This window comes from Miscanthus floridulus, chromosome 2, assembly GCF_019320115.1.
Source record: "Miscanthus floridulus cultivar M001 chromosome 2, ASM1932011v1, whole genome shotgun sequence".
Taxonomy (NCBI): Eukaryota; Viridiplantae; Streptophyta; class Magnoliopsida; order Poales; family Poaceae; genus Miscanthus; species Miscanthus floridulus.
The window spans coordinates 166,482,944-166,555,032 of NC_089581.1; the positions used below are offsets into that span (position 1 = coordinate 166,482,944).

At 44.2% G+C, this 72,089-nt stretch overlaps 2 protein-coding genes and 2 pseudogenes across 3 annotated transcripts; 1 reads left to right on the forward strand and 3 right to left on the reverse strand.

Moving 5' to 3' along the window:
* Positions 1–2,101: 2,101 nt before the first annotated feature.
* LOC136540514 (uncharacterized) lies at positions 2,102–5,284 on the reverse strand (annotated as a pseudogene).
* Positions 5,285–6,672: 1,388 nt separating this feature from the next.
* Positions 6,673–14,609, reverse strand: LOC136535589 (uncharacterized). 2 transcript variants are annotated; one of them, XM_066527899.1, is made up of 13 exons: positions 14,165–14,609; positions 12,622–12,848; positions 12,399–12,472; positions 12,132–12,188; positions 11,706–12,049; positions 11,159–11,227; positions 10,973–11,061; positions 8,664–10,772; positions 7,976–8,053; positions 7,769–7,880; positions 7,429–7,479; positions 7,245–7,315; positions 6,673–7,141 (listed from the first exon to the last, which is right to left on the reverse strand). In XM_066527899.1, the coding sequence occupies exons 1-12, from the start codon at positions 14,483–14,485 to the stop codon at positions 7,265–7,267; spliced, it is 3,582 nt and encodes a 1,193-aa protein (XP_066383996.1). In that variant the 5' UTR covers positions 14,486–14,609; the 3' UTR covers positions 6,673–7,141; positions 7,245–7,264. The 2 variants fall into 2 exon arrangements, with proteins under 2 accessions (XP_066383996.1, XP_066383994.1); XM_066527897.1 differs by having other exon boundaries at positions 8,664–10,775.
* Positions 14,610–19,674: 5,065 nt separating this feature from the next.
* LOC136535591 (protein EMBRYO DEFECTIVE 514-like) lies at positions 19,675–22,260 on the reverse strand. The gene is made up of 2 exons (XM_066527905.1): positions 21,718–22,260; positions 19,675–20,123 (listed from the first exon to the last, which is right to left on the reverse strand). Exons 1-2 carry the CDS (start codon positions 22,216–22,218, stop codon positions 19,782–19,784), a joined length of 843 nt encoding a protein of 280 aa, XP_066384002.1. The 5' UTR covers positions 22,219–22,260; the 3' UTR covers positions 19,675–19,781.
* A 52-nt stretch (positions 22,261–22,312) lies between these two features.
* LOC136535592 (protein CutA 1, chloroplastic-like) lies at positions 22,313–31,115 on the forward strand (annotated as a pseudogene).
* The last annotated feature ends 40,974 nt before the right edge of the window (positions 31,116–72,089 follow it).

Sequence of the window (72,089 nt, forward strand, 5' to 3'; positions counted from 1 at the left end):
TATACATTAAATCATTAGTAGAAATAGAGATATATCCTTCATTTGTAAAGTTAGGTGTCTATAAGTTGAACCCAACACTTTACTTGATGAATATGATAGTTAGCTTAATATCTTAGTCATTAGAGCTAGCTTAGTAGTTTACCATGTGTATTCTTATTTTCAGAGTTGTTGTTGCCAAAATGCTAAGTATTGCATCATCATCGCATACATGTAAAGAACGAGTTGGCAGAGATCATGACCATCGGAGATCACGAGTTTGAGGAGGTGATCGAGGAGTACGAGGAGGAGGTCCTAGAGCCGTCATTGACTGACTGAGCTGACACCGCGCCTGCCCAAGACAAGCCCCGGTGCATAACCCTTATTTTGAATAATCACTGGATATACATATGTGATGTGCATTTATGTTACAGGCTTATTGTTGAAACTATATGCATAGATATACCTACTTATGAGTCCTACTAGCTTAGGTCGAGTAGCTGCTATGCTTAGGTTTATCGGTAGCGTGAGTAACCTGTCGTTACTCATAATATGTGATTATTATTATCACTCTCATAATAAAATGGTGAAAGGAAAATGGAGACTGGGTAGGGATATGGTATGAGTATTGGTGGGTGTAATAGGTTGTGTTCCACGGCCAACGGGGCATAGCTTGGTTACACAGTTTTTTCTGTCCGTGTCGATTAAGGACCATCTGTTATATTGGATTATAGTCAGGTCATAGACTTATTATCCTGAACATATACTTGCTTATAGGAGCGGGAAGGCTCATTGCTCTCTTGTCATGGGTTCTGGGTCTTTTTCTTATCGACTGATTGGAGACGGGGGTGGTGGAGGTCTAAGCACCATACTAACTCTGGAACTCAGATGTGGGGGCTTAGAGTCCAAGTTTGGACGGGGACCTAGGCCCCTTGACAGGAGAGTGGTGGTTTGGTCTTGTTTGTGCCTAGGGTACAAGTGGGGCATGTGTTTCGGGGTACCCAGCTGGACTATATTGGTTCACGAATCGCCATGCAATATGGTATGACTTGTCTAAGATCTAGCACCATAGTAAGAACTGGAAGATAAAAGGGAATGAATGGATCGGATTGCTCAACTCTTGCTTAAAAGTAGAACAGGTGCTTACATAGAATGGTTAGCTAACGAACTAATCATAACTGCTAATAAAATACATATATAATGATTCACTACTAATGCTTTTTTGCAAAAAGGAGACTCAGCAAACCATAAAGCTTATCAGATCCTTTGGAGTCGGGAAGTTATTCCCAGTAGTCGGGTAAGTCTTGCGAGTACATTGTGTACTCAGGGTTTATTTACCCCTGTTGCAGGTGCAGCTTGAGGAGTAGCTATTATGTGGAAGATTCTTCTGGTGGGCACAGATGGATCCTTGTATCTTATCGTTAGATGTTTATTTTAATTCTGCTGTTTAAATTCCGTACTCTGAACTTGGTGTTGTAATAATATATTTCTGAGAACTCTTGTTGTATAAAATGGACTAAGTATTGTAACTCGTTCTTATTATTAGATCCTGTAGGAAAAACGTGGATTATTTGAGTTCTCCCTTAGGGTGTGCTCGATGGAACCGTCCGATGTAGCTTACTTTCGGGGTGCTTAGTGTTTGGTAGAAGACAAACACCTCCGGAAGCATGTTATTTCGGACGGTTCTGCCACATAGCTTGCTGACTTGAATAGCTGCTTGAATGAAGATATAATAACCGTGTGTTAGTGGGTTGTCATGATGTAGTCATGTGAATGTTAATATGAACGGCTTGCATGACGAGATAGAATGCTAGTAGGGATTAAAAATATTTAGGGGCTCTTGCGTTTGTACCCTTGTTTTGTATTGAAATTGTGATTTTGCCCCTATTTTTTTGACTTTGTGAATTTACCCCTACTGTGCTGTTCACGAAGCACCAGTTTGCCCCTGCTCCGTCATCCACCCCTAACGGTGTTAAATTTTGTACAAAAGGACATAAATGCCCATGCGATTTTGCCCCTGTTTGTTATGCCTAATTGTGATTTTACCCTGATTTGGAATTAGACTTTTTTATTGTATGCTGACAATTGATTAAATTTGGTCAAACATATTTGGCACAACTTGCAATTATTTGAACTCAGATTTAATATTGATAAATATTCAAAATTTTGGGACCAAAAGGTTCATGATGCTGGGATGGGAGATTACATAAGATGCTACAGAGATCGATTCATATGTAGACAGTGGACTGGACTCCGCCGCGTTTCAGTGTGTTCTAGTCTCAAATTAGTTCCTGTATAGCACAAACCAGATGTAAATGATCACGCTGCACACATATGCCTCTCCATGTACAAGCTAAGGCTAGGATCGTCAGCGACTCTAGCTTTCAGAGGCTTTGGTCTCTGCTCGATGCCGTCGCGTCCAGCGTCGGCGTAGCCCTGGACGCTGCCGCCTTCTCCCGGTGAAACCTCCTGAAGTCGGCGCCGAGGCCGACGTCCACGTCCCACTTCATCTTCTCCGCCAGCCTCGACAGAAACATATTTAGAATTAGTTGGTAGAGATAATTGAAGGCTAACCATAGTTTCAAAACCAAAGCTTGCAGCATCTGACTTTTGTAAGCATACAAAGCAACATGTAAACTGAAATAGCAGTGTCTGATAATATCCTTACTTAGAGGGCTTTCATCACGGTGTTCCTCAACCTTATCTGCACATATTGCAGTACCAGGCACAGCTCCACCAAACAGTGGCAACTTGCCGTTTTCAGCATTTGCAAGGTTCTCAGAATCTTTGAACTCGATCTTTCCATGTTTCGAAGGAACATCATCATCATTTTCAGAATGCAGCGACATGCCATTCTCAACTTCTATAGGGTTTTCAGAGTCCAAAGACCCCATCTCGAGATACTTTGACACCATAATCTCGTCTTCCTTCGCCACATTTAAGTCTGGAGATGAGGATAACATGATCATTTCCAGAATCATCCATTCCTGACGGGGACTTCTTGGGTGATGAGATGAGGATAACATCTGGAGAACAACCAGCATATGACAAGGACAGCTGCACAAATCCAGCTGGTGTGTGGAACAGGTCAGTAGATGTCAAGGAGAACTCCTGGACCAGCTTTCCATCATGCATTACGATGTCTGCCAGAGGAACAAGGGCAAAGCCAAGGAGCTGATCTTCCAGGTAGTTCCTCACTCTGCTTAACATCCATATCTCGCACTTGAGTGAAGCATCAACAGTCTGGATATCAAGCCGTAGGCTTTCCTCAAATACCGGGTTGCGCCCAGCACTGTTGATCACCTTGGTTGAGCATGAAACATCAGGGCTGCTCGTGAGGCACAGCTTTGCATACACATCCTGTTTGTGATAGATACAAACATTGTGGATGTCGCGTGCCTGGTGTACAAACACATCCAAGTAGCCAATGCATTTGTCTTTTCTGTTAGCGTCAGGAACAAAGTTGGTGGCCCTCTGAGTGATAATTTCAGTGTTCAGAAACTGTGGCTCGGCCACAGGGCCAGTTTGGTAAGTAGCCGCCATTGCTGGTGCGCTAAGTACTGCGGTACACACCGAAAAAAGAAATAGGTTCAGTGCTAAATCAGAAAGAAAGTTGTTTGAACAAATAACACAGCTGGTAGCCTTGTAAGAAAACAATACTAATGCAAAGCTCAGCCTAGGTCAAACTGATAGTCACAAATCTGTTTCAATACTTAGGTAAAAGGATTGGATCTACATCTTTGGGCTCACAGTTTCCAGAGCATAATCATGTAAAACTAAAAAGTAAGGCCGTTGCTAGTTCTAGATTTTTAAAATAAATAACTGAACCAGACAGAAGTAAACGTTGGGCCCTAGGTACTCTCTAATCAGGAAACTAACTTAGGTATTGGGCTCAGATCTGAAGGAATTTTAGCTCAAAGATCTCCTACAACTGCAGGAAAAAGAAAAGATTCTAGTGGTAGAAAGGTAACCTGTACAGTACTGATTTGCTCTGAAACAGAAAGAGCACGTGAGGACTGAGGACAAACGAACTTGGGACAGCAAACGGAAGCAGCATCCAGTGTGCAAACGCAGAAGGCTGGACGATCTGACAATTTGCATCTTTACCTATAGCCTAGATTTATGACTCCCAGAAATCAGAGAGTGAGTTGCAGCAAACGCACATTTGGTACATCCAATTCGAACCCACTGTCAGCCCAAATACTGGAATCAACGTCATAGTGTGGTCTGATGACTCACCGATCACAGCAAAATGCAAACGCAAAAGAAAGCATGAGCAGCGATGTGAGGTACTAATAGCTAGGCACGTAATATAATGTCAAACTCGATTCAGTGAACAAAGAACTGAGATTCTTAGCCTCTCGCACTAATCAGAAGCCCTATCCGTAACGAAAAGAAATCTTTCTGGCCGGAAAATTTCGAGGATTTGCCCCAACAAGCGGGAGGAAATCCAAGAGGAAAGCCCCCCAAATCAGAACGAGCAGGGGGTAACTAACGCAGGGATCGTCTGGCCTCGGAATACTAGTGGCGGACTGAGTGATTAGGGACTTGTAATGCAAAATTACGGGGAGAATGGTGGTAATTACCTTCTTCGCTGGGGATTAACGGGGAGAACGACGACGGGGCGCACGCTGAGGAGGAGGAACTGCAGCGGCAGCATCGAAGAAGACCTGCACGCGCACGCATGGCTCGTCCATGCGTTCCGCGCACGCCGAGACCTGCGGGCGGGCGCCGCGACCTCCCCGCGGCCGCCTGGAGGAAGCCGCGCGCCCCGCCGATGCAGCCGCCGCGGCCAGAAGGCAGCCGCGCCCCACGCCCTGGAGGCAGCCCCGCCCCGCTGGTTCTTCCGCCGCTGCCGCAGCTCCCCCGGCCAGATCTAGTGGTGGTGCGGGGGATCGAGCCCCCTCTCTCCTCCCTCCGGCGATGGTGCGGCGCGTGGACGATAGATCCGGTGGTACCTCGGCGCGGGGACGTTGGATCCGGCGGCGGCACGGGGAGCCCCCTATCTCCTCCCTCCAGCGACGGCGCGGCACGGGGACCGAGGAGCTCCTCTGTCTCCTTCTCCGGCGGCGTCGATCTGGGCGAGGAGGTCCTCCCTCTCCCTCAAGCCCGCCGGCCATGCTCGCACGGCCGCAGCGCCTAGAGGAAGGTCGTGCCCGCACCTAGAGCCGTGGGCCCGCGCCCACAACCAGGAGGCAGCCCCTTCCCGCGCCCGCGCTCTGGAGCCACGGCCTCCCCTTCGCTGCTTCTTTAGCCGCCGCCGCCGGGAACCCGCGCTCACGAACAGCCCGAGCCGACAGACGACGCCCGTGCTTCAGTCTGGGATGGATGAGGTGATAAGGATAAGGGGCATTATGGTCATTTAGTCCTTGCTTTTCAGATTTGAAATTTTTTTAATTCGTTTAATCCATGTTAATTTGACGGACGTGAGAAGCAGGGGCAAACGGACCATTCAGTTTAAAATAACAAGGGTAAAAACACAAAGTTAAAAAAGTAGGGGCAAAATCACAATTGGCTTACTGGACGAGGGTAAGAACACAATTATCCCAAATATATAAGACTAGAAGATACTCTAGCCGTTGCTGTGAGGAATGCAAAAAAATTGAAATGAAATTGAGTGAAAATGATACATGTGGATATTTGCAACTAAGAGGTTGAAATTTAGTTGGATGATATAACTATTAGTAGGAGATGATGTAGATACTTAGTGGAGAATTATGGGGATGGCTTACATATTAAGATAGACTTCTAATGAGGGTTAGTTTTATAAGTGATATAGATTGAGTACTAGGTTACCGCCGCATCATCAACGACAACGACTTCGTCACAAGTTCCGCATAGCATCAGGGAGAGACTGTCGTTCCTTATTCAATTCCAGCTATGCGTACTTTTTTCTTGTCGATCTAAAATAAAATACTTAGAGATCTTCAAAACTAAGTTTAAATTTTGGGTAGATGTTATAAGTTAGCTGTGATCCATTTTTCTTTGATCTAGCATTATATCGCTTGTGGTTTTGTAATTAAAATTTCTTCCCAAAAGGCTATATTTGACTGTTTGGCCCCCAAACGGGTTTCAAAAACATGAAAAAAATCATCTAAAATCAAGATTCAAAAAGAAATATTTTATCATGCGATTTCCCAGCATAAGTATTATGGTGAAAACAAAAGTTCCTTGACAAAGCATATACCAAAAATAAGGTTTTCAATTTGAAAATAAATTTGAAAGCATTCAAAACATGCTTAATTTTTTTCATAAATGCAAGGATGATGCACATGTATACGCTTCATAACTTGCTTAGAATTATTTGGGCTGTTACAATTATGCATTGGCCTATGTTTTTGCATGTACAAATATAAGAATTTGTAAAAAAAACGAAGGCCATGATTCCCCGTGAAAATTTAAAAAAATAGAGATCATTTTTATATAAAAAATAGAGAGCGTGAATTAGAGGATCTGCTGAGGACTGTACCTATTTTAAGGATCTAAATAGTTTTAGAGAGCCAGTTTAACGATCCAAATTTCCATACGGTATGGAATTGTTCTTCAGGCTTGGTCGAATGTACAGTAGAGCATATTTCAGAAACTAAACTGCAACATCGAGGAATTGATGTATGCGATAAAAAAAAATGGCCAAGATTTTCTCTCCCTCCTTCAAAACTTCTCTATCGGCTCTACAGATATGTACACAGTTAGCAATTTACTTCAGTTTGACATGGATCACACTAATACAAAGTGATGTACAATGCCAGGAGAGGAGAGATCTCGCCCTTCACAGGGGGTAAAAAAATACAGAACATCTACAAAGAGAACCGCCCGGTCACAGTGCCAAACTAGCTGCAAAACTGCTGAAGGCCTCCTCGCTTCCTTAGACATCACCTCTCCCCTGAGTGATGAATCATTTCTTCGGCCGTCTCCCCCATGCAGTGGTGTCCAGCATCGTCATTGATATTTGAACTGTCCTTGCCTCCACTTCACCGTGACTACTACCAAATTCAGCACGGTGATCCCGAGAATCAGGGTCTCTCAGATTTCCTGTGATATGCGCCTTTGACTGAATCTTTCCAGGCCACGCAAACTTCTACAAAGGCAAAGCATAATGCTGATGCCCAAGACATTATCAGCCTTGACAATGAGTGACAGTCTCCGAATCGCAATTGCAAATGACCTACATAGTTGCCACAGATCAATAACGCAGTTCATCATCAGACCTCAGTTGGCTGGTGTTCCGTAGTGCTTCAGGGAAACTATCAGTTAAAACTTTAACTCACATGTCATGAGTGTAAAGCAGCTACTCATTTGAATAGGCCTCTGTAAAATCTTTAATCCTTTGCTTAATAATCTGGGGTAACAAAAATAACGAAATTAGAAAGCAGATAACTAGAATGGTAGCCGAAGTAGAATTTGGTATAATCAGTTGCATAGTAAACTATTACTCATGATGATATCACACACCTGCAGTTCCTCATGAAGCAAAACGAAGACCTTCTTCATCAATTTATGCCTCTGCAGGAGATAACATTCACAATCACACTTTAGGGCTTCAGTAATTAATCAAGAGTTAAATAAATAGCGGAGTTGTTTAATAGTATCCCTTAATAACCCCAATAGCGGAGTTGTTTAATAGCTATTTGTTGGATAAGGATGCACGTAGATAGAAAACTTTTAAGACAAGAACACAGAATGAGGACCATTTGGTCCCCCCTTCAGGCCATGAAAAAGCAGGGATTCATGTTTTTTTTAGCCTAGCAGGGATTCATGTTAAGTATATTGGTAGGGAAGGCAGAAAACATACTGCTCCTGACTCACGATACATGTCTCTGAGTCTTTCCACGGTGTTATAATACTGTTCCTTGTCTCTTTCTTTCGCAACATTGAGATCATCCTGAACCTTTAAAAATTCCGACCTGCATTTCAAGAAAGAAAACAGCTCCAGGAGATTGTTGTGTTATGGACTAACGGAAAGAAAAATGAAGTGCAGAAAGATCTTCAAACCACGTACTTAGTTTTGTCTATCTGACTGTTCAAGTAAGAATAAACCCCATACTTCTCATTGTACTCCTGCACATAATCTTTGTATCTGGAAAAGAATATAATCAATGGGTTGTATGCATCAAAAACAAAAGTTATTTAGTTTTAAAAAAACAACAAAAGTTATTTGGAATTAGAAAACTGACAGCTAAGAGCTTCAACAAATTGCATTTAAAGAACAATTAAATTATACAGACACCTTACTGAAATGTAGGAATGATCGTACTACCTATAGTATTTTAGACAACACAGGCAAATTAAAAGAGCCTATAGAAAATACCTCAAGCATTGGGACACTGGTCAAAGTGTAAACAGTTTTAAGAGGCATTATAAATTTATATATTGCTGGTCCAGGCCTGCTGATATAATTCAATCATTCTCAGATTTGTACCAGTAGAAATGTAGAAGGTAAGCTGGACTGCGAGGGAACCCAAAAGAAAACAGAAGCATATTCTAGTCTGACAAATACCACACAACTTACTAATTGAAAGATCTGTAGGAATATCCAAGATCATATCAAATAGTTCGAGAGCAGGATAAGTCAGTCTATCAGCATACTTATAGCAATAGCAACAAAAGTAGAGGAAAAGTCAAAATGTACTAAACAAAATACTTCAAGGAGATATAAAACTGACATTGTGGAGGATATTGGAACTTACTGTGAGAAATCTTTTATTGGACCTTTAAGTTCAGGTGCATCTTTATCATACTTGGAGAAAAATAAATTATCATCATCTGAAGAACTGTCCCTCCTCTTCCTACCTGTCTCTGTCTCAATCAAAGAGTTGTTCCTACTTCTTTCCTCATTATCTGATGGGGATATTGATTTATGCATTCGAGACACTATGACATTATTAGTACCATTCTGTGGAAGCCTTGAGGTTGATATCTTCTTCTGCATATCAGCATACTCTAGCATTCCACCATGTGCCATCCTAGTTTCCCTTTTGCTTGTTTTTTCTCCTGACCTATCTGGATATATTACGTTCTCAGAATCTGAATTATCAATCCTTGGCAAATGCTGGCTGTCTGGAAAATTTTCTCTTTGCTGAGGCCTATTATCATCAAACTCATACCCCGCTGCCTTCCTGGGAAACCCTTCCTGGTTTATATGGCCTCCAATTCCATATTCTTGAGGTGAAGGTTTCCTCTTGTCATGAAAGACGGTTGCTGGAGCCTTCCTGTCATTCATACTGGGGTAGGAGTTATTTACACCAGTTAATTTAGCATCAAGCGACTTGGAGGAACTATTTGTCTCAAATTGCTTCCTTATCCTTACATCGTCATTTTCCAAAGAAGTCTCGCGAAGTTCACCCAACTCAAGATCAGAAAGCTCTCTTTGGAGCTTTTTTTTACCATAAGGTGATCTCTCAACATTATCTCTTTGTGAATTTGATGGATCACCATTACTTTCATTAGATTCAGGAAAGGCAGTTATCTCATCAGGCACAACAATTTCTCTATAACTTTTGGTTAAATTCATGGAATTTACATTGACATTAGCATCCTTCCAACGCTTAAGCATTTTATCATCAATAAGAGGATTCCCATGTCTACTCCTTTTTCTTGTGGAAGAATCATCAGAGCCATCAAAATTGGCATGGTGATCTACACCATGTGAATAACCTGGCCCAAAGTCGCCATCCATACCATGCCATGGTTTCTGCATCTTATCTGTTTTTTTCTTTGAACTTGATTTCATAGTATTTTCTTTTGTTCTCTCAGGTAAATTTGGGCTCTGATCTATCCTCTGTAAATTCCCAGGAGCCGAAGGTCTTCCTTTCATGGCAGGACTGTTATCTCGTGAAGCATTGTGGCTAACATTCCCTGTTTCCTTGTCCAACCTATCATTGGTATGTTTTTCAGGGGGTAAACTTCTTTTGTGCTCTGATAAAGAACCTATTGGAGATGCTATGTCAGCTTTGACCTTTTTGGCACTCTCAGGCTTTGCTGTGGAGTTCTCACTACCAGAAGACCTTTTTAATTTGGGTTTGGCAATACTCACTGGGCCGAGTTTTGATTCATCCTTTGATGTTGATTTTCTCTTGTTGCCATGCTGTGCTGTCAATTGACCAGCCTCCCCCTTGGGTGAGTTTTCACTGGCTGTTCTCACGGAGTCATCAAAAAGGTTGTCCAGAAAAGACATTTCATTATACTTGTTATCGCCTCTGATAGAATCCATTCTGGTGCTCGTCATGTTCTTGCTTCCCAGCATTTCAGATGGCTTGTTCAGGTTGCCAGCACTAAAGCCCTCTGCTGCTGCATCATCATTGCCGGTATTAAAATTATTTAGATCAATATGGGGTGATGTACTCCTGTAGTCCAGATTTGTTCCAATGTCAATTTGTTCATCATCAACATCAAGTCTTGTCAAATTTCTTGGTGATGAAGACAAATTAAGGTCATCTACTACTTTTGTATGTCCTGTATTTGCTTTGTCATCATCACTTGTAATATCAACAATTGCATCAGATCCTTCCTTGCTGCTTGATGAGGCATCACTGTCACTATCGCTGCTGCTCCCACTACCAGTTTCCGCAGCACTTCTGCTTTGGCTCCCACTATCACTTCCACTGTCACTGCTGTCACTATCACTATCACTATCACTTCCACTGTCACTGGAAGTTCCGGCCTTACCTTCACTGTCATTATTGAGTTTTCCATCTGTTGCAGCAAGTGGGGAGCCCACAATGTCAATCCTCTCACATATATCAGGATCATCAATCTTTAGGCTTGGAGCAGATTCCTCAATGTTCTCACTGATGGATCTGCTGGACACAGCAATAGATGTATGTTAAAGCGCTATGGTAAAATTACAGACATGTAGGGATATAATTGTCCAAAGCTGCAGAAGGAACATAATGAAAACCATGTTCTGCGAGATCAGAGAGAGAGAGGGAGAGGGAGGGAGAGGGAGAGAGAGAAGAAAAGGACCAGAGCTTAGACTTAAACGAGAAAACGATAATACCTTACTCCTTCAGATGCATGCCTTTTAGAGCTTTCTACCTCCAGCCCTGGTTTGAGAACATACCTCTCAGGTCCTTGGTAATTTGCAATCTGAAAGATTATCCAAATGTCAAGTGAGTTTACTCCTTATTCCTTAAAATTTTCCTAATTGGGAAAGGACATGGTAAAAAAATGTTTGATTACTCACATTCTTGACAATGCTCTCTATTTTCTTTGATGCATTTGGAAATGCATCTGCAGCAGCTTTCTCCAAGGCCTGCATATGATTCATAACATGTGAGCACAAAATCAGACAAATCTTTGTGGAATACTAAGTGAAATATGCAATTTAAAAATCAGGGGAAAGAATAATGGAATATGACATCCATAAGCATCTACAAGGTATGATAAAACAAAAAAAAAGTTGTTACTGTACATAACAAACAAAAAACATTTGTCATGCATGACTGAACAAACAAATGTTACTGTGCGCTATGTTCAAAAGGTCAAGAAAAATAATCAAACCACAAGATCGAGATACAATGCCACTTGATGAAAGCACCAAGATACAAATGGGTTTGACAGCCAAAGGAAAAGGCAACAAACTCTGCAGAACTGTGAGTTCCAACACCTTCAACATTAATAAAGTAGTCTTTACAAAGTGCAGGAAGTTTCTGAGTACTTCTCCCATTTGCACATGAACTTGATTAGTATCATGTGACCCATGCTCAGAGAGATAAAGAGAGATTCATTACCTTTAGGGCCATTCCTTTTGGATTTTTTGAGAGCACAGATATCAAGTAGCTTTGCACTTCATTTGTATTATCATCCACATTTGCAGCATGAGAACTTGCTCGGCGATTTATACCTTTGTTAGACATCTTACTAGCAGCTGATTTCTCATATTTACTGTTTTCCCCTTTGTTCAAATCAAAAGGTGTTATAACTTCATTATTTGCATCTGATCCAACAGGAAATGAAGGATTGCTTGCTCCAGGTTGTTCAGGAGAAGGTGCAGGTGAACTTGAGATATTCCCTTTGGGAATATTGTTAGATAACTTCACCTTGGAAACTGATTTGGTTGGGGTGATAACAGCAGCTGAAGCAGACGAATAAACGATACACAGAGTTAAACATAAACAAAGAAAACAAAGAAAAATATGACCCAGCAGGATTAGAACCTTTATTCTTCCTTAAAAATTCATTCTTCTGCTTCCAGTGCATCCTCCGTGGATTACCTGGAAGAATAACAGAAGTAAATTGTAATTACAGCAACTAACATTAGCCAATTGAGAATTGGTATTTACTACTGCACATAGAAAATTCTGACATAGAATAATCACGCAGCAGTGCGCATTTCTATTATGAATGCAGAATCCAGGGAGAGGTCATAAACTCATAATATAATGTTGAGAAAGGAAACATGAGGCATAGTTGAAAGGAAAGACCTTCTACAGCTGCAGCAGCCATCGACTTGGCCTGACTCTTGACAGATGGATTGGCAGGGTCCAGCACAATTGATCTACAGCCGGAAAAGTTAAGAGGATATATAAGCGGTTGAGAAGAAAACTACAATATCATAAAACATAAATTTTTTGAAATCCTACATATCAGGATTATCCTAAATCAATAGAAACCAAGAGGATTATAGAACAGGGAAAGCAGACAAACTTTCGAGATTTTGAGAGACGTTCAGCCTCCTCTGAGCGCATTTTCACAAGGTTCTTTGTTGATTCATCCAAAATGCGTTGCACATTCACCTTGCGCCAAGCAGAGCCACACTCCAGAAGCAACCCATTTCCATCCTCTCCACTCTGACGTTCTTCATAAATATCACACAATTCGCCACGTTCAGATGCCCAGGTGAATTTGAATTCTTTACCACTAACATCTATAACCTGGCGCAGGAAAAGAGATTTGAGTACTCCAATTGAAACACTAAATGTACAAGCGCAATCATCATGTTGAAAAAAGTTCTCATGTCAAACAAATCTAGTTTGGACCCAGTAGGGCAATTTAACTAAGCACTGTAACCTTGAAATTCTTTAAACCATCCTTCACTCAGCCTCCAAAATTTCAGTGTGGGCTGGACATTCAAGACAAAATGAATAGGCGTATTCTTTGTTGTTTCAGCAGTACTGGTCATACTTGTTGGTGATTCCATATATATATAGAAAATAGGCAACTCATAAAACACAAGAAAAAATCTGCTAGGAGAGAGGGGGGGCCATCCAATCTATGCAGGCCAGATGGGTCTGCTTATACTTCAGAGCTGAGATTTCAACTCCTGATCCACAGTACAAAGCTAATTGAAATATGACATTATTGTGCTAGATCAGGTCTGGATCACCATTAAGGGAAGATTTTCAGCAGTTCTTATACCAGATTAGAAGTCCAAAGTCATCCAAAAGTAACAACACCAAATCAAATACCATGTAAGAACTAATTGTACAACGATAAACAATGAAAATGTGGACACGGAACAAGAAAATGAACTGAACCGAAAGAATCATCAAATAAGCAATGTGTTAATATGGAACAAGAAATTTAGCTGAACTGAAAGAATCATCAAATGATAAATGTCCTTGTTCCAATCTGCCTAAAATAAATAAGAATAGCCAGAAGTCTAGGACCATAACACATGGGAAAACGCAAGATTCCTGAGGAAAATCGCTAAGCAAAGTCCCAACCAAACAATACAAACGTCCAATGAGAACGTAATAAACATTCAACTTTGCTCCGACAAATCAAAGTAAGTGCAAAGTAAGCAACGGTGTGCCTTGAAATGGGAGCATAAGACACAGCAATGATATAAAGGCTTGAATTGCAAATTACTAAACCAAATGCCGTTTGACCCATCTAAATCATATACACTGAGACAGGAGCAATGCAAGCTTGCTGTACGAATCAAAATTCCTCAAGACCATCACACGAGATGAAGATAATCATTACTAGAAGGACACCTAACAGATCATCGTGCCCTGACAATCCAAACTATATCTCGCCAGTACCATGCTTTATTTGATTGGCGTGAAGGCAAATTACAGAACTCGCTCAAACCCAGTAAAAGTGCCAAAAGAAGGAAAACAACTTACCAGGATATACTGTATATTGATAAAAACTAAAAAAATATCTAAATTTGTTAGGTTAAAACTTAAGAGGAACTCAAAAGGGACACACAGAGCTGAAAGCCAGAGGGTAAGGGAAAGCTCACGTTTTCCGACGAGTTGTACATGTTAGGGTTGAACTTGATGCGTGCGCCTCCACCGGCCTCCTCCGCCCGCCGGATCTCGTCGACGAGGTCGGGCGTCAGCCGTATTATAGCCGCGAAGGCGGGCGGGCCGCTGGACTCGAGGCGGAACGCCTCGTCGCGCCCCGCCGGCTGCGTCGCGGCGGCGGCGGCGCGACCGCGGGGAGGCCCGGACATCCCGCCGATAGAGGAGGCGCCGCCCCGGCCGCGGCCGTGGGGGGGCGGCGGGCGCTTTGCCGCGCCGCTGCCGCCGCGCCCACCGCCACGGCCGCCGAGCTTGTACATGGCCCGCGGCGAGCGGCGGCGCCGGCGGGAGGGTTGGTCGTACCGGGGCTCGCTGGGGTAGAGTAGCGAAAACGCTGAAGAAGAGGGCGCAGAAATCGTATGAAATTCCCTTTTTTTTTTCTTTTTTGGTTAGTTTCTCTTCTGTATTTCCTGCCAGACTATTTTTTTCCCCTCCTTCCTTCTCAACTTCTGCACCCTGTTTCTGACCGACCAGGATACAAATACTAAGCATACATGTACATATAAGAGTTTTATTTCAATCTGAAAAAAGACACGGTAGATAGGTCTAAATGGGACGTTATGGACTATGTTTTTTTAAACGCTAAACTGTAAACATATGATCATTTTCTGTTTATCTATTATTCAAACTAAAAGGGTTTAAACAGATTAATCGACCAATTGGACTAGATAAATATAGCTGATTAAATGAAAATAGTGTACCACTATGTAGTGTTTACACGGTATTTAAATACGCTAAACAGTGCATGTGTTTTGTTGTGAACATATCCAAGTCGTGTAACAAAAGTTCGCTTCACATGAGAAAAACATAAAATAAAATAAAAACAAAATATGTTGCAAACAACATGCGTTTGCTAATACAGGTGACTTCGATTGAGTTCATATGAAGCGGAAAACTACACACACGTGCTTAAGAAATCTAGTTCAAGGCGTGAATATTCTCTCTCAAAGGTTTTGTATGCTGTTATAAAAAAAGGTTTTGGTCCCGGCAGGGCTTCACTTCACTAGTGAAGCTATTTTTTTTTTTTTGCTTCAGCTTCACGAACAGTTCCACCGGTAGAGCTGAAGCGGTTTTGGTAAACCGTTTGGCAAAATGGCTTTCCTGTGAGAACATGTTTTTAGGGGCATGGAGGAGGAGCCTGGAGAAGCCATTTTTTTTTGCTCCATCCCACCCCAAATCACTGTGAAAACATGTTTTTAAGAGCTTCACAAGTGAAACTATTTTACTTTACCTCGTTTGGTAAAAAACGGCTCCAGACGGCTCCTGAAGCCGATGAAGAAGGTCTGCCAAACGGGGCCATTGTATGTAAAATTCAGGCTGGGCACATTAAACCCGAAAACCGAAAACCGAATCGAATTGAACCGAAACCGAACCGAAATGTTGGTTTTTCGGTTCTTCAGTTCGGTTTCGGTTTTTGTATTTGAGAACTTCGGTCATCGGTTACGGCTTCGGTTCCCACGTCGAACAGAACCGTAACACCGAGAAACCGAAATGTCAACCCCGTACAGCCGTCCTAGACGCAAGACGCGAATCGCACACACGCCACCCTCTCCCACGTTTCCCAGGTCCCAGCCCAGCCCACGGCCCAGTTGAGCGCATGCATCGCTGAGAACAATCCCGTCCTCCACAGGCGACTCCCTCACTCCGACTTGGTCTTCTCCAGTCGAAGTCCCAAACCGTAGCAGGCAGCCCTTCCCAGCCTTTTGGTGGCGGCGCGACACGGCCGCGACCGCGCGACTACGCGAGGAGGGCGGCAGGGTGCGCGCGGCGACGCAAGCAGGGCGGCAGAGGGCGCGCAGCGACAGCGAGCAGGGAGCGCGTGCGCGTGGCCGCGAGGAAGGAGTGGCAGCGGCGGCTACGAGCGACGCGGACAGGGAGCCGCGCGCAGGGGCGGCAGCGGCGAGCCCGAGCGGGCGTGCGGGTGGCAGCGGCTAACGGCTGCATGCAGCACCGAGCAGGTAGCGGCGAGGCATCGAGCGGCTCCGACAGCGTCTCTGCATGTGTGACTCCAACCAGTGAGGATTTGGTTAGTACGGTTTAAACCGAAAAACCGATGTACAAAACCGAAACCGAAATGGTCGGTTTTCAATTCTTACTGCAACCGATCGGTTTTGGATTCTTGAGAACCGAAATTTTGCGAAACCGAACAAACCGAACCGAAATATCGATTTAAACCGATTGTCCAGTCCGATGTAAAATCACGAGACATCTCTTTTCTATGCATATTTATGTAGACTTGTTTTATGCTACATCCCAACCCACACATCTTTCATTAGGAAAAAAAAAGTTTACGTACAACACTAGAGCAACCCGCGTCCTACACGGATTGGCAAGTGGGGGACCAGGTAGTGGTAGGAAGCCCTAGGCTGGTACAAGAACTAGGGGAAATCCTTGTGTGTTATTAAAAAATATCGCAATATTTTGTGAATCTCTGAAAAAGTTCAGTGGTCTTCAGCGCCACTACTCTAATTTTTTTTGTACCCTCCATGCCACTGCCGTCAGTTTAGACTCTAACTCCGTTAAACTGTAGGTGTGAAAAGTCAAAAATACCCTAAAGTTTAAATATGTTATTAATTTTTTTAGCATCTTAACGACTTCAAATGAAAAAACTCAAAACTAGAAAATTGTAGATCTCATCGAGATCTATAATTTTTATATAAAAATTATCTTCATTTAATTCCGTAAAAAATATGATTTGATATCATTAATATATCTTAAAAATCATATCTTTTTTTGCGAAATTAAATGAAGATAATTTTTATATGAAAATTATAGATCTCGACGAGATCTATAACTTTATAGTTTTGAGTTTTTTCATTTGAAGTCGGTAAGATGCTCAAAAAATTAATGACATATTTAGATTTAAGGGTATTTTTGACTTTTTACACATGTAGATTGACAGCATTAGAGCTCAAACTGACGGCAGTGGCATGGAGGACACAAAAAAGTTAGAGCAGTGGCGCTGAAGACCGCTAAACTTTTTCAAGAGCCCATATGGCATTGCAATCTTTTTTTAATGGCACACAAAAAATTCCCCCAAGAACTACGGCAACCGAAACAAGACGAGCTTATAAAAGATTACATTGCTGAAGTATTAGAGACGACGCGACACGAGTGACTCTAATTTTTAAGTTATTTTGTTTTTTAATCAATAGTTTTTTTTCTATACATCTATAATAAAAAAATATATATAACTAGAAAGATCAAAACGATTTATAATCTGAAATGAAGGGAATGTGGTGTTATATAAATGCTACACGTACATTTGTTTCTTTTTAAAATTTGGCACGTGCATTGCGTATTGTGTTGTATTGAACAACTGACCATCTGGCACTGGCTAGTGGATATCTTACTGTGAGTATGTTATCCAGTCCTCGTCAAGCTAGCAAACTTGTCAGTATATAAACACAAGGAACATATCACGTGGGGCCACAACACGCGAGTTGTTGTTATGACCCGTCATCAAATCAAATATGAAAAAAAGGAGAAAATAATCAGCACTTGCAAAAAGAGAAGGAAAGCAACTTCGTATCTCTGTGCAACTAGCCAACTACTAGTGTACCTTGGGAAAACCACAGCGATTTGCGAAGTGAGCAGCCTTGCTTGTAGTACATTGTCACGCGTCCGAGACCGCAGCTACGGACCGCGACTTGTCACCCAGCCACCCGGACCGGGCTCGGCGACGGCGATAGCAATCTCGACGGAGAAAGGCCAAACAAGTCGGTGAAACTTATCCGTTCCCCAGGCCACCATCCCGTCGCGTTGCGTTGCGTCCTTAGCCGTTCCGGCTTGCGACGTCACGACTGGCGCGGGCGCATGGCACCACATGGGTGGCATATCCTTTGGCTCCCTGAAAAAGCTCGGATCCTACTGGTGGACGTGGACCCCTTCCGAAAGCGGGAATGCTTGCTTGCGCTGACTTGCGAGGCGTGTGCTGATACCTCCTGAACTCCTGATAGTCCCGAACCGTCGAAAGGTCCCGCCGGCGGTGTGCAGTGTGCTGGTGCTACGGCTACGGCTACGGCCACGCACGTACGTTTCGATCGCGGCTCCAGTTTTTTTTCCAGTTCAGAAGAAGAAACGGGCACCGACCCAACGACGCTTATGTATATGTATCTGACCGCTAGTCTGGTACCTTGAAAAATCAACGATGCATTGAGGGTGCTTTTCAGGAGGCTGTCAATGGCAAATGCCAGTCCCAATCGCAAGCGTAAAAGCCTAGCGCGTGGTGGTTGATGACGAGCAAGCACGCAACAAGCAGGTGCCGCAGGCCGATAACGTAACCGGATAATGGATCGCCGCAAGTGGCAAAAGCATCTGCCTGCCTTTCGCTCCCACTTTCCAGAGAAGGTGGCCTTTTGGTCCCAAGTACGGATGCCAAGCGCTGAAGATGCCTGTGCAAGTGGGCGGCTTGTGAGCAAGTTCGGCTTGTTTTTTTTTTAGCCGGAGTAGTAGTTTTCTCTCATAAAATTTCAGCATAAACCGTGTTCCCCGTATGAACAGTGCTTTCGTCCCGGCCGAACACTCGAGGGATCACCGGATGGGAACATGAACAGCTGAGCTTGGTTTCCGGCCGATGGCGACCGGCCCCGTTGCCATTACAAACTAGTACAAGCGGCGAGACCTGTACCCAGCAGATCAGGATCGCGTTCATGTACGCGTACTTGCTTCCCGTACAGTACAGGACTACATGGGCATGTGCCAAGATCGCGAGAACAACCGATTTCGTGTCGGATGTTCCTTTTCTTCGTTCCTGGGACTAGCAAGTACAGCGGGCGACCAACGGCCTGTTCGCTGGGTGGTAAACGATCGTAAATTTTCAGCTAAAACAGTATTTTTCTCTCACACCAAACCAGCCAGCAGTAATAATTCACGACCGTATACGATCGTTTCAGCTCCAGCCGAACAGACTGCAATTTGTTCTAGACCGGGCTGTTCATGTGCTGCTCACCTCGCAGAGAACCTGAGGAGCATGTTGGTTCGGTGGTTCCTCAAGGCGGAGTTCGGCTGGAATCACCATCAGTCATCACATCCCACGCGTGTTCGAGTGCTGCTTGGCGTTAGGCCACACAGTGCTCTTTTATTAAAAAAAAAGAAAAAAGAAAAACAAAGAAAGAAGCGTTAGCCAAGCCAACACAGGCACACAGCCAGCCTGCAGTGTTTCGTTCACTGCTCGTTCGCACCAAGACAATCGACAACCGTGTTTTGTCCCAGCACAGTTAAAACACGCGCTGTTTTATACTCAGTATAATTCCTTCTTAACACGGTGGTCTCCACGATCGACTCCGCTGTCGGAGGCCACCACGTTCACCTTCAGATCCGGCGCCACGCCGGCCGGTGGGAAACAAGATCACACCAAATCGAGAAGAAAATAAGGGCGGGTGGAATGGCACAAATTAACAACAGCACGCGGCAAGCACTCGGCGTGGATCATATCCCAGTTGCAAGGTACACAAGTCGGCATCGGTCTTTAGGACAGTCACAAAATAAATGCCTTCATTTCCACGACCACCCCAGTATTATTAACCGGGCAAAATTGCAGGGCCTGTTAAGATCCTACCCTCCCCTCCTGCCCCGGCCGCGCCCACCGCGCCAGCCGCCACGGCCACCTCCCCCGCGTCCTCCTCCTCCCCGCCCCCCACCGCCGCCACACTTGCGGTGGCCACCAGACTTCTTGCCATTGCCGATCTTCATGTCCTCAGGGAGAGGCAGTATGTTGTCGACGCATTTGCGGAAGCTGAAGTCATCTGCGGATCCATCAATCCTGCGGACAAAGAAGCAGCGGCTTTGCCACACCGGGTGGTTGCGTATCTCAAATGCTTCGACTCCTGCCCCAATCTTCTTAGCAGGTTCAGCATGGCCTTTCTTCAGCAAATCTTCCAACACCATTTGTTCATACTGCAAAAGTTGAGATGAAAATAAGAAACCCATGTGTCATGAGCAGATATTAATGATGGCTATGGGTTTGTCTATGGAGGTACACCGGGGTTTGACCTATGGAGATCAATCACGCGACCTTTGTGGCGCATATAGGGTCAGTTATCTAGTGGGCACTACATAGATAGCAATCATTTTCAACAGCACAACAGCCAACTACCAGATGTTTCCATCATCGAACTTACAATGTTGCTGGCTTCAGGAAACTAGACTGCAGTCATGTTAAAAAGTCATCTACTTGACTTTCAAGTGCTACCACAGCCGCGGTTTACTTAATTTTTGCTTTAAGCACCACAAATATAGTAAAAGAGGTGAAAATCACAACTCAAAACACAAGTTATAAAGAATACAGACTTAAAACAAACATGAAAAATTATAAGTTTAAAAAAAAGATCACCAGCACTATACCAGAAAAATTAGTATAACTCTTTCCATCTACGATATATATAACACGGAAGTAATGAGATCCAAAGTATCTCAATTGTCTAAGATCATCGACTGGAGATCTTGTTAAGGTTAACAATGCATAACCAAGAAAAAGGGAACAAACCATCCTTCTAGTATCACATATGTTCCAAAGTTGGAAGGAATAAGTAAACAACAATGCTAGGACAGTGATTCATGATTTCGTGGATAGCTCAAAGCTATCAACAGCAGAGTTTTCTTACTCAAACACCAGAAAAGCACTTGGAACTCCAGACTGAAACTGCAAGCCCCACTAAGCATGTTATAAGCGAATCAAATAGCAAATGATGATTAAGATCTCAAAGCTGCGCTGCTTGCAACTGTGATAGCGATGTTAAACATGAATGAAGATTAAACATATTACATATACATAGATCTGAACACCATGGAAAAGGAATATTAATACATGCACCCAAAAACATTATAATTATCAGAGCTGATCAAACATAACATGGAGACTCACATGAAACTCTAACGAATCAAGCCAAATAAGCATATAGGTCCTCATTTGGCAAGAAGTTTAATCCAAAACTTGATCTAACAAAACATAATAATCACAGGAAACTCAAACAAAGCTAAGAAAAGATGAACCATCCAAGCAAACAGAATGAAAATGATAAGACTTCCCTAGCAATAACAGAACTTGAAAACCAAACCACATCATGGCACAAATAAGCAAACCACTAAAAGTAAGATCTTTTCTAGTGCATTCATTTCCATAGCTATGACTGATGAAGACAGTGGAGCTGGAAGGCGCAGGACACAATGCAGGATCCAACTTAGAACCCTTCAGAACAAACTAATCAAGTAATTGCGAACTCACAGCCTTAAAGAATGGATTTGTCAATTCAAATAAATATGATGCCTCCAGTGAACTGATGTTTGAGAGCAACCTTGTCTAGGAGTACAAGTAAATGCACTCCCCGAACTCACTGAAGCTTATGAAATTTACCTAGTACTACCAGCTTGTTACTGCCACAGCCCACAGCATGCAAGCAATTCATCAGACCGAACTACACTCCACCACGTATATCAGATCAAAGCTAAAGGAACAATCTTCTTCGCAACCAAGATAATCAAACGCCCTCACCTTATTGAACTCAAGCTGCGGCGTCCAGGAGTGGAGCAGAGCGAAGAAGTAGTCGAACATCTCAACGGCCGAGGCGAACTCTTTCGGCCCCAGCTTCACAGGTTTGCCATCCGCCTCCACTGCCTTCTCCTCATTCGCCTCCTCTCTCTTCCCCTCCTCCGCCTCCTCTGCCTTCCCCTCCTCCGTCTCCTCTGCCTTCCCCTCCCCCGCTTCCTCTGCTTCCTTGGCCTCCTCCTCTACCTTCGGCTTCTTAGCCGCCGCCGCTTCCTCCGTCGCCGCCTCGCCGCCATCACCAGCAGGATCACCTCCTTCCTCCCGCTCCCTCTTCTGACCGGCTGCGGCAGGCGCCTCGGTTTCCATCGCTGTGGCTGCGGCCGCCTCCACCTCGGGTTCAGCCATGACCGGAGAAGCGCGGAAGGTCGAAGCGGAGCTCCAACTGTCGGCGCTGGCGGTGAAGGCTGCTCTGGTTTTCAAGTAGGGTTTGGGGCTCGGGAGTCTCATCCGAGGAGAGGGGTTAAGATGACGCGAGTTGCGGCGTTGGGCCGAATGGCCTGCCGAAAACCCAATAGCGGGCCCATTCAAGCCCACCAGAGGCCAAGAGAGGAAAAGGATGCGCTTTCCCGACGGCAAGGCGTACATAAGCGGCTACCGAAGCTGCCGGAGATGCCACTCCGTGCGCCGTTCCGGGTCTTCTCGCCACCCTCCTCCGCCTCCTCCGCTGCCGCCAGCTCCGCCGGAGCGCAGCGCGCGTTGCTTTACGGGCGCCGCTCGCCGCTCGCGGGAGCGCTCCTGTTCTTCAGCATCGGCGCCGTCAGCGCTGCGGTCGCCTGCAGGACGGGGTGCGCCATCTCCCACCGACGCCTCCCCTTCCTCGGGTAACTTCCCCATCCCTTTGTCTCTCTTGAACATCTTTGGCTGATGCGAGGAAGGCACTCGCATTCCCATGGGCCATCGGTTCGCGAAGTTTGGTGCTGCCGCAGTTTACTGAGTGGGTTGACTTTGTGGAATCACAGACCTGTACCCCAGTACTCTCTGATTCCAAAAGCGGGTGCTATGCGGAGCTTGCCTAGAACCTTGGCGTTTTCACACCAAAGGTGGCTTAGAACATGATCTATGTATGAAAGTGAGACAAATTAGAGACGGATGAAGATGAATCATGGTCACAGAACTCATGGATGCATTAATGTTGAATTCTTTGTTGTAATTTTGGAAACATTGCTTTAGATTAACTAAGTGCGATTTGTCATTTGTGAGGATTTGTAAGATCATATGTAGTACCATTGCATGATTTAGATGGCGCAATGCCTGTTTTCAGTTCCGACGCCCATTGCTGCAATTGAACTAGTGAATTGCTAATGAGAGTGTATGTTATGAGAAACCGTTGTTCATGTGGTAGCATGATGCTATGAAAACCTTGGAGGGTAGAAATGCTGGGTCTTATGTCTTTCATAGTATCTACAAGCACATGTAGTGACTCCAAGGTTGAGAAACTTCAATGATGTAAAATTTTGCAGGGCAAGAGGTCTCAGTTCTACTCGAATGGAGTCTGCTTCCACCACAGTGCCCTCCATTGTCGTGTATGTGACAGTTCCAAACAGAGAAGCAGGTAACCAGTGCCTAATTTTCTGTGCTGTTAATGCTTCTTTACCACTTTGAGTCCTTGCAAGTCAATCTGTGCAATTCTCTCCAATGAGAAAGCAGGCAGTTTAGTGTAGAAGTTAAGTCTTGCTCCCAGTTATCACTTAGTTATCTGTGCTTAATTATGTTTCTGCTATTAAGGCCTTGGGCAGCACAAGTGACTGTGCAAGTACCCAGGCAGTTAGCTGTTTAGTTAATGCTCTAATGAGCCATCAATGTAATCAATGTGCTACTTATCTCCTATATATGAAAGAGCAGTCGCCTGGGTGTGTTATCCCTGGCTGAGTAAAAACACTCTGTACCTCCAACAATTGGTACCAGAGCCTAGGTTAGACACCTCTCTCTCATCTTCTACTCGAGCCCCCTTCCCTGCTTTCTCATCCATGGCCTCGACATCTTCTGAGCGCCGAAGGAAGGCTGCCAAGGGCGTCAGCGATGCGGAGGACTCCTCTGGCCGGGCCGCGCGCTTGAAAGCTGCAGAGGAGGCAGCTGCGCAGGCGGTCCAGGCGGCGCGGCAGGCGGCGGCGGCTGCAGAGGAGGCGGCAAGGACCGCGCGGGTGCTGAGGGAGGAGATTGCAGCAGAGAAGGAAGAAGAGGAGCTGGAGTATGAAGAAGGAGAGGAGGAGGTCAAGAGCCCGCGCCGGAGGTCTCCATCTCCGCCAGTCCGCAGGCGTGGCCGCGGTGGCGGGCGTCGGGAGTCGCCTGTGTACGACAGGGTCGTATACAGGGACTCGGGCAGCGGCACGAACTGGCCGATGCTGTCCAAGACGAACTACCACGAATGGAGCCAAGAGATGAAACTGCGAATGCAGGCCCGCGATCTGTGGGACGCAGTTGAAGGAGAGCGGGTCTCGTTCCGCGACGACCGGCGGGCTATGGAGGCGATTGTCGCAGCGGTTCCCAAGGAGATGGGGATTCCGCTCATCGACAAGCGGACGGCGAAGGAGGCGTGGGACGCCATAGCTGCTGCGCGCATCGGCGTGGACAGGGTCCGCCGCGCGACGCTGCAACGCATCCGCCGCGACTGGGAGAACATCAGTGTCAAGCCAGGAGAGAGCGTTGAAGATTTTGCCTTCCGCCTCTCAACTCTGCATCGACAGCTTGTCCTTCATGGTGATCAGGACATCGATGAGAGGCGTGTGGTGGAGAAGTATCTGCGTACAGTACCGTCGAAGTATGCGCAGATTGTGGTTGCTATTGAGCAGTTTCTGGACTTTGACATGCTCACGCTTGAGGAAGCCACTGGGAGGCTCAAGGCTGTTGATGACCGTGAAGAGCAAGCACCTACCGAGCCAATCACCGTCGGCGGCAAGCTCATGTATACTGAGGAGCAATGGCGCGCACGCTGGAAGAAGGAGAAGAAGGGCGGCGGGGATGATTCTGCTGGCTCTAGTTCAAAGAATCAGCGCGGCGGCGGCCAAGGCGGCGGTGGTGGCCGCGGTCGCGGCGGCTGGCGAGGAAAGGGCCGTGGCGGCGGCCGCGATGGTGGACGCTGTGGCGATACCTGCCACAATTGTGGCCAGGAGGGCCACTGGGCAAGAGACTGCCCTCATCCACGCTGAGACAGAGATGGTGACCGTGATGGTGGCGGTGACCGTGGCAGCGGACGGGGCAGAGGCCGTCGTGGCGGCGGCCGCGGTGGCAATCAAGGCCAGCACGCTGGTGGCCGAGGGGGCGCAGGCGGCGGTGACGGCGGCCACAATGGCCGTGTGCAGTATGCAGAATGCGAGGATGATGGGGCTCTGTTTCTGGCGCATGGGCTCGTTGATCTTGATAAGTGCGCGCCGGCATACACCTATGCTGCTCAAGAGGTGAATCTGGAAGAACCAAAAGCCCGCGCCTTCCTTGGTGCCAATGGCGATGAAGAAAAGGCAGATGTGTGGTACCTTGATTCAGGAGCTACACACCATATGACTGGACGGCGTGAGCTCTTTTCTGACTTGAACACGGACGTGTGAGGCACGGTCCGATTTGGAGATGCGTCCAAGGTTGACATCAAAGGCATCGGTTCGATTGCTTTCGAAGGAAGAACTGGTGAGCATAGGGTGCTGCAGGGCGTGTACTATATACCAGCCCTGAAGAATTCCATTATCAGTCTGGGTCAGCTTGACGAGACTGGCTCCAAGGTGGAGATATATCACGACGTGTTACGTATCTGGGAACACACTGGCCGTTTGATTGCCAAGGTGAAGAGAGGGGCTAACAGATTGTACACACTCCAACTTCATGCAGCCCAGCCACTTTGTCTTGCAGCATGCAGAGGAGATGTAGCGTGGCAGTGGCATGAGAGGATGGGGCATTTGAATTTTGATGCACTCCGCAGACTTGGGAAGGAGGAGATGGCGCGCGGTGTCCCGGTTATTGACCATGTGGAGCAGGTGTGTGACACCTGTGTCACCACCAAAATGAGAAGGCGCCCGTTCCCAGCTGCAACACAGTACCGTGCCAAACAGCCCCTTGAGCTGGTGCACGGCGATCTTTGCGGACCAGTGACACCTGCAACACCTGGAGGGAATCGATATTTCCTGCTGCTCGTCGATGACGCTAGCCGTTTCATGTGGGCAGCGCTCATACCAAGCAAGGATGCAGCAGCAGAAGCCATCAAGCGCATCAAATTGAGCGCAGAGGCGGAGAGTGGTCAGAAAATCAGGGTGCTTCGCACCGATAATGGAGGAGAATTCACAGTTGCTGATTTCGCTACCTACTGCGCAGAACAAGGCATTAAGAGGCACTTCAGTGCTCCCCACTCACCTCAGCAGAATGGGGTAGTTGAACGGCGCAATCAGTCAGTAGTGGCCATGGCAAGGGCACTGCTTAAGCAGAGGGGCCTGCCAGCTCGGTTTTGGGGGGAGGCTGTGATGACAGCAGTCCACATACTGAACCGATCACCGACACGTGCGTTGAAGGGGATCACCCCATATGAGGCCTGGCATGGACGTTCACCAACTCTGGGACACATGAAAGTGTTTGGGTGTGTGGCATACACAAGGAAGCTCAGTCAGCTGCGCAAACTTGATGACCGCGGCGAGGCCGGCGTGTTTATTGGTTATGCAGAAGGAGCTAAGGCATATAGGGTGTTTGAGCCTGTGAGCGGGCGTGTCAGGATCAGCCGTGATGTTGTATTTGATGAAGAACATGGCTGGGATTGGTCCTCGCCGGAATCTGGGCCATCAGCTGTGAACAGCAGTGAATTCACAGTTGAGTATGTCTGGTCAGAGGAGGTGAGCGAACCAGCGCCGCCGTCGTCGCCTCTGCTCCCGGATTCACCAAGAACACCCGCACCAAACAGCCCAATTGGAGTTGAAGGAGCAGAGGGCTCCGCATCAACTCATCCTCAAGCTAATTCTGCTCCAGCGGCACTGGAAGTGTCACCACCGCCACCAAGTCCTCAGATTGAGCATGCCACGCCTCTGGAGGATGATGATGATCGACTGGATGCTTATCACGAGGATGAACCACTTCGCTACAGAACTGTCAGCAATATCATTGGCCAGCAGCCCACACCGCCACCTGCAACTCGCCTGTTCGCAGAGCTGCATCTAACGCACTCTGGCGAACCAACTTCGCATACTGAAGCCAAGAGAGATCCAGCGTGGTGCGCAGCAATGAAAGAAGAGCTGCGATCAGTAGAGAGAAACAAGACCTGGGAGCTTGTGAAGCCTCCTGCTGGTCACCGTCCAATCACCCTGAAGTGGGTGTTCAAATTGAAGAAGGACGAACACGGTAATGTTATCAAACACAAAGCCAGACTTGTCGCTCGTGGCTTTGTCCAGCAAGAAGGCGTGGATTATGATGATGCTTTCGCCCCTGTCGCACGCATGGAATCCGTTCGAGTCTTGTTGGCTCTGGCGGCACAGGAGGGTTGGTCTGTTCATCAGATGGACGTCAAGTCCGCATTTCTGAATGGAGACCTCAACGAGGAGGTATATGTGCATCAGCCGCCTGGCTTTGTTGTTGCTGGACAAGAAGACAAGGTGTATCGCTTGCGCAAAGCTCTGTATGGCCTACGGCAAGCACCAAGAGCATGGAATGCAAAGCTTGATTCAACATTGAAGAAGAAAGGTTTCAGACAAAGCAACCATGAAGCTGCAATCTATAGGCGAGGTTCTGGAAACTCTCTGTTGCTTGTCGGTGTGTATGTGGATGATTTGATCATCACAGGGGCCAAAGAGCAGGATGTTGAAAGCTTCAAGGCTGAAATGAAAGCAACATTTGAGATGAGTGACCTCGGGCTCTTAAGCTTCTATCTGGGCATTGAAGTACAGCAGAGCACCGATGGCATCACCCTTAGACAGACTCACTATGCCAAAAGGATACTGGAATTGGGTGGTATGGTGGACTGCAACCCAGCAGCCACTCCTATGGAGGAAAGGCTAAGATTGAGCAAGAAGAGTACAGCCAAGGAAGTTGATCCAACACAGTACAGGCAGCTGGTTGGAAGCCTGCGATATTTGGTTCATACTCGACCTGACTTGGCATTTGCAGTCGGGTTTGTGAGTAGATTTCTGGAGAGGCCCACCATAGAGCATCAGCAGGCAGTGAAGCGTATCCTTCGGTATGTGGCAGGCAGTCTGGAGTATGGCCTGCACTTCACCAAGGCATCCAGTGAAGCCAGATTCATTGGCTACTGTGACTCAGACTTGGCTGGAGATATTGACTCAAGCAAGAGCACTACAGGTTGTCTATTCTTCCTAGGCAACAATCTGGTCAGTTGGCAGTCCATTAAACAAAGAGTGGTTGCCTTATCTAGCTGTGAAGCAGAGTATGTTGCCATGACTACTGCTGCAACACAAGCTCTGTGGCTGTCCAGGTTACTTGCTGAATTGTTGGGAAAGAAAGTGGAAGTAGTAGAGCTGCGAGTGGATAACAAATCAGCAATAGCACTTGCAAAGAACCCTGTCTTTCATGACAGAAGCAAGCATATCAGAATCAAACAACACTTCATCAGAGATTGTGTTGAAGAAGGCAGCATCAAGACTGAGTTCGTCGCCACAAATGATCAACTGGCAGACATTCTGACTAAGGCCTTAGGCAAGGCCAAGTTTGAAGACATGAGAAGCAAGATTGGGATCATGAAGATCAAGGATGGGGGAAGCAGGTCTTAGGGGGAGAACTGTAGAAGTTAAGTCCTGCTCCCAGTTATCACTTAGTTATCTGTGCTTAATTATGTTTCTGCTATTAAGGCCTTGGGCAGCACAAGTGACTGTGCAAGTACCCAGGCAGTTAGCTGTTTAGTTAATGCTCTAATGAGCCATCAATGTAATCAATGTGCTACTTATCTCCTATATATGAAAGAGCAGTCGCCTGGGTGTGTTATCCCTGGCTGAGTAAAAACACTCTGTACCTCCAACATTTAGTACTCCCACCGTTCCAAATTATAAGTTGTTCTAACTTTTCTAGATACATAATTTTTACTACGTATCTTGACATAATGTATATCTAAGTGTATAACAGAAGTTATATACCTAGAAAAGTCAGAATGACTTACAGTTTAGAACGGAGGGAGTACCTTTTATCTTGTGGGCATGCAATATTTGTCCACTTGATTAGTGTTGTTCTTCTAAGTTTTTGCCTTTTTGTTGTGTTATTGTTGCATATTTTTTTGGGTATATTTCTGGCTTTTGCTTTACTTGTCTTAAATAACTTGTCCCACATCTATTGCAGGCAAGAAGCTGTCACACAGCATCATTAGTGAGAAGCTTGCTGCTTGTGTCAATATAGTACCTGGTTCGATTTCAGTTTTCTCATTGCTTATTTTTTGACAAAATTCTGACATTATGAACGCAGTGCACAACAAAATGTGATTGCTCATTTTTCGGTAATTTATTTTCCTAAAATGGAAGATTTTATTCTGTGTAAATAATGGTAGCAGCACCGGGAAGATCTAGATCTACTTATGCTATAGTTCCTGAATTAGTTGGGCTCTTGATCTCCCAAAAAAAATCTGAATTTTACTGAATATTAAACAGTAGACACTAAATATTCCCATTTCTGAATTAGTTGGTAGGTTTCTCTTTTAAGTTGTGCAAGGTGAAGTAAGGCTACGGTACAACTGTAAAAGAGATGAGCTTGATAACTCTGCATTGTCAGGATAGCCTGTAAGAACTAAACTGTGGCATATGCACATAGCTTACTGAAACGATTAGTTACTTACACACTAAATATAACTATGCATATCTAGCTTCAGGAAACCAAGAATCAAGACAGCCATAAACTGAAATGAACAGTGTATTTTTTTATAAAAAAAATACGAGGCCTCCTGCCCAAACAAGAATGATCAGTAGAATTGATATAGTTTGTTCCTTGCTGTTCATTTGAGTGGTTATTACGAATATCTTACTCTGTTGTTTATACAAATTTTGGAATAGAATGTGCTCTTTCCTTTGAAGTGGTGAAATAAACTGAAGTCCCCTATATCTTTTTCAGGCATTGAATCCGTTTACTGGTGGGAGGGAAAGGTATGCTAAGATTTGCTTGCAGACTAAATTTGTAGACCTTCACTTGTACTTATTTGTTATCCCAAACTTTCTAAAATTCCTCTTGAAAAATCCCTCCCTGCTTGGGGGGGGGGGGGGGGGGGGGGGGGGGGTGGAGGAGGGGAATGAGGCCTCCTGCCATACAAGAGTGGTCAGTAGAATTGCATATAATTTGTTCCTTGCTGTTCATTTGAGTGGTTACTATGAATACCTTACTCTCTGTTGTTTATACACGTGTTGGAATAGAATGTCCTTTCTTTATCTTTGAAGCGGTGAAATAAACTGAAGTCCTCCATACCTTTTTCAGGCATTGAACCGTTTACTGGTGGGAGGGAAAGGTGTGGTAGGGCATCTCTAAGAGATTAGCCAAAAAGATTAGCCAAATTTACTGATTTAGCTACTCTCTAAAATAGATTTGACAAAAATATACTAGAGTACTCCAACAGGCTCTATAAAACTAAGAGGTTGGATGGCTAGTGAGGTAGGCTATCCGAAAGTAGAGAGCGAATGAGGTGGGATGAAAACTACTAAATTTGGAGAGTCATTTACAAAGTGTTGGAGACGTTTTTCTTTTAATAATAGTCAAATTTACCTTTAGAAAATGATTTGGCTAATCTCTTGGATATGCTCTAAGATTTCCATTCAGACTAAATAAAGTTTGTTATTTTCGTAGTACTTATTTGTTATCCCAAACTTTTCTAAAATTCTTCTTGAAAATCCCTCCCTGCTTATCAAACTAAGCATATCTGATCAAGAAGCTGCCCTTTTTCAGGTGCAATCTGATGCTGAAGAATTGCTCATCATCAAGACCAGGGAATCACTTCTGGATGCCTTGACTGCACATGTCAAAGCCAACCATGAATATGAGTAAAGCTTCGTTTAGCTTACTGATGCTGTGTGTGTTGAACGAAGTACATATGGTATGCTATCTTGTTCTTGGATTTACGTGTTACTCGTCCATGCAGTGTTCCTGAAGTTATTGCTCTACCCATAACTGGGGGTAACACCAAGTATTTGGAATGGCTCAAGAACAGCACTAGGGACAACTGATCTCTTTTAGTGCTTGAAATAATGCAAAGATCAAAGTGCCCAAGAATATGAAGCGACTCCTCTGTTCTTCCAGTGGCTTGCACAAGGGAGTTTCCTCTCTTGACCTGTATATCAGTTACATCGCTGTACCAAATCCATGTTTACCATCTTCTGGTGACAAATGATTTGGTGTCGTGTGGGTACCCAAATGCATGAGTATTGGCAGATTGACCCGTGTGAGTCCAAGCCAGATCATATCGAAACGTGCATATTGTTTGCTCTTGATCGATATTTGTGCTGAGTTTTCTGCTGATGTGCCTGAACCTGACGTTGCGCCACTTGCTGTTGAAGTATTGCTGTTTTCACGTGTACGCTTTTTACGTGATGATTTTATCCCCAAAATGGCTTCTTGATATTTTCAGATACTGTATGGGCAAGTCCTAATATATCCCCAAAATAGCTCGTTAGGATGTTCGATGCTCAGCATGACACGACTACCCTATGCCAGGCCGTTGATGCACGGAACGAGACGTGGCCTGCCGTGCCGTGCGCCCGTGCCGCTGCTAATCAAGCGGTTTTCACTCGGTCCACGTGAAAATCACACGGACTGCATGGCAGTGTTCTACATCCGGCCATGTGTTTCCGTTGTATAGAGCCTCTAGTCTTCTAGACTGGGTTTACTGTGATGGACATTTTACATATAATAATGTTTACGTTGTATAGAGCCTCTAGTCCTCTATACTGGGTTTACTGTGATGGACATATAACATTACGTTAAAAAAACATATATTACATATAACCAGAAGACAGCTACGCACGGCCTCGACCGGAATCTGTACACGTTCAGATACGGTCGAGTGACAGCTTGTGGATCGCCTCGCAATCCTCTCGCGTGTTCAAGATGAGGCAGCCTTTGTACTGAACTGTACATGCTCGCGACACTGTCGACGTGCGAGTTTGATGCAAGTCTTCACCACCTCCAAATTAACCTCTTGAAACAGGCCAACAGCATGACCTCATAATATGATCCTTTTGCCTCTCCAAATCAACTAACCGGTCTTGAGCACCAGCCACTTCTGTGGTTCTAATTATTGTGCACTGCACAAGATTATAAATGCAAATAAAATGTCAGCAAAGAAATAAAGCGCTGAAAACATAAGAACAAAATCACTAGAAAGCTTCACAGTAACAGTATTACAAGGTTGTCATTTCATGTTGTTAACAAATTTTATACACTATGCATGAAGCATGATCCTTTGAATTGCACGACCACAATGTTTGCTATCTTTCTTCATGGCATATAGGTGGCAGTGCTGCACCTGATTCCTAAGCTCCAAAATCGGCTGCTCCTTTTCTAAACTTTCCCCTGTAGTTTACAACACCAAAGAGATAAAGAATATATGTTGCATATATCTTATTTTGAGTTCTGTAAATCAAAGGGTACTTTTGAAGCACCATTATTTTTTTGAAACCAATTCAAACACCACTATTTAAATAAACAGAATGTATAACTCACTTGCAAGTTGCAATGTCTCCTTTCTAAGCTCATCACGCACCTGAACATTAAGAAAGAGGGTCCAGTCAGCAAATACACAAGACTTCAGTAATTTCCTATATGGGCATGCCAGAGATGAGGCATTGAACAAAAATATATAAGCTTTCAAGGATTTCGTACACTATAGGAGAGACTGTAAAGAAGAAACAATGAACAAAAATAGTAGCAACGGAACTCTGATATCATTAACTAATCAATAAGGTTTCAAAACTGTTTTCCATAACGAGTGTAGCGAGGATTGCCAATATAGATGATGAGACACTCTTGGAACCTCAATAATAATTGGAACCTGTTGTGGACTCCTTCATTGGGCAGCAGTATAATAGGAAGAAGAAGAAAGGGTCGACTGCCTCTAATGGCTAGAATTAGTCCAAGCTAGCTAATAATAGAACATGCAGGAATAATAGGAATACCACGCCCGCTCATGTGGGTGTTATAACCACAGGTGCAACTGGGGATTAGGATCAAGCAGAAGAAGAGTTGTCACGTTCAGAGCCTCCCAGGAAGGACGAACTAGCTCTTCTGCTGCTGCCATTGCTAGGATCAGCTACTGTAATTTCCCCTCCGGTTCATCAATCAAGTGCCTAATTCTCTATTCCTATCATCTGGTATCGAAGCCTTTGATCTAGCGACCACATCTGCTTCCGCCGCCGCAAATTCCCACCCTCAGATCACATCTGCTCATCCACCATTTCCAGCCATGGACGATCTCCTCACCATCTCTGAGGGCATCTCTGCGAGGTGTGACCGCATCTCTGCAGGGATCGATTGGATCTATGAGACGGTCCTCCAACTTAGCGATCGGATGAAGGCTCGGGACTCGTCACCATCTCCTCCAATCCAGTCATCCCCGTCCCTAGGCACAACGGCATCACCGCCTTCTTCCCCGCCAGCGACGACCTAGTCTGCTATACCAGCAACCATCACATCTTCCCCGCTGGCAGCATCACCAATACCAACAGCTTCACCTCCACCGACAATTGCGGCTACACCGACAACTTCCCCACTGCCTCCCCCGATGGCTGTCACCCCACGGACAACATCGCCACCACCTCCACCAACAGTGACATCCCTACCTGTGATTACTCCTCTAGTCACATTTGCACCAGCCATGGTGAAGGAGAAGCACCAGGTGATTGCATGTCCAGTGTTGATGTCCGCTCCACCGATGCGAGCGTCCTGCTTGGTCCTGGCCACTTCATCGGCAAGGTCTACAACACTTGGAGACCTCGTAACGCCATCAGTAGTGATGCCATTCGCACCGCCAGGACTGAAGCTATCGGGCAGGGTTAGCGGAATAGCAAACTCGCTGGCCTCGTTGTCCGCACAACGGGTGTTCTCCTCAGCCTTGGGCACCACAGCACCACTGTCTTCTACATCAGCAACCTTGCCAACAACAAATCCATCAATTGTGGCGACACCCATGGCATCAACGCCATTCTTGCAGCTGCCAGATGTGCCACCGTATCCGACATTGTCGCCATGTTCATCAGTTGTGGACAGGCCTGCCGCATCAATATTGGTTGCCTTTGTCGAACACATCCTGACGGCAGTGGCATCTCCTTCCCTTGCGACCACCATGGCCCCAGCAATGACACCAGTGCCAACACCCCTGCTGGCTGAATTGACTCCAGTGGCGCAATTTCAGACCTCATCTTCTGTCATCGCCACGATTGCTTTCTTCCAGCAGCTGGCTGCTCAAGTGTGCTTCATCACCTTTAGTATTGCTCAGCCCCAGTTCCGAGCAGGCCTACAGCTCAAGGACGAGCTGTTTTGAAAGGATGATAGAAGTGTTGTGGACTCCTTCATTGGGCAGCAGTATAATAGGAAGAAGAAGAAAGGGTCAACTGCTTCTAGTGGCTAGAATTAGTCAAGCTAGCTAATAATAGAACATGCAGGAATAATAGGAATACCACAGCCGCTCATGTGGGTGTTATAACCACAGGTGCGGATGGGGATTAGGATCAAGCAGAACAAGAGTTGTCACGTTTAGAGCCTCCTAGGGAGGGCGAACTAGATCTTCTACTACTGCCATTGCTAGGATCAGCTATTGTAATTTCCCCTCTAGTTCATCAATCAGGTGCTCAATTCTCTGTTCCTATGAGAATCACTGAACGAAAGAAAGTTAATTTCAAAGTTCAAAATCCAAAGGAACTTCAATAATAATATTAGATGAGGAAACACTCTTAGGCTCCGTTTGGATTTGTGGGAATTTCAACAACAACAACAAAACCTTTTAGTTCCAAGCAAGTTGGGGTAGGCTAGAGTTGAAACCCAACATGAGCCCCTAGTCACGGATTGTGGGAATTTCAAATAATTCTAAAATCCAGAGGAATGCAATTCCTATGTTTTGCTGACATCAGGGGCCATTTGGATTGGAATAATGAATCTCATTGTTCCTCTGGAAAAATTCGCTTCCCTTCGCAAAACACAGGAACAATCAATACTTAAATGAAATCCTTTTATGATGGCATTCTTATGTCAAGAATATCAGGCCTTCAACTCACAACTGGTTTAACCATAATAATAAAAAAGAATAGAAGGAACAATATGATAGCTGTGGCCATCATCATAACTAAATTTAAGATGGAGACAATTATTATAACATGCCCATGTTGATAGAAACACAGAGGGTTGCACAATGATAACTTAAACAAGAGCACATCTCATTATCATCTAGAGTCTAGATAACAATAACAAGACAAAAGGGGAAAACACATATGCCTATCATAGCTAGTTGAATGAGCAATCTAGGACATACCGCCTCTTGAAGGGGCAACTATAGGATATGGCGAGAGAAGTATGAACTAGCACTTGCGCTGTCTGAAAATGACCTAGTGCAGTAGCGCTTATCTCCCCGTGTCCTACTAAGCCAGTGGACCTGGTGAGGGAAGAAAATGAGACTGATGCTGATTTCACTGCTCGACAGCGAGATCATGCAGAAGTGTGGATGAAATATGATCTCAAACACAAGAAATGGGGCATTTCAACCAGCAAGTGCTTGATGGTGACTAAGTCCACTATTTTAGATGCGATAAGAGGGTCTATCCTAGATTGTGATACCGCCATAGAGTATCTTAAGAAGGTGGAGAGTCAGTTCACTAGCTCTTCAAAGGCTTATGCCAGTACTTTGATCAAGAAATTGTTCGATAAGAAATACACTGGTGGAGGTATCAGAGAGCACATACTAAAGATGAGCAACACGGCTTCGAAGCTGAAGCCAATGGATTTGGGGCTCAAGGATGAGTTCCTGATTCATTTGGTTTCGAATCAAAAGGTTATCGCTTTTATTGTCCTAACAGACAAATGAAGTTTGTAGAAACAAGACATGTTGTGTTCTTAGAGGATGATATGATCAGGGGGAGCATGGTAGCGCGAGAAATTAATTTTGAAGAGAAGCGCATATACGTGCCCACTTCGATGGTTTAGGAGCCATACTTCACACTACCTATTGTTGCTGTACCAATAGTGCAAGACATTGTAGCAACAACACCTGTTGTTAGTTCTCATGTGGCAACAATGAATGAACATGAGGAACCTATCCTTCAGGATCCCGTAGAACCCATTATCACACATGAGGAGGAGCAACAACAGCCTCATATAGAACAAGCATTATCTAATGAGGCCCCTAGAAGGTCTCAAAGAGTTAGAAGATCAGCCATTCCTGAAGACTACGAAGTTTATGAATGTGAGGAATTTCAAATGGAGGGTGATCCCAACTCATTTGAAGAAGCCATAAGAAGCGCTCACTCGTCAAAGTGGCTTAAAGCCATGGAATATGAAATGAAATCAATAAAAATCAACGGCGTTTGGGCTTAGAAACAATTCCTAAAGGAGCTAAGATAGTAGGCTATAAATGGGTCTACAAAACCAAACATGACTCCAAAGGGAATATAGAAAGATTCAAAGCGTGACTTATGGTGAAAGGCTTCACACAAAGAGAAGGTATAGATTATAATAAGATATTTTCTCCAGTCTCATGTAAGGATTCTTTTAGAATCATAATGGCACTTGTAGCACATTATGATTTAGAATTACATCAGATGGATGTAAAGACGGCGTTCCTAAATGGGGATCTAGAGGAAAATATTTACATGGCACAACCGAAAGGTTTTGTTGTGGAAGGAAAGGAACACATGGGATGCTGCCTGAAGAAATCCATTTATGGATTAAAACAAGCTTCAAGATAGTGGTATTGGAAGTTTGATAGTACAATAAGAAAGTTTGGGTTTCAAGAAAATATAGAGGACAATTGCGTTTATGCAAAGTTCAAGAATGGAAAATACATTTTCCTAGTCTTGTATGTGGATGACATCTTACTCGCCAGCAGTGATGTTAATCTACTACTAGAAACAAAGAAGCTCTTGTCCTCGAAGTTTGATATGAAGGATCTCGGTGAAGCTTCGTTCGTCCTAGGAATAGAGATTCACCGGGATAGAGAAAAGAGGGTTTTAGGATTATCACAAAAGGCATACTTAGAAAAAGTTCTAAAGAAATACACTATGCAAAATTATAAGTCTTCAGCTGCTCCCATAGTCAAGGGCGATAGATATGGTGAATTTCAATGTCCTAGGAACAAATATGAGATCGATCAAATGAAAGCGGTTCCATATAGTTCAACTGTCGGAAGTTTACAGTATGCTCAAGTCTATACTCGCCCTAACTTAGCATTTGTTACCGGGTTACTTGGCAGATATCAGAGTAATCCAGGAATAGAATACTAGAAATTAGTAAAAAAAAGTTTTGCATTACCTGCAAGGTACGAAGGGTCTCATGCTAACGTACAGAAGATCTAATTCCCTACACATAGAGGGGTATACAAATTCTAATTATGCAGGAGATGATAGAAAGTCCACGTTAGGATACATATTCACTCTCGTAGGAGGAGTTATATCATGGAAAAGCTCAAAGCAAACCATCACTATATTTTCCACAATGTATGCCGAGTTTGTAGCATGTTATGAGGCCATAGGGCAGGTGAATTGGCTGAAGGAATTCATGCTCGGGTTAAAAGTGGTAGACAACATACATAAGCCACTCAAGTTATACTGCGATAATAATCCAACAGTATGTTATGCTCACAACAATAAGTCCAGTGGTGCTACCAAACACATTGACATAAATTATTATGTTGTGAAAGATAAAGTCTGAGATCATATAATTAGTCTTGAGCATATAAGAACAGAAAAGATGCTTGTGGATCTGCTTACAAAAGGCTTACCACCCAGCGTGTTCAGAGAACACTTAGCCGACATGGGTTTAAGAGAAAGCCTATGATTCCTAGACAATAAGGGCCTAGTTGAGAATCTGTTTCAAAATAGAGAGGTGCATTGTAGCTGTTTAATCTAATGGCAATAAACCATGAAGATGAGACATGCTCTATGCACTGATCTATGATGGAATGGGAACAAGATAAAGTAAGTAAGTTAAGTTTATTTCATAAGGTGAGATCAAGGAGGAGAATGTTAGATTGATCTTCACCAATTGGCCCAACGGCCAATTGGACCCTTAGATCCACGTCCTGATCGGGGGCGCTCAACCGCTCCATGGTTGGTAGGCCCCTATTGTACAGCACCATAAAAAGGGAGGTGGGGGCCAGGGCACAAGGCACGAGAATCACCTACCCCGCTAGACACCCCACCTACACCTCAAACCCTAAGCCGATCTAAGTGAGGGGGCATTGTCAGTGACGGGAAGCACCACCACCGGCCAATGTTGCCACTGCATCGCTGTCTTTCACCACCGGTGTGGCAGAACCGCCTAATCTAATGCCTCATAGGAGTACTTATCTTCCATTAGACACAAAGCACTCAAGGGAGAACACTAAATTACTCGATTCCGTCGGGCACACCCCAGGGGAGAACCCGAAAATCCACATTTTTGCCATCAGGATCACAAATGAGAGAACAAAGCTTACATTATTCTTAACCATTTCATACATCCCTTTTAGTACAACATCAGAGTATAATAGTTATTGTATAACAGCAGAATGTAATCATATTATCAGAGTTATAAATAATTTAATGTACAGTGGAATTTAAACATGTGATCAGAATTATAGCGGAAATAAACATCTATTAATGATATGATGAAGTATTGATATATAAATGACTACAATAGATTATGAAACTTTCATTTATAAAAACATTTGGTGAGAGTTAAAAAACTACGATCGCGACGTAAAGGAATCCTCGCTGAGCCCACCAGGAGGAATCCACACATAAGGGTCAGCTCTAGCATCAACCTGTCACCTGCAACAGGGGGAATAAAACCCTAAGTACTCAATTGTACTCAGCAAGACTTACCCGACAGGAGAAAAGAAAAGACTCCAAGGATATGCAAGGCTATCTAGCTTGTGGGTTGCATTTGCAGGAAGCATTACTAAGCGTGCGTCCTTATATTCAATTTTTATTAATAGCCGTATTGGTTCATTAACTAACCATTCTATGTAAACACCTGTGCTACTTTCAAGCAGGTGGTAAGCAATCAGATTTCCTTTTCCATCTTTCATCTTTCATCTTCAGTTCTTACTACGATGCTAAACCGCAGACAAGCCATACCGGATAGCCCAGCGATTCGCGAATCAATGCCCCCAGTTGGGTACCCCGAAAACACACGCCCCGCTTGTACCCCAGGCACAAGTAGGACCAACCCATCACTCTCCTATCCTAGGTGTCTAGGTCCTCGTCCAAACTGGGACTCCAAGCCCCCACCCCTGAGTCCCGGACTCAGTGCGGCGCAAGGACCTCCTCCACCAAAAACAAACCCTAGCAGTCGGTCCGGAAAGAGCCGGATCCGCGATAAGAGAGCAACAAGTCTTCCAAGCGCCTATACACAAGTATGTGCTTAGGATAATAAGTCTGTGACCTGCCTAGAGTCATATGCAACGATCGGTCCTTAACCGACCAGACAGAGAAAAAATAGTGTAACCAAGCTATGCCCCGTGTCCACGGCGACACAACTCCTTACACTCACCAATACCCAAACCATAACCTTGCCCGGTCACCATTTTCCTTTCCACCATTTTGATATTTTCCAAGTGATAGTAATCCAATAATATATTTCCTATCTCTCGCGAGTGACAGGCAATCACTCGACTTCTACCGGAGTCCTGTAGCATAGCATTCTACACGATCCTGTCATACTAGTAAGACTCATAGGAATAAAGATATATATGCAAGTGGGTTTCATTCAACTCCTTAAACTTAATGCACAAATATAATTTAAACTGCAGAAAAGTAGAGGTTATGCACCGGGGCTTGCCTAGGTAAAATATAACCAAAAGTTAGCCTTCCATCTTCGTGATATGATCACCATAGCATCATCTTTCAGCTACTCCAGTTGATACCATCGATCCACTGTCATTCCTATTATGATATGTATTGATGCAAATGCATAAGTGTAAATAATCAACGACAGCCGAAATTCTTAGAAATCCAATCACGCTTCCAAAAGTATCATTTCTCCAGCCACTCTCGATGACTCCACGATCCATCGACGTCCCTTCGTCGGCGTCGAACTCATGGTACTCAGCAAACAGACACAAATAAATATTCACATAAATTCAACTGCGTTCCAAAAATTATGAAACTTTATGGATAGGTAGGGTTCGATTTTAGATGAATTTAAGAAGAAGAATCAATGGAATCGGATTTGGCATTTGGTTGTGTGAGGTGGCCGCAATTTAATCACATAGAAAAAGACTAATGCATGATTAGGGAATATTCTTTGGTCTTCACGTGGGTGTTGGCATGGTTCTTTTGCATGTGCTGTTGCTTAGGGCCCACGCGTCATATACACATGCATGGGATGGGAGAGAGAGAAAGCTACGAGCGTTCTTCTTGCCTCATGCGTGAACGCCATGGCCGAGCTTATGGGGCTTGTGCGCAACTCGGGTTGGAAGGAGAGGTGCAAGGAGAAGGTCATGGGAAAGAGAGGAGAGCGAGGGGATGCTCATGAGCTGCTCACCTCGCCCGACGAGTAAAGGTCAACTCCGACCCGCGTGTAGCTTGCGGACAGAACAGGGAAGGCGAGAGATTGAGTAGAGAGCTGGAGCTATGGAGAGCGGAGGCTCAGCTGCTGGATTGTGCGGGCTTGCATTTTATAGGCCACGAAGAGAAGCTGGCAAGCTTGTCCACCTACCATCGTGCGCGTTATGGACTGGGGCCAAAAACTGAGCCGCCTGAACACAAAAGAAGGCGTAGCTACAGTGTTTCCATTCCGCTACAGTGATTCCAACCTGCTACAGTGCTCCTACGCGGTGCGTCGTTCCTACGTTGATTCTGCGCGCTACAGTATTCCTGTGCACTACAGTGCCCGGCGTGTAAGACAAGTGAACCGTGTTTTGATTTCAGGCGATGGACTTGAGTAGTCTTTCGACGTGTCAACTGGACTAGTTGATTTATGATAGACTTGGACTCGAGTGTGTCCTTGTCGTGCCAACGGGGCTGATCAGCAATAAAGAGTGTATGCATGCTAATTAAATTAAGAAGGAAGAAGGAGAAGATTATTCGTAGACTAGCTCAAGATGAACAAGCAAGGAGACACGTGCGGGCTCGGTTACTTTTTAAACACGACGGCAGGACGGCCAGGCCCAACGTGGCCGGCAGGGCGTGCCGGTTGGCATGGACAAGACCGCGGATGGATGAGGAGACTTTGCAATGCAGAGAATTGCAGGGCCATAATGAGAATGAGATAGTGATCAAAAAGTAATGCCAGGCGAGTACGTTGCATGTCAGAAAAATAAACGAAGCTGCTGCGCTCTCTTTCTCGTCAGTTCGTGCTTAACAAAATAAACCTGTGAGTTTATATATATGTATCATTCTATTTATTAATGGATTTTATTTTATTTATAAAAGTTGATTTTCATGCTTAATCTAACAGGATAAACCGTTCTCTAGAATCGTCGTCGGACATTCATAAATATTTCTACGCACTGCGTAATTTATCTTGAGCGCTTAATTCGAGTCCGCGAAACTAAGTCACCCAAGATTCGCTTATCGCCTCAAGTACGTTTAGATTAAAAATTCTGAAAACTCGTTACGAAAATTTTTACTTAGGCCTAAAATGTGGTGCTAAATAAAATCGTAACACTGGGGTGTTACAACCAACCCCCTTAAAAAGAATCTCGCCCCGAGATTCGAAGCAAGAACCAGAAGAGGGAAAACGCGAGTACATTTCGTAGATCAGAGATTACCCGAAAGATTACACGACTTCGAATACTAAACCACACAGGAATCTAGGGATACATGGTTAAGGGCAACTAGGTACAACCGAGACCTACTCTAGAAGTCGAGATAGGCGAGGACAATGGAGAAACAACAAGATAATGATTATCCAAAACATGGCATAGCACCAACAAATCTAGAAACAGTCGACTGAGAAGTAAAACATCATGAATCCTAAGACCAAACTAACCAAGGGAACTTAAACTTCTTCGACGAACTGGATCCTTTCTTCTTCTTAGATCACACCATCACCTCAGACATGCGAACCTAGCTTTACAACATCGACTGGATCTCGTAGCTATGCTCCAAATACAGGGGAATGGGGATGAAGAAGAAGAGCAAGAACCAAGGGGATTTTATAGTGGCGAACGGTGGGGAGCAACACACTGGAAGTGGAGATGGAGTGGATGGGATACACAGACGCTTCATGCTGTGGAGATAAGGTCGGACATGGTGCGCTTCCTACGTGAGCGGCAGAGGGGGAAATAAAGGAGAGGAGAGGGGGACGGGTTCGCTCAACGAGGCAGGCGTGCGGCGGTCGTCTCACCAAAAGAAGAAAGAAGGAGAGGGAAGGGGAAATGAGGGGGGTCCGGTATGGGGAACGACGGTGCGGGGTAGAGAGCTGACCGGACGCCAGGAAAGGAAAAGTGCACAGTGCACAAGGACAGCGAGCATTGCACGATGCCGCGGCCATGCGAAAATGGGGTGCTACAGATCCCGACACAGGCGGCGTTTGCAGGGCACGTAGCAAAATGACCCGGCATGCGAAGCACGGTCAACTAAAAACAGGGTTGGAACATGACGGCCACTCAAGCTTTTCTATTACTCCCAGCTCCCCAAGGTTAACCTTCCTTACTACTCTTCCTTTTCTTTCCTTTACTCGACCACATCTGTCTTTCATGTAGACTGAGACCATGTCATACTTTCTTTCTCCAAACCATCTCTTGTTTACCTTGAGAGAACACTTCTGCATCAACTCGTTGTGGAATTCCCGTGTGAACACCTGAACATTTCCAAGGAGAAAATTTTTAAAACAAAATGGTACGGTGGTGTAACTCGGCAAAGGTACTTGGCCAAAAACCTCGATACCAGCGCGTGCCGAGCAGCGTCACATGTGGCAGCTATTCCATAGGGAGCACTCAGTTTCGTCGCGGCACCATAAGCTTTTAACCAGGCAACTATTACCAACTTACACACCATGAAGGCAGTGGGGTCATAGACCACAGAGTAAGGGGGTATCGCAAGGGAAAAAATCAACAACACAGGTTTCCCTCCACAACAAGGGACAAGGAATTCAAATCCAACAACGGATTTATTTTTAAAAAGATTCAAGTGTTCTGTTGGGACATCCATAATTAGCCGATATAGTGTCCTATATTATCCAATCACGACTGATCTGCTGTTATCTGAGTGACAACTTCTCTTGTAACTCACTTAACATCGCCCTTGAAAACTTGGAGCACGTCTAACAGGACTTTAAGGTAAATGAACGTAATAAACACAGCGAAATAATTAAAATGCATGTTCCAACGACCTTATACGGGTACAACATACAGGCATTCAGGCTCACATTCACGGCATAGCATTCACCTACGGTCGGACGATCTCAACAACTACGGACAAACAACAACGGCAAGAATACAATACCGGAGGACAGCGACGAAAAGTACTACTACTATGGTTACAACATCCTAAGGCAACTAATCTACATCTTCTTGTGGCAGTGACTGACTGATAGGAACCAAGGGTTCTACTTCTAACACTTCTGAAGGTGGAGGTGCTGGCGGTGCTGCATCATCGGTTCTTCTTCTCTCTGGTGGGTGGATAGGGATCCCTTCCAAGATTGGGGCATCCTGCCCTTCAGCAGCCAGCGTCCTCTGCCTGGCCCTGGTGACAAGATAGGCCTCACATAGCTAATGGACATGCCGGTCTTCAGCCTCCTTCAGAGCTTCTGACATGACAGTCTCCCGACTCTCAGCAGCTATAGCACTGGCATGCGCTTTGGCAAGCTGCACCTGGAGCATCATGTTGAAGATCTCGGCTTCCTTGGCACGCTGAAGGCACGCCCTCAGCTCCAAGGCTTGCCGGTCATACTGCTCATCCAAAGCAAGTAGGTACGTGGTCAAGGACACCACGGTTGGAGTGTCCTCTTGCGCATCCCGCCCTTGCAAAGCCTCCAAGCAAGCCCTCCATGCCCACCGATTCCTGTCCAAAGGTGGAAAGAACCACATGGGGTACGGGCAATGGGCTCTTCATGATCTGGTAGAGGTACCGCAAGGCTTTACGGGCCACAACCTGATAGGTGTCGGCGAAGCTACACCCGGTTGCGGTCACACTCTAGGCTTTAGTGATGTTGGGGAACTCTTTACTCTTCCCAATGTAGATGGTAACCTCACACCGCTCGGTGCCATGCTCCTCATACTCACGACCCTCATACTCGGGATGATCTTTGACTCCAAGCTTTTGCAGGGTGGTATGCAGGATTTTGGGAAAACCCTCAACGTTCAAGCAGTAACTACTAACCCAGGCTCCTACCATTTCTAGCGGTGGTGGTGAGGAAGGATGAGCAAAAAGCTAGCTCAAGGAAAAGCTAAGCGAGCTAAAGTGCGCTGAGTGGTGATACCAATAGCTAAGTCAGGCTCTGCTTATAAAGGTAGAGCGCTCAGTGGTCCTGGCATGGTTCACCAGGGTTTCCGCACAAGATCACTATGATGAATCGACCAATTTCCACGTGTTCAAGGTGAGCGACGTTCGAGGCCATTACTGACTAGTACGACTGTAGGGCAAGGGTCCGACAAGAGCACATAAAAGGGATACGGGGAGACATGGGTCACGACAGGCGTGAAACCACGGGTGAACACGGAACACAAAGCCACAGTGCAGACCTAACTATGGAACAGGAACGAGTCAGTCGTGACACCTATGGAGGGTGTATCTACAAGCAATACGAGCGCTACAATGCATAAACAGGATATGCATGAATGCACATCCTATACGTCCTTCCATTGTTGCCAGCATATAGGGCAACCGTTCTCATATTTTTGGCACAATGTTCTCTCCCTGTAGCTAGTCGATACTATCAAACTATGCTCGAGTCAGTGTACCTGCAGAAAACTTAATTAAGCCTATCTAAGTCAGCAGAGTGCCATCTATCCTGGATACATAACCATAGTAATAGGGCTACTTATATAACTTCGCATGTAAACGTCCTAACTTTTTGCAAAAACAGGTTGCCAAATTTTAGCTTAGAAAAGGATTTGAAAGATTTATTTCCTCATTTATGCTCTGATACCACCTGTGGCAGAACCGCCTAATATAATGCCTCACCGGAGTGCTTGTCTTCCATTAGACACTAAGCACTCAAGGGAGAACACTAAATTACTCGGTTCCATCGGGCACACCTCAGGGGAGAACCCGAAAATCCATATTTTTGCCATCAGGATCATAAATGAGAGAACAAAGCTTACATCATTCTTAACCATTTCATACATCCCTTTTAGTACAACATCAGAGTATAATAGTTATTGTATAACAGTGGAATATAATCATATTATCAGAGTTATAAATAATTTAATGTACAGCGGAATTTAAATATGTGATCAGAATTATAGCGGAAATAAACATCTATTAATGATATGATGAAGTATTGATATATAAACGACTACAACAGATTATGAAACTTTCATTTATAAAAACATTTGGTGAGAGTTAAAAAAACTACGATCGTGACGTAAAGGAATCCTCGCTGAGCCCACCAGGAGGAATCCACACATAAGGGTCAGCTCTAGCATCAACCTGTCACCTGCAACCGGGGGAATAAAACCGTGAGTACTCAATTGTACTTATCAAGACTTACCCGATAGGAGAAAAGAAAAGACTCCAAGGATATGCAAGGCTATCTAGCTTGTGGGTTGCATTTGTAGAAAGCATTACTAAGCGTGTGTCCTTATATTCAATTTTTATTAATAGCCGTATTGGTTCATTAACTAACCATTCTATGTAAGCACCTGTGCTACTTTCAAGCAGGTGGTAAGCAATCAGATTTCCTTTTCCATCTTTCATCTCTCATCTTCAGTTCTTACTACGATGCTAAACCATAGACAAGCCGTACCGGATAGCCCGGCGATTCGCGAATCAATGCCCCCAGCTGGGTACCCCAAAAACACACACCCCGCTTGTACCCCAGGCACAAGTAGGACCAACCCATCACTCTCCTATCCTAGGTGTTCATGTCCTCGTCCAAACTGGGACTCCAAGCCCCCACCCCTGAGTCCCGGACTCAGTGCGGCGCAAGGACCTCCTCCACCAAAAACAAACCCTAGCAGTCGGTCCGAAAAGAGCCGGATCCGCGACAAGAGAGCAACAAGTCTTCCAAGCGTCCATACACAAGTATGTGCGCGGGATAATAAGTCTGTGACCTGCCTAGAGTCATATGCAATGATCGGTCCTTAACCGACCAGACAGGGAAAAATAGTGTAACCAAGCTATGCCCTGTGTCCACGGCGACACAACTCCTTACACTCACCAATACCCAAACCATATCCCTGCCCGGTCACCATTTTCCTTTCTACCATTTTGATATTTTCCAAGTGATAGTAATCCAATAATATATTTCCTATCTCTCGCGAGTGACAGGCAATCACTCGACTTCTACCGGAGTCCTGTAGCATAGCATTCTACACGATCCTGTCATACTAGTAAGACTCATAGGAATAAAGATATATATGCAAGTGGGTTTCATTCAACTCCTTAAACTTAATGCACAAATATAATTTAAACTGCAGAAAAGTAGAGGTTATGCACCGGGGCTTGCCTAGGTAAAATATAACCAAAAGTTAGCCTTCCATCTTCGTGATATGATCACCATAGCATCATCTTTCAGCTACTCCAGTTGATACCATCGATCTACCGTCGTTCCTATTATGATATGTATTGATGCAAATGCATAGGTGTAAATAATCAACAACAGCCGAAATTCTTAGAAATCCAATCACGCTTCCAAAAGTACCATTTCTCCAGCCACTCTCGATGACTCCACGATCCATCGACGTCCCTCCGTCGGCGTCGAACTCGCGGTACTCGGCAAACAGACACAAATAAATATTCACATAAATTCAACTGCGTTCCAAAAATTATGAAACTTTATGGATAGGTAGGGTTCGATTTTAGATGAATTTAAGAAGAAGAATCGATGGAATCGGATTTGGCATTTGGTTGTGCGAGGTGGCCGCAATTTAATCACACAGAAAAAGACTAATGCATGATTAGGGAATATTCTTTGGTCTTCACATGGGTGTTGGCATGGTTCTTTTGCATGTGCTGTTGCTTAGGGCCCACGCGTCATATACACATGTATGGGATGGGAGAGAGAGAAAGCTACGAGCGTTCTTCTTGCCTCATGCGTGAACGCCATGGCCGAGCTCATGGGGCTTGTGGGCAACTCGAGTTGGAAGGAGAGGTGCAAGGAGAAGGTCACGGGAAAGAGAGGAGAGCGAGGGGATGCTCATGAGCTGCTCACCTCGCCCGACGAGTAAAGGTCAACTCCGACCCGCGTGTAGCTTGCGGACAGAACAGGGAAAGTGAGAGATTGAGCAGAGAGCTGGAGCTATGGAGAGCGGAGGCTCAGCTACTGGACTGTGCGGGCTCGCATTTTATAGGTCGCGAAGAGAAGCTGGCAAGCTTGTCCGCCTACCATCGTGCGCGTTATGGACTGGAGCCCAAAAAAAACTGAGCCGCCAGAGCACAAAAGAAGCCGTAGCTACAGTGTTTCCATGCCGCTACAGTGATTCCTTGCTGCTACAGTGCTCCTGCGCGCTGCGTCGTTTCTGCGTTGATTCTACGCGCTACCGTGTTTCTTACGCTACAGTATTCCTGCGCACTACAGTACCCGACGTGTAAGACGGTGCAAGTGAACCATGTTTTAATTTCAGGCGATGGACTTGAGTAGTCTTTCGACATGTCAACTGGACTAGTTGATTTATGATAGACTTGGACTCGAGTGTGTCCTTGTCGTGCCAACGGGGCTGATCAGCAATAAAGAGTGTATGCGTGCTGATTAAATTAAGAAGGAAGAAGGAGAAGATTATTCGTAGACTAGCTCAAGACGAAGAAGCAAGGAGACGCGTGCGGGCTCGGTTACTTTTTAAACACGACGGCAGGACGGCCAGGCCCAACGTGGTCGGCAGGGTGTGCCGGTTGGCATGGACAAGACTGCGGATGGATGAGGAGACTTTGCAATGCAGAGAATTGTAGGGCCATGATGAGAACGAGACAGCGATCAAAAAGTAATGCCGGGCGAGTACGTTGCATGGCGGAAAAATAAACGAAGCTGCTGCGCTCTCTTTCTCGTCAGTTCGTGCTTAACAAAATAAATCCATGAGTTTATATATATGTATCGTTCTATTTATTAATGGATTTTATTTTATTTATAAAAGTTGATTTTCATGCTTAATCTAACAGGATAAACCGTTCTCTAGAATCGTCGTCGGACATTCCTAAATATTTCTACACACTGCGTAATTTATCTTGAGCGCTTAATTCGAGTCCGTGAAACTAAGTTACCCAAGATCCGCTTATCGCCTCAAGTACGTTTAGATTAAAAATTCTAAAAACTCGTTACGAAAATTTTTACTTAGGCCTAAAATGTGGTGCTAAATAAAATCGTAACACCGGGGTGTTACAACTGGTGCCTCCACCAAGTCTCCACCGAGCACCACGATGGCCAGCTCATCTTCTGTGAAGGTAGCTGATGGTTTGCCACCTGCATCCCACTCTCTCTCTATTTTCTCATACTAGACCATGTTCTAGGGTTTACTATTTCATTCCAAATGTTAGTGTACATGCTAGATCTATGGCTCGTGGATCCTGTTATGTATCTGTCACAAAACACCTAAGTGTTCCATGAGTTCATGTTGTGTTTGTGTGAGTTTGTGAGCTTGACTCCTTCGTCCTCGGTGTCCTGTCATCGTAGTTGGCGTTCACCGCCGTTCCAAGACTAATAGTGCCAGTGGGTGGCCAGCGACAATGACACCATATGTATGTAGCCTAAAGCTAATTGCTAATTGCTTCCTAGTAGGAGTACGTCGCTAGAACCAACAAGATGGTTGCTTCCTAGTTTCCGATCCACATTACTGCAGCAGTGCAGTAGCTTCTTCTTCTTAGGTAGCCTTGATGGCAAAGTGGCATACATGGGGATAGGGGACCTCGACCTAGCAATGGCCACGCCGACTTTGTCCATGCGGATAGTGTCCAAATGCATCCATCAATAATGGCATGGTGCACCCTGTGTGGTGTAGGTGGCCACGCTCGCCGACACCATCTATCCCGAATGTTCATATCAGCGTAGCGGTACGTGTTGTCTACCCTGTCTACTTCATATGGCTCATCAACATGAAGTAGAGGTGCTAGGTCGAGATGATGCAGGCGGAGGCAGTGGCACAACCGCACAAGGATTTAGAAGCTCACGATCAGGTGATGTCATGGATGCAGAACATGCTGAAGAATGAGAAGCAGAGGTGTGTGAGGCCGAGGCTATGCAGAATGCACTCGAGACAGTGCTGCACGACGACATGACAAAGAGTGCCAAGCGAAACATGGAGGCGCTGCTTGGGGCATCCACGTGCGTACTCCTCTGCAAGAGGATCCATGACTCATAGGACAGGGTGGTGGCCCATTGGTGGCATGGCGGGCCTCGTCCGGTTGCCTGCCCGCCTAGCGGTGACATGGCCTCGCAACCACCTGCCCGTCCATCTCAAACGCACGGTGGCATGGTTAGCCCCGTACGATCACCATCCTGCTTGCCTGCGGTGCTGTGGCGTTGTTTACCTAGTGCGGTGACGTGGCTGGCCCCGCACCCTCACTAAGCGATGGCATGGTTGCCGGCGCCGATGTTCTTCGTGAGGGCTATTTTGAGATTGAGTTATTCAAGTGAAGAGGTTCAATGAAAAATTACCAAGCAACTGAATGGTTATGGACCTGCAATGCATAATATAGAAAGTTTAAGGACCCAAAAATGCACTTTGAAAGTTAATGGACCTAGATGAAACCTCTCCAAAAGTTAATGGACCTGTGGTGAATTTTACTCTTTATTTTTTAAAGGAAAATGGTTGTATAAGGTGTGAGCATGACCTCACGGTAAAAGCAACTCCAGTAGGGGCACCCAAATCAGAACCCCTACTTTGGATTTGGGTGCTCACCCCTATTTTTGTTGGCCCAACTTTTTTCTTCTACTCCAACAGCAGCACCCATATCTGAGCCCCCAGCATCATTCTAGTAGACGATGACAAGCAAGACCCTATCATCATCCTCTCTTTCTTCTTCCTCTCATATCTCTTCTATCTGTCATGTGGGGAGCGGTCTGGATGGGTAGCCGACCGCACTGGGACGAGCTCCTGCTAGGGAAGAGGTCATGCTGGGAAGTAGCACCATAGGGGAGGAGGCTGGTCCAGAGCAAGCATCACTGGGACCTAGGGGAAGGGGTGCCTCGTGATCTGGAGGAGCTTGGGGTGCGTCATGATTGAGGAGCTCGCACCAGAGGAGCGAAGGAGGTGAAAGGTCCTAATGGCTAGAGGGGGGTGAATAGCCTAATAAAAATTTCTACAACAACACTTAACGAAATGGTTAGACAATTATGAGGTGAAGCGAGTGTTGTGCTAGCCTACTCAAAATGCAAGCCACCTACCACAATTCTTGTTTAGATAGTATCTATTCACTCAATAGCTATGACACTACCCTATGTTAGTGTGCTCTCAAAGGCTAACTAAAGAGCCACACTAACCAAGCAAGCAAGCTCTCACAACTAGCTACACTAAAGAGCTTGACAACTAGTTTGCGGTAAAGTAAAGAGAGTGATCAAGAAGGTTATACCACCATGTCGAGGAGTGAACCAATCAATTACAAGAATCAATATCAATGAAGACCAATCACCTTGGAATCAAAGGATGAACACAATGATTTTTTACCGAGGTTCACTTGCTTGCTGTCAAGCTACTCCTCGTTGTGGTGATTCACTCACTTGGAGGTTCACGCGCTAATTGGCATCACACGCTAAACCCTCAATAGGGTGCCATACAACCAACACAAGATGAGGATCACACAAGCCACGAGCAATTTACTAGAGTACCTTTTGGCGCTCCACCGGGGAAAGGTCAAGAACCCCTCATAATCACCACGATCGGAGCCAGAGACAATCACCACCCTCCACTCAATGATCCTCGCTGCTCCAAGCCGTCTAGGTGGCGGCAACCACCAAGAGTAACAAGCGAAATCCGCAGCGAAACACGAATACCAAGTGCCTCTAGACGCAAACACTCAAGCAATGCACTTGGATTCACTCCCAATCTCACTATGATGATGAATCAATAATAGAGATGAGTGGGAGGGCTTTGGCTAAGCTCACAAGGTTGTTATGTCAATGAAAATGGCAAAAGATTATGAGCAACAGCCAGCCATGGGGCTTAAATAGAAGCCCCCATGAAATAGAGCCGTTATACCCCTTCACTGGGCATAACACGGGCAGATCGGACGCTCTGGTCCAACTGACCGGACGCTGCTCCTTAGTGTCCGGTCGCCCGATGGTGTCCACGTGTCTCCTGCTTCAACAATGAACGTTTGATCTCAACGGTCGACATGTTGACCAGACGCTCTGACAGAGCTGACCGGATGCTGGACCCCCAGCGTCCGGTCATTTACAGTAAGGGTCCAAAACATGTTTTTGCCGACCAGACGCGTCCGGTCATGCTTGACCGGACGCAGCCCAGCGTTCAATGCTTAACCCTAATCGCTGTGCCGACCGACAATATGACCGGACGTAGCCCTTCAGCGTCCGGTCGTAGAGCGACCCATCGTCCGGTCAGTTGACCGACGCTAGCGTCATTGTGACCAACTCCATTTCACCTCTAACTTCTTCACCCTTGCTCAAATGTGCCAACCACCAAGTGTATCACCTTGTGCACATGTGTTAGCATATTTTCACAAACATTTTCAAGGGTATTAGCATTCCACTAGATCCTAAATGCATATGCAATGAGTTAGAGCATCTAGTGGCACTTTGATAACCGCATTCCGATACAAGTTTCACCCCTCTTAATAGTATGGCTATCAAACTTAAATGTGATCACACTCTCTAAGTGTCTTGATCACTAAAACAAAATAGCTCCTACAAGTTATATCTTTGCCTTGAGCTTTTTGTTTTTCTCTTTCTTCTTTTCAAGTTTAAGCCCTTGATCATCGCCATGCCATCACCATTGTCATGCTATGATCTTCATTAGCTTCTCCACTTGAAGTGTGCTACCTATCTCATGATCACTTGATAAACTAGGTTAGCACTTAGGGTTTCATCAATTCACCAAAACCAAACTAGAGCTTTCAATCTCCCCTTTTTGGTAATTGATGACAACCCTTATACAAAAATATGAATTAAAATTCAATTGAATCTATATTGCTTGCCCAAGCATATTTACCATGTGTAAAAAGATATGGACAAGTTTCATGAACCCTAAATGGTAGCAATTGTTCCCCCTACATATGTGCTAAGAGTTTGGAGTGTAGCTTGCACATATGCTTAGATAGGAAATATAGGAGTCAATGTCTACCAAATGATGCTAAGGTATAAAAGATGGACCTTTGAAGCGTGATACCAATTGGAGTACACCAATATACCATCCTTAGCACCATGGTTAGCTTAATACCACTTGGAAACATACCACTTATAAAGACTTGCTTGGAAATGAAAGTTATCTAGTGATTTCATTTCATCATTCAATCTTACAACTAGCATATACTCCCTCCGTCCGTGAATACAGGGTGACATTCCATTTTCACCAAGACCAATAAACGAGTTTAATGTTGTGGCTTCCAAGGAGAATGCTTCGCCGCGTCTAATTAATTAGCTGTCGCGCATGCGTGCATGCATCAATGGCAAGCCCATTCACTCTTCCACGCGCCAAAGCAACGGCTCGGACTATTCCCTTGCCCTGCGCTGCATGCATGCAGATGGATTTTCTTTCCTGTTGGCGTGGCAATGAAACTGTAGCACGGCGCGTGCTAATTTCTCTCGCATGTAACGAAAATTTCCTTCCTTGGCACGTGCCTGTTTAGTCCCTTGGCGCGTACCAAATTTTCATTGGCGCTAATGGAAATTGATTTGCATGTGGCGCCATGGCCTGTGCCTCCGGTGTGTTCCTCCTATAAATAGGGGAATGCTTATTCACAGTGGACACCACACATCTTACTCCTCTAATCTTCCCTCTACTCATAATGCCCGGTCTAGATTTGAATTAGCCTATTGATTGGGATGAAATTGAGGAATTTGAAGGAGGCGTACTAGATTTGGACTATGATTTCCTTTGGGACCCCGGCAACGAAGGTACTCATGGTTTCCATTTCTATGTTTTGATTATGTTTTCATGTGCGTCTTTCCAAGTGTAATATTTCGGTGGCATCGTAGGTGATGGCGATGACGACGAGATCTACAACGACGCAGCTGATGGCACGGATGAAGCTGGAGCTGAAGGAGAGGCCGTGGCTCAACCTGAAGCTGGAGAAGCGGACAACGGTGTACACGCCATGGACCAAACTGAAGAAACGGACAACGGTGCACATGCCATGGACCAAAATGACGCCGCTGCCGATGAAGCATTCGATTCAGGTTAGTACCCGATGGACGTTCTGATGCCGGCATCAATGTTTTTTCCATTTATTTTTGTTGCTGCGTGCATGTCCCATGCACGTACGGCTGTTTGAACACGAGCATGTTTTTTGTGTGTGTAGGCACTCCTAACAATATCAAGAGGAGGAGGCACTACCCTCCTAACATAAAAAGGGTCATCTATGCCATGTGCTTAGAAAGATCAGCTCCAGGCATGATGAAGGAAGGAGTAACGAAGTCCGTTGCTGCTAATATGGGTGTTTCATGGAGAGTTGTCCAACGCGTATGGCGAGATGGACAAACTGGTGGTGGAATTTTAGCTTTTGAAAACAAAAATAAAAAATTTTGTGGTCGAAAAAAAATTCCATTTAACCCAGAAGCCATAAAAGATGTGCCGCTTAGATAGCGTCATACCTATAGCTTAGTAGCTTAGTGTTTTATCAAGATGCAGTGAATTTCATCGCTGTATAGCTTAGTGTTTCATAAAAATGTACTCCTACTGCATGTAGCCGATTAGATTAAAAAAACAAGAGTACACCATCGCTCGTTTTGCATCACTTGTGTAGTTCAGGAAAATTAGGGAAGATGATTTTAAACATCATTGGACGGACAATCGCAAGGGCTTTCTCATCCTTTTCTGCTTCAGCAGCAATGTGTGCAGCAATACTAGCTTCTTCATGCAATGTTAGATTCTGCACTAGTCTCACAGAAGAAGTTGCTGCTTACTCATGCAGCGAGAAGATGGCCACTAGAGAAAAGAGGATGTATCCAGAGAACTTATAGTGCTTGCCTTCGTATAGGAGTAGTACTACTAGTCTCGCTCGAGAGAACATGCATGCGCTGTGAGTGTAACGACCAGCTGCATGCAGCGTGGGAGCCGAGGAGAAGGGCGACGCAAGTTAAATGCTGCATGCGCGTGTGAACTACCGCCGAGCCGCCGCCGCCCTATATTCCCGGACTTGAAAAAAAAGCAGTTACGCCCTGTATTCACGGACGGAGGGAGTATCACATAAGCATGGATGTTTAAATTTAATACTTGTGCCATGCAAGCAAACATTTGAAATACACATTCAAATGCACCATACAAGTTCATGAGCTTGCTCCCCTACTTGTGTGCTCAAAATTTTAGTTGATCCCTTTCCTTTTTCATATCTCTCCCTTTATAATATTTCTTCCCCTTTTTCACTATCTTTGCTACTATCTTTGTTTCTCTCCCCCTTTGTCATCAATGACCATAAAGGTTCTAAATGTAGATAGTATTACTTGTAGGGTCAAGATTATCAATGTCAATCAATGGGGTGAGGATCATTTTCCTAAATTTGGTCTAATCTAGATCATTTGCCAAAGATATTTAACTCGGTTTGATCCAAGGACAAGCTTCTTTATACCTCCAAATAAGGGTTATCTTGTACCATGTTGAGTAAAACACTTAGAGCTCATTTTTTAGATCAAACACTAGGTTTACAAGCCCATAAACATGTCATATGCTATGACTAGATCAAGTCAAGCATAGAAGCAATGGTGATACCATATAGACATCAAAATCATTTGATTTTCATGAATGAGCCTAATAAAATAGAACCACTTGAAAGGTCCTAATAAGATTGAAAATATGACTAGATGCACTAAACATGTCCTTAGCAAGGATGTATGCCATGCCAATCAACTTTTACCTTGGATTGCTTGAATGAGAGGCATGTCATATGAGTGGGGGTGCATCAACACATATTTAAGAAATCCAATATGTTCAACTCATTCCTTAGCTTGCAAAACCTTTTCTCATCCAATAACTTGGTGAATATATCGGTAAGTTGATCTTCGGTGCCTACACTCTCAATGCAAATGTCCCCTTTTTGTTGATGATCTCTTATGAAATGGTGGCAGACATCAATGTGCTTTGTTCTTGTATGTTGAACCGGATTGTTGGTCAACTTGATTGAACTCTCATTGTCACATAGCAATGGCACTTTCTTGAACTTGATTCCAAAGTCACTCAAAGTGGCCTTCATCCAAAGTACTTGTGCACAACAACTACCGGCGGATATGTATTCGGCTTCGGCGGTTGATAATGCAACACTATTTTGCTTCTTTGATGACCATGAAACAAGTGATCTTCCCAACAATTGACATGTGCCCGAGGTGCTCTTCCTTTCAACCTTGCATCCCGCATAATTCGAGTCAGAGTAACCAACTAGCTCAAACTTTGCTCCTTTGGGATACCACAAACCAATATTTAGTGTATGCTTCAAGTACCTCAATATTCTCTTTGTAGCCTTCAAATGACTTTCTCTTGGTAAGGCTTGAAATCTTACACACATGCATACACTAAACATAACATCCGGCCTTGATGCAGTCACATAGAGTAGGCTTCCAATCATAGACCGATACAACTTTTGATCTACCATATTGCCACTTGCATCACTATCCAAGTTGCCATTGGTTCCCATTGGTGTGCTAATGACTTTGCTATCAATCATGCCAAACTTCTTGATCACGTCCTTGATATACTTGCCTTGACTCATAAATGTACTATTCTTCAATTGCTTGATTTGAAGACTAAGGAAGTAACTCAACTCTCCAATCATGGACATTTCAAACTCATTAGCCATCATCTTTCCAAACTCATCACAAAAGTCTTGATTGGTTGATCCAAATATGATGTCATCTACATAGATTTGCAATACAAATAGATCTTTTTCAATCTTCTTGATGAAAAGAGTGGTATCAACCTTGCCCATTGTGAACCCTTTAGAGAGTAGGAAATCCCTCAATCTCTCATACCATGCTCTATATGCTTGCTTCAAGCCATACAATGCTTTCATCAACTTGTACACATGGTTGGGCTTCTTATCATCTTCAAAACCGGGAGGTTGCTCAACATATACTTCTTCATTGATATAACCATTGAGAAATGCACTCTTAACATCCATTTGATAAAGTTTGATGTTGTGGGCACAAGCATAGGCTAGCAAGATTCTAATTGCTTCCAATCTAGCAATAGGGCATATGTTTCTTCAAAGTCAAGACCTTCAACTTGTGTATATCCTTGTGCTACCAATCTTGCTTTGTTCCTTACTACTATCCCATCTTGATCTTGCTTGTTTCTAAAGACCCATTTGGTTCCAATCACATTGTATCCCTTTGGTCTTTCTACCAACTCCCATACTTAATTTCTTGTGAAGTTATTCAATTCTTCATGCATAGCATTTACCCAATCAACATCTTTCAAAGCTTCATCTATCTTCTTTGGTTCAATGGATGACACAAATGAGAAGTGTTCACAAAATGATGCCAATCTTGATCTTGTTTGTACACCTCTTGAAATATCTCCAATTATGGTGTCCAAAGGTTGACCTCTTGCAACATTAGTTGGTTGAAGGATTGGAACTTGATTGCTTGCACTTGCTTGATCATTGGGTTGAGATGATGTACTAGCCACTTGATCTTGTTCATTGTCATGAGATCCACTTGCACTAACTTGATTTGTATTATCTTGCACATTTGAGTTGGAGAGCACTTGCACTTGATCATCTTCATCATCATTCACTTGCCTAGGCCTCAATTCACCAGTATCCATGTTCTTTATGGCATTTGAAAGTTGAATGCCTCTAACATCTTCTAAGTTCTCATTCTCTACTTGTGAACCCTTGGTTTCATCAAATTCAACATCATGAATTTCCTCAAGAGTACTACTATTCAAATTCCAAACTCTATATGCTTTGCTTGTAGTGGAATAACCAAGTAGGAATCCTTCATCACATTTTTTGTCAAACTTGCCCAATCTAGTGCCTTTCTTCAAGATATAGCATTTGCAACCAAAGACCTAAAAATATGCAATGTTGGGCTTTCTACCATTCAAGAGCTCATATGGTGTCTTTTCTTTCAATCGATGACAATAGAGGCGGTTGCTACAATAGCAAGCCGTGTTGATAGCTTTGGCCCAAAAAGATTGACTCACATTGTACTCACTAAGCATAGACCTTGCCATATCAATGAGTGTTCTATTCTTCCTCTCAACAAGGCCATTTGATTGTGGAGTGTATTTGACCAATAATTGATGTCTAATTCCAAATTCATCACACAACTCATCAATTCTAGTGTTCTTGAACTCACTACCATTGTCACTTCTAACTCTCTTGATGGTTGTTTCAAACTCATTGTGAATGCCTTTGATGAATGCTTTGAATGTTGCAAATACATCACTTTTGTCCACTAAAAAGAATACCCATGTGTATCTAGTGTAGTCATCCACTATCACAAATTCATATTTATTTCCACCGATACTAGTGTATTGTGTTGGCCCAAACAAATCCATGTGCAATAACTCAAATGCTTTACTAGTGGTCATCATGCTTTTCTTAGGATGGGTGTTTCCAACTTGTTTGCTGGCTTGACAAGAGCTACAAAGCTTATCCTTTTCAAACACAACATCTTTCAAGCCTCTAACCAAGTCATGCTTAACTAATCTATTCAATTATTTCATTTCAACATGACCAAGCCTTCTATGCCATAACCAACCCATGCTAGACTTAGTGAACAAGCATATAGATAATCTAGCTTTACTAGCATTGAAATCAACCAAGTATAGATTCTCATATCTAAAGCCTTTGAAGATCAAGTTAGAGCCATCTACACTTATGATCTCTATATCATCTATCCCAAATATGCATTTGAATCCAAGATCACACAATTGAGCCATGGATAGCAAATTGAAGTTTAAGCTTTCTACTAGCAACACATTGGATATGCTCATGTCATTGGATATTGTAATCTTACCAAGCCCTTTGACCTTGCCTTTGACATTGTCACCAAATGTGATACTATCATAACCATCATTGCCATTGGTGTTGATTGAGTTGAACATTCTTGCATCACCGGTCATGTGTTGAGTGCACCCACTATTAAGAACCCAATGCCTTCGTCTAGCTTTGTAATTAACCTACAAAAGAAGATCAATTCTTTTTAGGTACCCAAATTTGCTTAGGTCTTTGAAGGTTAGTCACTAAGCTCTTTGGTACTCAAATGGCTTTCTTCTTTGAGCCCATCCATGGTTTACCAATGAACTTAGCCTTCACACCATTTGTGCCCTTAGTAAGCATATAGCATGAATCAAGCTTAATGGAGGATACATTAGCATTTTTGCTCTTGTTTTTGCATTCATGCTCTTTATGACCAACTTGCTTGCAACTAGTGCAAAACCGATCATTGTTCTTCACAAAACTAGTCTTGTGAGGAGCAAAGGCCGCCTTGCCTTTCTTGGGAGTATAGCCCAATTGAAAGCTCTAGTTTGGTTTTGGTGAATTGATGAAACCCTAAGTGCTAACCTAGTTTATCAAGTGATCATGACATAGGTAGCACACTTCAAGTAGAGAAGCTAATGAAGATCATAGCATGACAATGGTGATGGCATGGCGATGATCAAGGGCTTAAACTTGAAATGAAGAAAGAGAAAAACAAAAAGCTCAAGGCAAAGGTATAAACCATAGGAGCTATTTTGTTTTAAGTGATCAAGACACTTAGAGAGTGTGATCACATTTAGGTTTGATAGCCATACTATTAAGAGGGGTGAAACTCGTATCAGAATGCGGTTATCAAAGTGCCACTAGATGCTCTAACTCATTGCATATGCATTTAGGATCTAGTGGAGTGCTAACACCCTTGAAAATATTTGTGAAAATATGCTAACACATGTGCACAAGGTGTTTGTAGGGTTGAGATGGATTCGGCGCTTTTGGAAAAATGAAATGTCTATTTTCTATTGCGCCGGATGCAAAATTCTTAGTGGTTGGCACATTGGAGCAAGGGTGAAGAAGTTAGAGTTGAAATGGAGTTGGTCAAAATGATGCTGGCATCGGTCTACTGACCGGACGCTGGGTCACTCAGCGACCGGATGCTGAAAGGCTGCGTCCGGTCGAGCTGTCAGACGGCACAGTAGGCTAGGGTTGAGCACCGGACGCTGGCTGCATCCGGTCAAGGTGGACCGGACGCGTCCGGTCAGAAAAACATGCCTCGGGGAGCTTACTGGAAATGACCGGACGCTGGGGCTTCAGCGTCCGGTCAGTTTTGACCGAAGCGTCCGGTCAGCTTCGTAGCCGTTGGAATCTGACGAATAGCGTTTGAAGCTGGTGACGCATGGCGTCCATCGGGCGACCGGACGCTGAGGGCCAGCGTCCGATCAGTATGACCGGAGCGTCCGGTCAGAGCACGTTTTGCCCAGTGAAGGGGTATAATGGCTCTATTTGATTGGGGCTCTATTTATAGCCCCATGGCCGGCTGTGGCTCACATCTTTGGCCATTTTCATTGACATAGCAACCTTGTGAGCTAAGCCAAAGCCCTCCCACTCATCTACATCATTGATTCATCATCATAGTGAGATTGGGAGTGATCCAAGTGCATTGCTTGAGTGATTGCATCTAGAGGCACTTAGTGATCGTGTTTCGCTGCGGATTTCGCTTGTTACTCTTGGTGGTTGCCGCCACCTAGACGGCTTGGAGCAGCGAGGATCGTCGAGCGGAGGTGGTGATTGTCTCTGGCTCCGATCGTGGTGACTGTGAGGGGTTCTTGACCTTTCCCCGGCGGAGCGCCAAAAGGTACTCTAGTGGATTGCTCGTGGCTTGTGTGATTCTCATCTTGTGTTGGTTGTGCGGCACCCTATTGAGGGTTTGGCGTGTGAAGCCAATTAGCGCGTGAACCTCCAAGTGAGTGAATCGCCACAATGAGGACTAGCTTGCCGATAAGCAAGTAAACCTCGGTAAAAAATCATTGTCTTCATCATTGATTCCGAGGTGATTGGTCATCATTGTTATTCATCTTCGTGATTGATTGGTTCATTCATCTACACGGCGGTATAACCCTCTTGATCACTCTCTTTACTTTACCGCAAACTAGTTGACAAGCTCTTTAGTGTAGCTAGTTGTGAGAGCTTGCATGCTTGGTTGGTGTGGCTCTTTAGTTAGCCTTTGAGAGCACACTAACATAGGGTAGTGTCATTGCTCTTATATGAATTGACACTATCTAAACTAGAATTGTGGTAGGTGGCTTGCATTTTGAGTAGGCTAGCGCAACACTTGCTTCGCCTCATAATTGTCTAACCATTTGGTTAAGTGTTGTTGTAGAAATTTTTATTAGGCTATTCACCCCCCCTCTAGCCATTAGGACCTTTCAAGTGGTATCAGAGCCGAGGTCACCGTTATTTGAGGCTTAACAACCTTCGGTGCTAAAATGGCTCAAATCAACAACACCAAGAAGCCACCCCAATTTGATGGCTCAAATTATTCTTATTGGAAGTCAAAGATGGCCACACATATCAAGTCAATCAATAGAAAGGTGTGGAAGGTGGTAGAAACCAAAATTGAGATTGGTAATCTAGAAAATCCCACCGCCGTCGAAGAAATACTTCTCCAAAACAATGATATTGCTCTAAGTGCCATTCATGATGCAATTGATGCAAGAACATTTGAGCAAATCAAAAATATTGAGATGGCACATGAGGCTTGGAAGAAGTTGGAAGAATCATTTGAAGGTACTCAAGCCGTGAAGGGTGCAAAGGCATACATCCTCAAAGAAAAGTTTGCAAGCTTCAAGATGAAGGAGGATGAGAGTGTGTCGGACATGTTCCACTGAATGGAGGTGATTGTAAATGATCTCAAAGCACTTGGTGAGAACATAGAGGACAAGGACTTCTCAAACAAGTTCTTGAGATGTTTGCCCGGGAGATTTAAAATGTTGGTCACCTTGCTAGTGAGGAGTGGTTTGAACACAATGACACCAAATCAAATCTTGGGAGATATCATGACCGATGATGCTTATAGAGATGATGATGAGAAGGAAGAAAAGAGGGAGAAGAAAGATGAGAAGAAGGATGACAAGAAGAAGAGCGTGGCATTCAAGGCCACATCATCCAAGGGCAAAGCAAAGCAAGAAACATCAAGTGAGGATGATGATTCATGGGATGATAGTGATGATGAGAAGATGGCTCTCTTTGTCAAGAGGTTTGGCAAGTTCATGGTGAAGAAAGGCTACCGTGCAAGAAGAAAGAAGTCTTCATCCAAGAACAAAGATGAGTCAAGAAGATGCTTCAAGTGTGGAAGCAAAGATCATCTTGTTGCTCAATGCCCATACAATAGTAAAAATGATGATGACAACAAGAAGAACAAGAAGAAGGACAAGAAAGAAATGAAAGAGAAGAAGGGCAAGACATTCTTCAAGAAGAAGAAGGGTGGATCATATGTGGTCACTTGGGATAGTGATGCTTCCTCAAGTGATGATGATGATGATAGTGATGATCACAAGACCACCAAGAAGAAGGTTCTTGCAAGTATAGCAATCAATGAGAAGCCTTCTCTCTTCGACTCTCCATCATGCTTCATGGCTAAAGCCACTAAGGTACAAACTTGTGATGATGGAAGTGATAGTGAACATGATAGTGATAGTGATAATGATGATGATGAACCTACAAAAGATGAATTAATTGACATGCTAGAAGATGCTAGAGAACACTTTGACATCTCAAGAAAGGAATGCAAAAGCTTGTGAAAGGAACTAAAAGCCCTTAAGCAAGCATTTGATGAGCTCAATGCATCTCATGAGAGGCAAGAGAATGCCCATGAGAAGTTTGGCAAGGCTCACAAAAAGCTTGAAAAAGCTCATTCCACTTTGCTTAATGAACAAGATAAAAAGAAGCATGTTGAAACTTATGATGTAGGTTTAACTTGTGATTTAATTGATACATCACTATCTATGCCTATCATTGTTCCTCCAACTAACCCTTCTTGTAGCACTTCCACTTCTACCTCATCTAGTAGTGATGGTCACACTTATGATACCTCACTAGTGGTTGAGAATGAGAACCTCAAGAAGGAGGTAACTAAGCTCACTCACACCTTGGCTAAGGCTTATGGTGGTGAGGACCGCTTGCTTATGGCCTTGGGTAGCCAAAGAGCTTCTCTCTACAAAGAGGGATTGGGCTATACCCCCAAGAAAGGCAAGGCGGCCTTTGCTCCTCACAAGACAAGTTTTGTGAAGAACAATGGTCGGTTTTGCACTAGTTGCAAGCAAGTTGGTCATAGAGAGCATGAATGCACCAACAAAAGCAAAAATGCTAATGTATCCTCCATTAAGCTTAATTCTTCCTATATGCTTGTTAAGGGTACAAATGGTGTGAAGGCTAAGTTCATTGGCAAACCATGGATGGGCTCAAAGAAGAAAGCCATTTGGGTGCCAAAGAGCTTGGTTACTAACCTCCAAGGACCCAAGCAAGTTTGGGTACCTAAAAAGAATTGATCTTCTTTTGTAGGTCAATTACAAAGCTGGAGGAAGGCATTGGGTTCTTGATAGTGGGTGCACTCAACACATGACCGGTGATGCAAGAATGTTCAACTCAATCAACACCAATGGCAATGATGGTTATGATAGTATTACATTTGGTGATAATGGCAAAGGAAAGGTCAAAGGGCTTGGTAAGATTGCTATATCCAATGACTTGAGCATATCCAATGTGTTGCTAGTAGAGAGCTTGAACTTCAATTTGCTATCCGTGGCTCAATTGTGTGATCTTGGATTCAAATGCATATTTGGAATAGATGATGTAGAGATCATAAGTGTAGATGGCTCTAACTTGATCTTCAAAGGCTTTAGATATGAGAATCTATACTTGGTTGATTTCAATGCTAGTGAAGATAGATTGTCTACATGCTTGTTCACTAAGTCTAGCATGGGTTGGTTATGGCATAGAAGGCTTGGTCATGTTGGAATGAAACAATTGAATAGATTGATTAAGCATGACTTAGTTAAAGGCTTGAAAGATGTTGTGTTTGAAAAGGATAAGCTTTGTAGTTCTTGTCAAGCCGGCAAACAAGTTGGAAACACCCATCCTAAGAAAAGCATGATGAGCACTAGTAAAGCATTTGAGTTATTGCACATGGATTTGTTTGGGCCAACATAATACACTAGCATCGGTGGAAATAAATATGGATTTGTGATAGTGGATGACTACACTAGATACACATGGGTATTCTTTCTAGTGGACAAAAGTGATGTGTTTGCAATATTTAAATCATTTGTCAAGGGCATTCACAATGAGTTTGAAACAACCATCAAGAGAGTTAGAAGTGACAATGGTAGTGAGTTCAAAAACACTAGAATTGATGAGTTGTGTGATGAATTTGGAATTAGACATCAATTCTCGGCCAAGTACACACCTCAATCAAATGGCCTTGTTGAGAGAAAGAATAGAACACTCATTGATATGGCAAGGTCTATGCTTAGTGAGTACAATGTGAGTCAATCCTTTTGGGCCAAAGTTATCAACACGGCATGCTATTGTAGCAACCGCCTCTATTGTCACCGATTGAAAGAGAAGACACCATATGAGCTCTTGAATGGTAGAAAGCCCAACATTGCATATTTTCGGGTCTTTGGTTGCAAATGCTATATCTTGAAGAAAGGCACAAGATTGGGCAAGTTTGATAAAAAATGTGATGAAGGATTCCTACTTGGTTATTCCACCACAAGCAAAGCATATAGAGTTTGGAATTTGGGTAGTGGTACTCTTGAGGAAGTTCATGATGTTGAATTTGATGAAACCAAGGGTTCACAAGAAGAGGATGAAAACTTGGAAGATGATAGAGGCATTCAACTTTCAAATGCCATGAAGAATATGGATATTGGTGAATTGAGGCCTAGGCAAGTGAATGATGATGAAGATGATCAAATGCAAGTGCTCTCCAACTCAAATGTGCAAGATGATACAAATCAAGCTAGTGCAAGTGACTCTCATGATATTGATCAAGATCAAATGGCTAGTACATCATCTCAACCAAATGATCTAACAAGTGCAAGCAATCAAGTTCCATTGCTCCAACCAACAAGTATTGCAAGAGATCATCCTTTGGATACAATCATTGGTGATATTTCGAGAGGTGTACAAACAAGATCAAGATTGGCATCATTTTGTGAACACTTCTCTTTTGTGTCATCCATTGAACCAAAGAAGATAGATGAAGCTTTGAAGGATGTTGATTGGGTAAATGCTATGCATGAAGAGCTAAACAACTTCATAAGAAATCAAGTATGGGAAATGGTGGAAAGACCAAAGGGACACAATGTGATTGGTACCAAATGGGTCTTTAGAAACAAGCAAGATCAAGATGGGATAGTAGTAAGGAACAAAGCAAGATTGGTAGCACAAGGCTATACACAAGTTGAAGGTCTTGACTTTGGAGAAACTTATGCCCCGGTTGCTAGATTGGAAGCAATTAGAATCTTGCTAGCCTATGCTTGTGCTCACAACATAAAGCTCTATCAAATGGATGTCAAGAGTGCATTTCTCAATGGTTATATCAATGAAGAAGTATATGTTGAGCAACCTCCCGGTTTTGAAGATGATAAGAAGCCCAACCATGTGTACAAATTGAAGAAAGCATTATATGGTTTGAAGCAAGCACCTAGAGCATGGTATGAGAGATTGAGGGACTTCCTACTCTCTAAAGGGTTCACCATGGGCAAGGTTGACACCACTCTTTTCATCAAGAAGATTGGAAAAGATCTATTTGTGTTGCAAATATATGTTGATGATATCATATTTGGATCAACCAATCAAGAATTTTGTGATGAGTTTGGAAAGATGATGGCTAATGAGTTTGAGATGTCCATGATTGGAGAGTTGAGTTACTTCCTTGGTCTTCAAATCAAGCAATTGAAGAATGGTACATTTGTGAGTTAAGGCAAGTACATCAAGGACATGATCAAGAAGTTTGGAATGATTGATAGCAAAGTCATTAGCACACCAATGGGAACCAATGGCAACTTGGATAGTGATGCAAGTGGAAACATGGTGGATCAAAAGTTGTATCGGTCTATGATTGGAAGCCTACTCTATGTGACCGCATCAAGGCCAGATGTCATGTTTAGTGTATGCATGTGTGCAAGATTTCAAGCCTCACCAAGAGAAAGTCATTTGAAGGCTACAAAGAGGATATTGAGGTACTTGAAGCATACACCAAATGTTGGTTTGTGGTATCCCAAAGGAGCAAAGTTTGAGCTAGTTGGTTACTCCGACTCGGATTATGTGGGATGCAAGGTTGAAAGGAAGAGCACATCGGGCACATGTCAATTGTTGGGAAGATCACTTGTTTCATGGTCATCAAAGAAGCAAAATAGTGTTGCATTATCAACCGCCGAAGCCAAATACATATCCGCCGGTAGTTGTTGTGCACAAATACTTTGGATGAAGGCCACTTTGAGTGATTTTGGAATCAAGTTCAAGAAAGTGCCATTGCTATGTGACAATGAGAGTGCAATTAAACTAACCAATAATCCGATGCAACATGCAAGAACAAAGCACATTGATGTCCGCCATCATTTCATAAGAGATCACCAACAAAAAGGGGACATTTGCATTGAGAGTATAGGCACTAAAGATCAACTTGCCGATATATTCACCAAGCCATTAGATGAGAAAAGGTTTTGCAAGCTAAGGAATGAGTTGAACATATTGGATTTCTCAAATATGTGTTGATGCACCCCCACTCATATGACATGCCTCTCCTTCGAGCAATCTAAGGTAAAAGTTGATTGGCATGACATACATCCTTGCTAAGGACATGTTTAGTGCATTTAGTCATATTTTCAATCTCATTAGGATCTTGCAAGTGATTCTATCTTATTAGGTTCATTCATGAAAATCAAATGAATTTTGATGTCTATATGGTATCGCTATTGCTTCTATGCTTGATTTGATCTAGTGATGGCATATGACATATTTATGGGTTTGTAAACCTAGTGTTTAATCTAGAAAATAAACTATAAGTGTTTAACTCAACATGGTACAAGATAACCCTTATTTGGAGGTGTGAAGAAGCTTGTCCTTGGATCAAACCAAGTTAAATATCTTTGGGAATAATCTAGAATTGAACCAAATTTGGGAAAATGACCCTCACCCCATTGATTGACATTGATAATCTCGACCCTACAAGTAATTCTATTTGGAACCTTTGTGGTCATTGATGACAAAGGGGGAGAGAAACAAAGATAAAGGGGATAAGGGGGAGAGAAACAAAGGAAAGGGATCAACTAAAATTTTGAGCACACAAGTAGGGGGAGCAAGCTCATGAACTTGTATGGTGCATTTGAACATGCATTTCATATGTTTGCTTGCATGGCATAAGTTCCATATTTATAATATCCATGCTTGTGTGATGTATGCTAGTTGTAGATTTGAATGATGAAATGCAAATTAGCATGTATAGGATATCTAGTGATTTCACTTCTAAATATTTCTAAGTGGTATTGAGCTAACCATGATGTTAAGGATGGTATATTGGTGCACTCCGATTGGTATCACGCTTCAAAGGTCCATCTTTTATACCTTAGCATCATATGATAGACATTGACTCCTACATTTCCTATCTAAGCATATGTGCAAGCTTCAATTCAAACACTTAGCACATATGTAGGGGGAGCAATTGCTACCACTTAGGGTTCATGAAATTTGTCCATATCCTTTTACACATGGTAAATATGCTTGGGCAAGCAACATGGATTCAATTGAATTTCAATTCATATCTTTGTATAAGGGTTGTCATCAATTACCAAAAAGGGGAAGATTGAAAGCTCTAGTTTGGTTTTGGTGAATTGATGAAACCCTAAGTGCTAACCTAGTTTATCAAGTGATCATGACATAGGTAGCACACTTCAAGTAGAGAAGCTAATGAAGATCATAGCATGACAATGGTGATGGCATGGCGATGATCAAGGGCTTAAACTTGAAATGAAGAAAGAGAAAAACAAAAAGCTCAAGGCAAAGGTATAAACCATAGGAGCTATTTTGTTTTAAGTGATCAAGACACTTAGAGAGTGTGATCACATTTAGGTTTGATAGCCGTACTATTAAGAGGGGTGAAACTCGTATCAGAATGCGGTTATCAAAGTGCCACTAGATGCTCTAACTCATTGCATATGCATTTAGGATCTAGTGGAGTGCTAACACCCTTGAAAATATTTGTGAAAATATGCTAACACATGTGCACAAGGTGTTTGTAGGGTTGAGATGGATTCGGCGCTTTTGGAAAAATGAAATGTCTATTTTCTATTGCGCCGGATGCAAAATTCTTAGTGGTTGGCACATTGGAGCAAGGGTGAAGAAGTTAGAGTTGAAATGGAGTTGGTCGAAATGATGCTGGCGTCGGTCTACTGACCGGACGCTGGGTCACTCAGCGACCGGACGCTGAAAGGCTGCATCCGGTCGAGCTGTCAGACGGCACAGTAGGCTAGGGTTGAGCACCGGACGCTGGCTGCGTCCGGTCAAGGTGGACCGGACGCGTCCGGTCAGAAAAACATGCCTCGGGGAGCTTACTGGAAACGACCGGACGCTGGGGCTTCAGCGTCCGGTCAGTTTTGACCGGAGCGTCCGGTCAGCTTCGTAGCCGTTGGAATCTGACGAACAGCGTTTGAAGCTGGTGACGCGTGGCGTCCATCGGGTGACCGGACGCTGAGGGCCAGCGTCCGGTCAGAGCGCGTTTTGCCCAGTGAAGGGGTATAACGGCTCTATTTGATTGGGGCTCTATTTATAGCCCCATGGCCGGCTATGGCTCACATCTTTGGCCATTTTCATTGACATAGCAACCTTGTGAGCTAAGCCAAAGCCCTCCCACTCATCTACATCATTGATTCATCATCATAGTGAGATTGGGAGTGATCCAAGTGCATTGCTTGAGTGATTGCATCTAGAGGCACTTAGTGATCGTGTTTCGCTGCGGATTTCGCTTGTTACTCTTGGTGGTTGCCGCCACCTAGACGGCTTGGAGCAGCGAGGATCGTCGAGCGGAGGTGGTGATTGTCTCCGGCTCTAATCGTGGTGACTGTGAGGGGTTCTTGACCTTTCCCCGGCGGAGCGCCAAAAGGTACTCTAGTGGATTGCTCGTGGCTTGTGTGATCCTCATCTTGTGTTGGTTGTGCGGCACCCTATTGAGAGTTTGGCGTGTGAAGCCAATTAGCGCGTGAACCTCCAAGTGAGTGAATCGCCACAACGAGGACTAGCTTGCCGGCAAGCAAGTGAACCTCGGTAAAAAATCATTGTCTTCATCATTGATTCCGAGGTGATTGGTCATCATTGTTATTCATCTTCGTGATTGATTGGTTCATTCATCTACACGGCGGTATAACCCTCTTGATCACTCTCTTTACTTTACCACAAACTAGTTGACAAGCTCTTTAGTGTAGCTAGTTGTGAGAGCTTGCATGCTTGGTTGGTGTGGCTCTTTAGTTAGCCTTTGAGAGCACACTAACATAGGGTAGTGTCATTGCTCTTATGTGAATTGGCACTATCTAAACTAGAATTGTGGTAGGTGGCTTGCATTTTGAATAGGCTAGCGCAACACTTGCTTCGCCTTATAATTGTCTAACCATTTGGTTAAGTGTTATTGTAGAAATTTTTATTAGGCTATTCACCCCCCCCCCTCTAGCCATTAGGACCTTTCACCAATCCCTCTTTGTAGAGAGAAGCTCTTTGGCTACCCAAGCACATAAGCAAGCGGTCCTCACTATCATAAGCCTTAGCTAAGGAATGAGTGAGCTTAGTGACCTCCTTCTTGAGGTTCTCATTCTCAACCATTAGTGAGGCATCACAAGTGAGACCATCACTACTAGATGAGGTGAAAGTAGATGTACTACAATAAGGGTTAGTGGGAGCAACAATGATAGGCATAGATAGTGATTCATCAATTATATCACAAGTTAAACCTACATTGCAAGTTTCAACATGCTTCTTTTTATTTTGCTCTTTAAGCGAAGAAGAATGAGCTTTTTCAAGCTTTTTGTAAGCTTTGCCAAGCTTCTCATGGGATTCCTCTAGCTTCTCATGAGTAGCTTTGAGCTCATCAAGGGCTTGCTTAAGGGCTTTTACCTCCTTATTCAAGCTCTTGCATTCCCTTCTCTTAATGTCAAAGTGTTCTTTAGCATCTTCTAGCATGTCAAATAATTCGTCCTTAGTAGGTTCATCATCATCACTATCACTATCATTTTCATTTTCATGTTCATTATCATCAACATGTTCTTCATCACTTTCATCATCACAAGATTGTACCTTAGTGGCCTTAGCCATAAAGCATGATGAAGATTCGAAGAGAGAAGGCTTCTCATTTATAGAAATGCTTGCAAGAACCTTCTTCTTGGTGGTCTTGTTATCATCACTATCATCATCATCATCACTTGAGGAAGCATCACTATCCCAAGTGACTACATATGAACCACCCTTCTTTTTCTTGAAGGCCATCTTGTCCTTCTTATCTTTCTTTTCCTTCTTGTCCTTCTTGTTCTTCTTGTTGTCATCATCATTGTCACTATTGTATGGGCATTGAGCGACAAGATGATCTTTGCTTCCACACTTGAAGCATCTTCTTGACTCTTCTTTGTTCTTGGATGAAGACTTTTTTCTTCTAGTACGATAGCCCTTCTTCACCATGAACTTGCCAAATCTCTTGATAAATAGAGCCATCTTCTCATCATCATCATCATTCCAAGATTCATCTTCTTCACTTAATGTCTCTTGCTTAGCTTTGCCCTTTGATGATGTAGCTTTGAATGACACGCTCTTCTTCTTGTCATCCTTCTTGTCATCTTTCTTCTTCTTCTTTTCTTCCTTCTCATCATCATCTCTATAAGCATCATCGGTCATGATATCTCCCAAGATTTGGTTTGGTGTCATTATGTTCAAACCAGTCCTCACTAGTAAGGTGACCAACATACCAAATCTTGCGGGCAAACATCTCAAGAATTTATTAGAGAAGTCCTTGTCCTCTATCTTTTCACCAAGTGCTTTGAGATCATTGACAATTACTTCCATCCGATGGAACATGTCCGGCACACTCTCATCTTCCTTCATCTTGAAGCTTGCAAACTTCTCTTTAAGAATATATGCCTTTGCACCCTTTACGGCTTGAGTGCCCTCAAATGATTCTTCCAATTTCTTCCAAGCTTCATGAGCCATCTCAATATTCTTGATTTGCTCAAATGTTCTCACATCAATTGCATCATGAATGGCACTTAGAGTAATATCATTGTTTTGGAGAAGTACTTCTTCAGCCATGGTGGAATTCTCTGGATCTTCAATCTCAATTTTTATTTCTACCACCTTCCAAACCTTCCTATTGATTGACTTGATATAAGTTGTCATCTTGGCCTTCCAATAGGGATAGTTGGAGCCATTAAATTGGGGTGGCTTCTTAGTGTTGTTGATTTGGCCATTTTAACACCGAAGGTTGTTAAGCCTCAAATAACGGTGACCTCGCCTCTGATACCACTTGAAAAGTCCTAATGGCTATAGGGGGTTGAATAGCCTAATAAAAATTTCTACAACAACATTTAACAAAATGGTTAGACAATTATGAGACGAAGCGAGTGTTACGCTAGCCTACTCAAAATGCAAGCCACCTATCACAATTCTTATTTAGATAGTATCTATTCACTCAATAGCTATGACACTACCCTATGTTAGTGTGCTCTCAAAGGATAACTAAAGAGCCACACTAACCAAGCAAGCAAGCTCTCACAACTAGCTACACTAAAGAGCTTGACAACTAGTTTGCGGTAAAGTAAAGAGAGTGATCAAGAAGGTTATACCGTTGTGTCGAGGAGTGAACCAATCAATCACAAGAATCAATATCAATGAAGACCAATCACCTCGGAATCAAAGGATGAACACAATGATTTTTACCGAGGTTCACTTGCTTGCCGGCAAGCTACTCCTCGTTGTGGCGATTCACTCACTTGGAGGTTCACGCGCTAATTGGCATCACACGCCAAACCCTCAATAGGGTGCCACACAACCAATACAAGATGAGGATCACACAAGCCATGAGCAATTTACTAGAGTACCTTTTGGCGCTCTACCGGGGAAAGGTCAAGAACCCCTCATAATCACCACGATCGGAGTCGGAGACAATCACCACCCTCAGCTCAATGATCCTCGCTGCTCTAAGCCGTCTAGGTGGCAGCAACCACCAAGAGTAACAAGCAAAATCCATAGTGAAACACGAACACCAAGTGCCTCTAGATGCAAACACTCATGCAATGCACTTGGATTCACTCCCAATCTCACTATGATGATGAATCAATGATGGAGATGAGTGGGAGGACTTTGGCTAAGCTCACAAGGTTGTTATGTCAATGAAAATGACAAAAGATTATGAGCTACATCCGGCCATGGGGCTTAAATAGAAGCCCCCATGAAATATAGCCGTTATACCCCTTCACTGGGCATAACACGGGCGGACCGGACGCTCTGGTCCAACTGACCAGAAGCTGCTCCTCAGCGTTCGGTCGCCCGATGGCGTCCACATGTCTCCTATGGTCAACAGTGAACGTTTGATCTTAACGGTCGACATGTTGACCAGACTCTCCGACAGAGCTGACCGGACACTGGACCCCCAGCATCCGGTCATTTACAGTAAGGGTCCAAAACATGTTTTTGCTGACCGGACGTGTCCGGTCATGCTTGATCGGACACAGCCCAGTGTCCGGTGCTTAACCTTAATCGCTGTGCCAACCGACAACACGACCGAACGTAGCCCTTCAGCGTCCGGTCGCAGAGCGACCCAGCTCTGGTCAGTTGACCGACGCTAGCATCATTGCGATCAACTCCATTTCACCTCTAACTTCTTCACCCTTGCTCAATTGTGCCAACCACCAAGTGTATCACCTTGTGCACATGTGTTAGCATATTTTCACAAACATTTTCAAGGGTGTTAGCATTCCACTAGATCCTAAATGCATATGCAATGAGTTAGAGCATCTAGTGGCACTT

Bases quoted from the DNA above. Each gene is read 5' to 3' on its own strand.
- LOC136535589 (XM_066527897.1), bottom strand. From the start codon at position 14,485: ATGTACAAGCTCGGCGGCCGTGGCGGTGGGCGCGGCGGCAGCGGCGCG. The intron at 10,776-10,972 runs GTATTATCGTTT...TGCTGTGTCCAG, and splicing joins CATGCATCTGAAGGAGTAAG to CAGATCCATCAGTGAGAACA. The intron at 8,054-8,663 runs GTAAGTTCCAAT...ATTCTTTTCCAG, and splicing joins CCAATAAAAGATTTCTCACA to ATACAAAGATTATGTGCAGG.
- LOC136535591 (XM_066527905.1), bottom strand. From the start codon at position 22,218: ATGAGACTCCCGAGCCCCAAACCCTACTTGAAAACCAGAGCAGCCTTC. The intron at 20,124-21,717 runs GTGAGGGCGTTT...CAACTTTTGCAG, and splicing joins CGCAGCTTGAGTTCAATAAG to TATGAACAAATGGTGTTGGA.